The following is a 72089-nucleotide window of genomic DNA, read 5'->3' on the forward strand; positions in this document are numbered from 1 at the left end:
GAGGAGGGAGTGGGGGGGCGAGGAGTGGGGGATGAGGAATAGGGAGGAGTGGGGGATGAGGAGTGGGGGGGGCGAGGAGTAGGGAGGAGTCGGGGGGGCAAGGAGTGGGAAGGAGTTGGTGGGGGGGCGAGGGGTAGGAAGGAGTTGGTGGGGGGGCGAGGGGTAGGGAGGAGTGGGGGTGGTGAGGAGTAGGGAGGAGTGGGGGTGGCGGGGAGTAGGGAGGAGTGGGGGTGGCGGGGAGTAGGGAGGAGTGGGGGTGGCGGGGAGTAGGGAGGAGTGGGGGGGGCGAGGAGTAGGGAGGAGTGGGGGTGGCGGGGAGTAGGGATGAGTGGGGGGGGCGAGGAGTTGGGGGGGCGCGAGGAGTGGGGAGGAGTCGGGGGAGGGAGAGATTGGGGAGTGTGGAGCGAGAGTAGAGAGGAGGGGAGAGAGAAAGAAATGGCCAGTGGGGTGCAGGAGATGGTGGGGGGCAGCAGGGCCGGGGAAGGAGGGAGAGCATGGCCAGGAAGGACGACGATGGGGAGCTGTGCTGTGGCGGGGGGAGGAAGAGTAGGAGGAGGAGGAGGGAAGGAGCAGGGCCGGGGGAGGAGGGGAGGAGGGGCGGAGCCAGGCCGGGAAGGACGACGAGGGGGAGCTGGGCTCGGCGGGGGGAGGAGGAGCAGGAGGAGGATAGGCCGAGCAGGGCTGTGGGAGGAGGAGAGGGGGAGCTGGATTGGGACACAGCGCGTCAGAACCTGGCCCAGAGAGATGGGTTGGGGGGAGGCAGAGAGTGCGCTGTCTCGCACAGAGCTGAGCAACCATTCTCTATGTAAAGCTGTTGATGATTTCCCTTTTTGCTGTTTCCCCCAGGTTTCAAAATGAGCTTTAATTTTGGGGCTCCAGCTGCGGGCAGTGGTTTCTCATTCACAGCTCCCAAGACTTCCACAGGAACAGGGAGTGGATTCCCTTTTGGCAATAACACTGGAGGCTCCCAAGGAAGCTTCGGCTTTGGAACAGCACAACAGGCCCCTGCAGCCAGCACCTCAGCACCCAGTGCCAGCCTGTTCTCATTCAGCACTCCAAGCACCGGAGTCACATCTTCCACTGGATTCTGCCTGCCCACACAGCCTGCAGCAACCTCCACTGCTGGAGGCTTTTCACTGGGGTAGGTCGCTCAACCAGTCTGGCACATCAACCTTCATAGTAACAGGAGTAGGCCATTCGGCCTGTCGAGTCTGGTCTGCCATTCAATTCGATTTTGCTTGGTCATCTACCTCAGTGCCGTTTCTCACACTATCTCCATTAGTCACTAGTCTCCAGTAAATCTGTCGATTACTGTTTCAAACATGCTCAATGACTGAGTTCCACAGCCCTCTGGGTTTGAGAATTCCAAAGATTCACCACACTCTGAGTGAAGTTATTCCTCCTCCTCCTCAGCCTTGAATGGGCTGGGGTGGCGGGAGGTGTGCTGCAGTGGGGAGGGGGGTGGCAGTGGGTCTGTTGATGCTTTTTTCTGCTTTGTTCTTTTGTTCATGGATGTGAACATCACTAGTGAAGCTGGCCACTAAGGCAGTGGTGAACCGCCACCTCGAACCGTTGTAGTCTATGTGGAGCTGTTAGGGAGGGAGTTCCAGGATTTTGACCCAGCAACAGTGAAGGAACAGCGATATAGCTCCAGGTCAGAATGGTGTGTTTCTTGGAGGGGAATTAGCTGGTGATGGTGTTCCCGTTCATCTGCTGCCCTTGTCATTTTAGATGGTAGTGGTTGTGAGTTTGGAAGGTGCTGTTGAAGGAGCCTTCATGATTTCCTGCAGTGCATCTTGTAGATGGTACACACTGCTGCCACTGTGCTTCAGTGGAGAGAGAGAATGTTTGTGGATGTGGTGGCAATCCAGCGGGCTACCTTGTCCTGGATGGTGATGAGCTTCTTGAGTGTTGTTGGAGCTGCACTCATCTAGGCAAGTGGCTTGAGCCTTATAGACGGTGGACCGGCTTTGGGGAGTCAGGAAGTGAGTTATTCACTGCAGGAATCCTAGCCCCTGATCTGCTCTTGTAGCCACTGTATGTGTACGGCTAGTCCAGTTCAGTTTCTGGTCAATAGTAACCACCATGATGTTGATAGTGGGGGATTCAGTGATGATATTGCCATTTAATGTCAAAGGATATGGTTAGATTCTCTCTTGTTGGAGATGTTCAGTGCCTGACACTTGGGTGGTGCCAATGTTGCTTGGAATTTGTCAGCCCAAGCCTGGATCTTGCCCAAGTCTTTCTGCAAATGAACACTAACTACTTCAGTTTTTGAGGAGTGGCCAATGGTACAGAACACTGTGCAAACATCAGTGAACTTCCCAATTTCTGACCTTATGTCGGAGAGAGACAGTACTGTGGGTAGCTCAGCCCAGCAGATAGGCCAGGCTGAGGGCCCAGGAGTTACTTTGTGGTGTATACTTCAGTGCAAGGAGTTTGATGAATAAGGCAGATAAGCTGAGAGCATGAGTAGATACTTAAAAATAGCTATTACTGAAACATGGCTCAAAGAGCATGAGGAAAGAGTAGGACTTATTAGAGACCAAGAAGAAGTTTGTCTGTGGAGGTGTAGGATCTGGGTATGGTTCTGATTGAACCCTTTGCGTCACAATAAAGAGGGTCAAAACAGACATAGTAGTGGTGGTATAAACAGTGAGGGAGGAAGTATAGGTAGAGTACCTCAAATCCAGCTTCCCGAAAACTGGCTTTGTCTGAAAATCGGACATTTTTATAATGTTCCAAGCATCAATTTTAACTGAGTAAAATTTAAAATACTTAGCTGGGCAGTTTGGCTAAGTGTTGCATTGGCATGGTTGGCTCCAGACTAGTTATCCACTTTGTGCTGCTCTGTCCCGTGCTCGAAGCAATCCTTGACCCCGCCCAACCTGGCTTGACCTGAGCTGCCCATGGTCTGACATTTTGGATTCAATCGCCCACAGGGCTGTCAATACTCAGTCATTGAGCTTATTCAAGTTGAAATTAATAGCTTTTTGGTCTTTAAGGAAATCGAGGGATCTGGCAGTAAAATGGATTTTAGGTAAAAGAACAGTGATCTTATTAAATGGCAGAGCAAGCTCGAGGGTTTATTGATGTTGATAGTGGGGGATTCAGCGATGATAATGCCATTGGATGTCAAGGGGCGATGGTTAGGTTCTGTCTTGTTGGAGATGGTCATTGCCCGGCACTTGTGTGACGTGAATGTTACTTGCCACTTGTCAGCCCAAGCCTGGATATTGTCCAGGTCTTGCTGCATATGCACATGGACTGTTTCAGTATCTGAAGAGTCACGAATAATGCTGAGCTTTGAGCAAACTCCTGCAGTGATCTCCTGGAACTGAGATGATTGAGCCCCAATGACCATCTTCCTTTGTGGTAGGTATAACTCCAACCAGTGGAGAGTTTTTCCCTGATTTCCTTTTACTCCAGTTTTGCTAGGGCTCCTTGGTGCCACATTCTGTCAAATTCGGACTTGATGTCAAGGGCAGTAATTCTCACCTCACCTCGGGACTTCAGCTCTTTTTTGTCCATATTTGTAATGAGGTCAGGAGCCGAGAGGCCCTGGTGGAACCCAAACTGAGCATCAGTGAGCAGGTTATTGCTAAGTGACACTTGATAGCACAGTCGACAACACTTTCCATCACTTTGCTGATGATCGAGAGGAGGCTGGTGGATGGCGATTGACTAGGTTGGATTTGTCCTGTTTTGTGTGGACAAAACAAAGCTGGGAAATTTTCCACCTGAGCTCTCCCCCGCTTATTAGTTGAAGGTTCTTGTGACTACCCAATTTATCTTTTTCTCTAGGACCCTGGTCCTAGTTCAGTTCAGGTACATGTCCTAGTACTCCTGCTAGAATCTCATCAACAGAATCTCTTTTGTCCCCACTCCATTCCTTCAGCCATGTGTCCGCTGATCCGCTTAACCCTAAGTCAATTTGCACGTGCTTCAGGCAGCAGCCCGGAGATTATAAACCCTTGGCGTCCTGTTCTTTAAATTCACTCCCAATCCCTTTATCCCTATATTGTTTGCTCCAACATTGATCACAACTGGATTGTCTCCCACTTTCTCCAATATCCTTTCAAGCCAGCTCAAGATGTCCGCCACACTTCACCAGGTCCACACCAAATCATTGGGAGGCTCCTGATCCTGCTTACGAATGATGCTATCTGTCCCTCCAATTATTATAGAATCCTTTACAGCTATTACAGCTACCACATTACACTCTTTCCCCGCCACATCCCCCCCACCTCCCCCCCACATCCCCCCCACCTCCCCTCCCCTCCCCTCCCCTCTGAAACCTTTCTTTTCCAACGTTCTGTGGTCCACATTGTACTTGTCCTTATCCCCACAGACAGCAGATCCTCATACTTTATCTCCTTTGGATTCCCCTTATTCTGCACTTTTTTTTTTAATCAGTCACACCACCCCCATTCTAAACCTGTCTTTCTGCAGCGTGGAAGTGTGTCCAACTCTCACTCCAGCTCAGTGGTTCTGAGCCGGAGAGATTTGAGATGGAGACATCTACTGCAGATGCATTCACTTGGGGCAGTCTCACTCTCCACTTACTCCCATATATTTCAGGCCAGACACACAACCTGCTCTGCCATATTGCAGTCTAATTGCTTACACTTAGTTTTTAGTTCATTGTCATTCTTTTTATTTATGTGCACACTAACTTACCCTGAGCACTGACACACTAGATAAATATTAGCCCAGTGAGGCAGGGCAGGTTTATGTGAGGTAGGCTTTAGTGTACCTGAAAAGATGGTAGAGGGAGAAATCCTCATTGTATTCAAAAATCATTTGGATATGTACTTTGTAACCTACGGACAAAAAGATGGAAAGTGGGATCAGGCTGGGATTACCTTTTCGGCCGGCACAGAAATGATCGGCTGAATGGCTTCCTCCTGCGCTGTAAATGTTCTACATTTCTATGTACTCTGTAGGAGGAGCAGGACCCAGTCTATCTCTGGTTTGGTTCAGTGTATATTACAAGAGAGGGTCATGTTTATTTCTGGTTTCACTCTTTACATCTTTAATTGAAACTTGTGTTTTCTCTGCAGGGTGAACAAAACGAGTTTAGGGTTCGGTGGCACAGCATGTCAGCCAATCTCTGGTTTCTCCTTTGGTAATGTGCCTGCTGCCAACACCAGCACTACCACCTCTTGTCCACCCCTGTCCTCCGGATCGATAGCACAGACCACAGCTCCAGCAGGCTTCAGTTTTGGCACCAACACGGCACAACCAGCTGTGGGAGGCTTTGGCCCCAGTGCCTGTTCCACAGCACAGTCAACAGCTTCAACTGGCTTTGGATTCACCTCTACCCCAGCTGCCCCAACCCAGACCACTGCAGCCAGCGGATTTACCTTCGGCGCAGCCACCAATGGAACGCCCACGCTCGCTGGTTTCAGTTTTGGCACTCCAGCGACTACAACAGCCCCCAAACCAGCGGCACCACTTTCCATTGGTGCACAGTCTGCAGGTAGGATCATAGTTAATATGGGGCTGTTACATTAACCTCACTCTGTAGAGGGTCAGTGAGGGGCTGTTACATTAGCCTCACTCTGGTGTGTCGGTGCGATTCTGTTGCCACAGTGTCATGACAGTGTGATTATTTATGAAAATTATATTTTTAAATGACTGAAAATCAAGGTGGCACCAAGAACAGCTAGCCAGATTCCTGGATCAGACTGTCTTTATCTTTTGGGAGGACAAAGACACTATTTCTGATCATGACCCTGTTGGTCAGACCAGGAGATAAACGCAACTGCACTGACACCTGCATTATTTTTTTAAAAATGTAAATATGCCTTTTCAAGAAACTAATGGTTTCAGACTTATACCACAGGTGGGAGAAACAATCCAACTGCCTAATCAAATTACCACAATAACTTATTTGGACCATGTGTTGACACTGATATGGGGTCACATAATACAGTGGCCAGCTTTGCCCCTGTTAAATATAGGAAACTACTACAAGCAGACCTGGCTCCATGACCCACAACAAGCCCAGCGTAGAACTGCTGTCATCAACCAAACTAAAAATGGGCCACGCCACAGTTCTTTGAAAGAGAAATGAAGAACTTCCTCTCTTTCCACCAGCCCCCCCACCCCCCGGCCACCTGCTCCCATCTTTGAGCTTCCTTCAGATTGGCTATGGGAGCCATCACAACTGCTGAGCCACCTCTGCAGTTTCAAAGCCTTCACTTCAGACAGCATTATGCGACAATGACCTAACAGGCCTGCAAAATTGACTCGCTCAGTGCAAGGGTAAGAAATACACACACACACACTCTCACAAATAAAAATGACCATAGCGATAAAAGGTGACACCTTAAAGTTGTCTTTGACAGAGGTTATTTCACTAGCTTCACTCTGTGTAGAAGGTCAAAGATTCATACCTCAGCCTGACAGCAGCAGCTTAGCTTAAAGATTGGCCTCCGTGTCTCTAGCCTAGAGAATCTTGAACTGAACCTTGCTGAAAATTTTGGATAGGGCTGATGCTGTTTGCTGTTCTCCATTATCAAATGGTCTAAAGCTATTTATTGTTAGGCTGTGGCTGTGCTGGCAGCTGCGTAACTTCATTCTTGTCCAAAGTTCTCCTGGGAAGGAGAGGACAGATTCTCTTCGACTGATTGTCTTTAACAAGTGAATGGCTCATTCAGTGGTTCAGTGTGTGTTGAGAATCAGCTATGTTGCAGCCTGAGAGGTGGCAGTTTTCTTGCTCTGTCCTGAATTGGCTTGTGAATCAAGATTCCTGAAATTAACAAGTTGCTGAGGTGGGGTTTGAACTGCGGATCTTTGGGTTGCTCATACGGCACTGCGACAACCACACAACGGCACGGACGGCACTGCGACAACCACACGACAGCACGGACGGCACTGCGACAACCACACAACGGCACGGACGGCACTGCGACAACCACACGACGGCACGGACGGCACTGCGACAACCACACGACGGCACGGACGGCACTGCGACAACCACACGACGGCACGGACGGCACTGCGACAACCACACGACGGCACGGACGGCACTGCGACAACCACAACGGCACGGACGGCACTGCGACAACCACAACGGCACGGACGGCACTGCGACAACCACACGACGGCACGGGCGGCAACCACACGACGGCACGGGCGGCAACCACACGACGGCACGGGCGGCAACCACACGACGGCATCCAAATGTTTTAGGAGCGTACGTAAGGTGCCAGAGGATGATAGGTGCTCATGGTGTTGTTTCCTACAGGAGTCACTCCTTGCTGGATACCATTCCACAGGCACCATGGAAAGGATAAAGCCCTTTTTTTCCATGATGAATATTGACATCATGCTAGGTGGGACTTGGCTGAAACTGCAGCAGTCAATGACTATAGTAGGATTATTTCTCCAGCTAAATACAGTGAAGTGCAGTTCAAGTTGTGTTTAAATGATGTATATAAATCATTCCCAGTCACTTGGAGCATTGTAGCCTTCAGGCATTATTGATGATTGATTTACTCAATCATCATCACTCTATTCAGGACATGCAATCTTTTTGTACATTCAAGCATTAGTGCACTCATAACTTTAAATACTATCAGAATCCACTACTGTCTTCCATCTTGGCATGACATAGCAATGCATATTAAACACAGTCACACTTAACTCAATCAACATTTCATGTTGTGAAACGGTTTTAGTATTCTATTCAATTCATTGGAACAGCACCTCATCTTCCAACTAGGCACTTTACAGCCTTCCGGGCTGAATATTGAGTTCAACAATTTTAGCTCATGAGCTCTCTCCTCCATCCCCACCCCCTTTCCCATCCCCCCCTTTTTTTTTCCAATAATTTATATAGATTTTTCTTTTCACACCTATTTCCATTATTTTTAAATGTTTTTCCATCCATTGTTTTATCTCTACCTTTTAGCCTATTTCGATCCCTTACCTTCACCCCACTAGGGCTATCTGTACCTTGCTTGTCCCGCTTTCTACCCTTAATTAGCACATTCCTTAGATAATATCACCACCTTCAAAACCTCTTTGTCCTTTTGTCTGTGACATCTTTTGGCTATCTCCACCTATCACTGGCCCTCCATCCAGCTCTACCTGTCCCACCACCCCCTTAAACCAGCTTATATTTCACCTCTTTTCTATTTTTACTTAGTTCTGTTGAAGAGTCATACGGACTCGAAACGTTAACTGTGTTCCTCTCCGCAGATGCTGCCAGACCTGCTGAGTTTTTCCAGGTATTTTTATTTTTGTCATTGTCCCCAGTGCCAGACATGTACCCAGCAATACTGCACCCTTGTGGTCAAACTGCTCTCTCCATTCAACCCAAGTTTGGGAAGACAAAGTTAAAGATTGTACTTGTTACAACTTTCTGTAGTTCAACGGAATAAAATTTCTTCCCACACCGGAGAGATCCTTGTGCTATCGCCATTCCAAAATCCTAGACATGACTTTTTAAATTTCAATGCAATTGATGTGTGAACTGATTGCAAAGTTGCTGTCTGATGTGTGGCTGGTAGTGTTTGAAGCACAATGTAATATGAAGCCTGCTCCTTTATGAAGAGGGTGTTGTCGCTGAGGACTGTAAACCATAAATGTAATCTCCAATTCTCAGCTCTGGTTTCCTGTTGTTTTGATACTGTACTTTTGCTTCTCTTTCAGGTTTTGCCTTTGGCCCACCTACAACGGTGTCAAGTGCCACCACTTCAGCTCCTGCAACTCAGGGCTTTTCCTTTGGTGCAAAGGCAGTGGGTGGGTATAGAATCTAAGCTTATGGACAACTGACAATGCAGTGAAGTGAATAAACCAAACCTTTTCAAACATAAAATAGAAACTAGCAAACCATGCTGCTCTAACAAGAACTGGAATGTTGTTTCCCACTCAGACCTGTGCAGGGGCACTGCTCCCTGGCTGCTGGGAAATCTCCTATTCCTTCACTCGAAGCAACAGTGTTGAGCTGTGCCCGCTGTTTAGTTTTCTCGGTGTGCTATCCAGAGTACAACTGTGAATGTCTCCCTTTGTGTATGAGTGGAACATAGGAATAGCGGGATAAAATACCAAGTTCCATCTCATTTACCTTCTATAGCCCTGATGTTCATGATACAATGACAAAGCAATTACTGACTACGGTAATCAGTCCCTATTGGTCTATAAGAGACCCAGACATGGTGTCTCTGTTGTGAGTTTGCTACCTTCCCTTAATCTCACCCTCCATATGAACTCCCCAACCCATATTCATGGCTGCCCAAGACCTTTCCATGTTACCCAGCCTTAATATTCCATTGTGTCAATCACAGATACAATTATCTCTGATCACTTCTTATATTGCTTTCCACCCACATCCCCCTTTTCCTCCCAGCCCTATTTCATTAGTATCCATCCTGGGGGAAAAAAACATGCTGCCAATTCACTTACATCTCCACATAAACTCACGATTTTCAGAAATGCAAACATAACTTTAAGTGCCGACTTGCTATCTCTGTACCCGACACTAAGACTGCCTGTTTCAATATCCATAACATCACCTGACTCTGTCCCTGCCTCAACTCATCTGCTGCTGAAACCCTCATTTATTATTTTGTTACCTCCAGACTTGACTATTCCAATATATTCCTGGCTGGCCTTCCACGTTCTACCCTCCTCAGTAAGAGTTTATCCAAAACTCTACTCACGTCTCGAGTCCCATTCACTCATCACCCCTCTTTTAAATAACACTCGATTTTAAAATTCTTATCCTTGCTTTAAAATGTCTCCATGGCATTGCGTCAACATCTTTCTAATCTCCTCCTTTAAGACACTCCTTCAGGCTTAATCCCTTTGACCAAGCTTTCAGCCACTTGCCATCATCTTTGTGTCTCCATCGAAGCGTTTCTGTGAGGTGCCTTGGAGTGTTTTATTATGTTAAAGGCACTACACAAATACAAATTGTTGTTGTTGTGTGGAAAACCCCAGTGCTGGAGAGCTTTGGCTAAAGTCAGCTGTTAATCTCAAGCAGCATCCATAACTGGATGCAGACCTCAGTATGGTTTGTCACACTGTTTGATCACATCTTCCTCTGACTTTACGAAGGCTCTTAATGTTTTCATTTGAAAGCTGGATTTGCTTTGTAGAATTAGCATCCGGCATTATCCACTCATGTTTGGCCAACACCAGAGCGATATTATGTACCCACCAGTTTACTAATTGCCAGTTTACAGTAGAACCCATTGCATATATAACTGCAATAAATAAAAAAGTCAGCAGTGCCAGACGTACTGTTCCCTCTTTTCCACTTACCATTAGAGTTCAGTGTGATAGAATTTTGTAAAAGGTGGCCCCCAAAGCTGATACATGGCTTCAGTTTTGCTGTGTATTTTGCTCTGGTCCCAGAATTCTGTCACTGATGCTGACTTACTTTCCATCTAATGGAGCAAGTGCCACCCACAGCCCCACCTTTCTGTGGAAAGTCCCTTGTGTTTCCTGCCTATGTTCATGTTTAATTGCGGCTGTTAAAATGTGATCAGGTGATGTTCTCTGTGGAGAATATTTGACACTTTGCAGTGGTGGTCATAACTGTATTCAATTCTGGGACCCAGTAATTTGCCTGAATCAGTCACTGCTCTTATGCCGAGATCTCGGGATGGCTTGAGTGTGCCCTCTGTTTAGCATTGTGCTTTAAGTGCTGTGTCTGGGGCTGTTGTCTACCAAGTGCTAGTTTACATGGCCTTGGCATACCACAGTTTCCTTTGACTAACTGGTTAAAGTATATTACTCAGCAACTTTAGACCATAAGACGTAGGAGCAGAAATAGGCCTATCGAGTCTGCTCCGTCATTCAATGAGATCATGGCTGATCTGATAACCCTCACTCCACTTTCCTGCCTTTTCCCCATAACCTTTGATTCCCCTTACTGATTAAAAATCTGTCTTATCTCAGCCTTGAATATACTTAACGACCCAGCCTCTATAGTCCTCTGCGGTAAAGAATTCCACAGATTGACTACCCTCTGAGAGAAGAAATTCCTCTTAATCTCTGTTTTAAATAGGCGGCCCGTTACTCTGAGATTATGCCCTCCGGTGTTAGGCTCTCCCACAAGGGGAAACAACCTCTCAGCATCTACCCTGTCAAGCGCCCTAAGAATCTTATGTTACAATAAGGTCACCTCTCATTCTTCTAAACTCCAGTGAGTACAGACCCAACCGACTCAACCTCTCCTCATAAGAAAATCCCTCCATCCCTGGGATCAACCTAGTGAACCTTCTCTGGACTGCCTCCAAGGCCAGTATATCTTTCCTTAGATGAGGAGATCAAAATTGTTCACAGTATTCTAGGTGTAGTCTGACTAGTGCCTTGTATAGTTTTGGTAAGACTTCCCTATTTTTATTCTCCATTCCCTTTGAAATAAAGGCCAACATTCCATTTGCCTTATCTATTACCTGCTGAATTTGTATGCTAGCTTTTTGGGATTTGTGCACGAGGACCCCCAAATCCCTCTGTGCTGCAGATTTCTACAGTCTTTCTCCATGTAAATAATATTCAGCCCCTCTATTCTTCCTGCCAAAGTGCATAACTTCACACTTTCCCACATTATATTCCATCGGCCACATTTTTGCCCACTCACTTAACCTGTCTATATCCCTCTGTAGACTCTTTGTGTCATCCTCACCACTTGCCTTCCTGCCTATTTTTGTGTCATCTGCAAACTTGGCAATAGCACATTCGTTTCCCTCATCCAAGTCATTAATATATATTGTAAATAATTGTGGCCCCAGCACTGATCCCTGTGGCACTTCACTATTTACAGGTTGCCATCCTGAAAATGCCCCCCGTGCCCCATATCCCAACTCTGTCTTCTATTAGTTAGCCAGTCTTCTATCCATTCTAATATACTACCCCCAACACCATGGGCTCTTATTAAGTAGCCTTATGTGTGGTACCTTATCAAACCCCTTTTGGAAATCCAAATATATTACATCTACTGGTTCCCCTTATCTATTCTGCTTGCTACCTCTTAAAAGAATTCTAATGGATTTTGTCAGGCATGATTTCCCCTTCATGAAGCCATGCTGACTCTGCTTGATTAAATTATGCATTTCTAAATGTTCTACTATTACATCCTTTATAATAGACTCCAACATTTCCCCAATGACAGATGTTAAGCTAACTGGCCTATAGTTACTTGTTTTTGCCTCCCTCTCCTTTTGAATAAGGATGTTACATTGACAGTTTTCCAATCCTCTGGGACTTTTCCAGAATCTAAGGATTCTTGGAAGATTGCTACCAGTGCATCCACTATCTCTGCAGCTATTTCCTTTAATACCTTAGGATGCAACCCATCAGGTCCAGGTGACGCATTGGCCTTTAAACCCATTAGTTTCCCAAGTGCTTTTTCTTTACTGTATTTATTTCCTCCCCCTGCCACCCCCCCCCTTTTGCCCCATGATTATTTAGTATTTTGACTTTGGCCCCTCTTTCTTATATATTTAAAGAAGCTCTTACTGTCCGTTTTTATGTTACTTGATAGTTTGCCCTCAAAGTTCATTTTCTCCCTCTTTATTATTTTTTTGGTCATCTTCTGTTGGTTTTTAAAACTTTCCCAATCCTCTGACTTACCACTAATCTCTGCCACATTGTATGATTTTTCTTTCTCTTTGATCCTATCCTTAACTTTGGTTAACCATGGTTGGTTTATCCCCTTCCTACAATCCTCCTTCCTCATTTGGATATATCTTTGTTGTGAGTCATGAACTATTTTCTTAAAACGTCTGCCATTGTTCATCAACCGTCTTTTCTGCTAAACTCCTTTCCCAGCCCACTCCAGCCAACTCTACCCTCATTCCTTTGTAATTACCCTTATTTAAGTTTAGCACAGATGTTTCCGAACTAAGTTTCTCACTCTCAAACTGAATGCTAAATTCCACCATGTTGTGGTCACTGTTTCCTAGGGGATCTTTTACTCTGAGATCATTTATTAAACCTGCCTCATTACACATTGCCAAATCCAAAATAGCCTGATCCCTGGTTGGATCCACAACATATTGTTCTAGGAAACTGTCCCGAATACGCTCTATGAATTCTTGCTCGTGGCTACCTCTGCCAATTTGATTTTCCTAATCTACATGGAGATTAAAGTCACCGATGATTAATATGCTGCCCTTTTACATGCCCTCATTATTTCCTGATTTATTCTCTGTCCGACAGTATGGCTACTGTTGGGGAGCCTATAGACCCCTCCCACCAGTGTCGTCTTCCCCTTGTTATTTCTTACCTCCACTCATATGGATTTCACATCTTCCGATCTAAGATCATTTCTTGGCTATTGTACTTATTCCATCTCATACTAACAAAGCTACCCCACCATCCCTTCCTTCCTGCCTGTCCTTTCGAAAAGTCACATACCCCTGAATACTTAGTTCCCATCTTTGATCTCCTTGTAACCATGTCTCCAAAATGGTTATAAGATCATACTCATTAACCTCTATTTGTGCCGTTAATTCATGTATTTTGTTCTGAATACTATGTGCATTTAAGTAAAGAGCCATGAATTGTGCCTTTTTACCATTTTTTCCCCCCTTTGACCCAATTTGCTGCTTTTTTTTTTATGTTGGTACACTTTGTCCCTTCTTTGTCACACTCCGGGTATCGTTATCTAAATAGCTACCCTGCAATGCTGCCATGTTCTTTTGCTTTGTCAGCCTACTTATCCCTTTCCCAGAACCCTCCGCCTCGCTGTATTTAGTTTAAAGCTCTCTCCACAGCCCGAATTATTCGATTTGTCAGGACACTGGTCCCAGCACGGTTCAAGTGAAGCCCGTCCCATCGGAACAGCTCTCTTCTACCCCAGTACTGGTGCCAGTGCTCCATGATCTGAAACCCATTCCTCCCACACCAATCTTGGAGCCACGCATTTAACTGCTTGACTTTATTTACCCTATGCCAGTTTGCCCATGGTTCAGGTAGTAATTTCGAGATTATTACCTTGGAGGTTCTGCTTTTTAATTCAGCTCATAACTGTTCAAATTCTTTCAGCAGAACCTGCTTTCTAGTCCTATCAACGTCATTGGCACCAACAAGGACGACGGCAACTGGATCCCTCCCCTCCCACTCCAAGTTCCTCTCCAGCCCTGAAGAGATGTCCTTAACCCTGGCACCAGGTGGTCAACACAGCCTTCAGGACTCACGCTCACGGCTGCAGAGAACAGTATCTATCCCCCTAATTACACTGTCCCATACCACCACTACGCTCCAATTTCCTCCCCCCACTTGAATGGCTCTCTGTACCATGGTACCGTGGTCAGTCCATTCACTCTCCCTGCAGTCCCTGCTCTCGTCCACACAGCTTGCAAGAACCTCGTAACTGTTGGACAATTTCAGGGGCTGAAGCTCCTCGAATGCTACCCCCTGGGTCCCCATACCTTCCTCACCTCCTGTCCCTAATTACAGACCACATTTGAATTATCTAATATGAGGGGTGTGACCACCTCCTGGAGCGAAGTGTCCAGGTAACTTTCCCTCTCCCTGATGTGGTGCAATGTCTGCAGCTCAGACTCCAGCTCCATAATTCGGATCCGAAACTCCTTCAGCTGCAACACTTACTACAGAATTGTTTGCCTGGATCACCTTGGTGTCCAGCAGATGCCGCAGCAGCAACAGGTCGCCTGTCCTGCCATCGCTATCTTTTATTTAATTTAATTTATTAATTAATTACTCTCCTATCTCTGCTCTTTACATTTATCGATCTTGTACTTAACAAGCTATTTTTGAGAAAGAGAAAATAAAGACTAGAGATCTAAACACTAACCATAGACCTTAATTTTAATCTAAAGACTAGAAATACTCACCAATCCATTTCACCAATCAGCTGCTCTCCACGCTCTTTTTAAGTGAAGCCTTCCCGCTCCATTTTAAATAAAGTTCGCGCTGGCCCGCCCTCTGCTTTCAGTGCGCTCGGCGCTGGCCCGCCCTCTGCTTTCAGTGCACTCGGCGCCTGCCCGCCCTCTGCTTTCAGTGCGCTCGGCGCCTGCCCGCCCTCTGCTTTCAGTGCGCTCGGCGCCTGCCCGCCCTCTGCTTTCAGTGCGCTCGGCGCCTGCCCGCCCTCTGCTTTCAGTGCGCTCGGCGCCTGCCCGCCCTCTGCTTTCAGTGCGCTCGGCGCCTGCCCACCCTCTGCTTTCAGTGCGCTCGGTGCCTGCCCGCCCTCTGCTTTCAGTGCGCTCGGCGCCTGCCCGCCCTCTGCTTTCAGTGCGCTCGGCGCTCGCCCACCCTCTGCTTTCAGTGACAAGTGGTTACTTATAATCTCCCTAGCAGACTGAGAGCCCTGTAATAGGAGCCAACACTGGAGTGATGTAATTACACCCTTAAAAGCAGAACAGCTGCTCACCTTGATTGTAATTGTGCGAGAAATTCTACTTAAAGGTGAGGACTAATATATTCTTTCCCCTGCAGGGGCTTCAACTGGTACATCTGCAGTTGGGCCAACTCTGTTTGCCTCAGTGGTGAACTCAGTGCCTCCTGCCACTTCAGTGACGACTGGTTTTGCACGTAAGTCATCAACAAATGCTTAAAGCAGAACAATGTTTTAGCAACCACTATAGAATCTGACACATTGAAAATACACATCCCTAGTAGTCTGTTTGGGTATAGCATCTTGTTTCACATCAGCAATTTCTTTCGGTACAGCAAGTCCTGACCCCTCGACTTACAGTATTGGTTGGTGAGGTACAGCTATCTAAGGTGGCTACTGAGTACCTTTCTTAATCTATCTTGACCTGTTCCCAGCCTGAAATTGAACGATGGACACTTCTAATTTGTCCCTTCTTAATTTGGGTGAGACTAATAACAGATAGGGTTCAGTCTCTAAAACGACACATTACATACTTGATTTAAAATGTTGCTACTGATGTCTGTGTGAATGCAAGGCCTGTATTGTTGTGAAAGAGACACTGAAGCTAAACTATCTAATCTAATGTTTCCTTTTCTGAAACACTGAATTGTTAGACTGCAGAAGGAGGCCATTGGGCCCGTTGTCTGCATCAGCTCTCCCAAATAAGCAATTTACTTTGTTCCATTCTCCCACCTTCTCCCCATAACCCTGCACATTATCCCTTTTCAGGTATCAGTCTAATTCCCTTTTGAATGTTTCAATTGAACCTGCCTCCACCACACTCTCGGGCAGTGCGTTCCAGACACTAACCTCTTGCTGCATCAGAAAGTTTTGTTTCACATCGCTTTTGCTCCTTTTGCCAATTATTTTCAATCGGTGACCTCTCCTTCTCAACCCTTTCATGAGCATACATACGTATGAACATATGAATTAGGAGCAGGAGTGGGCCTCTCAGCCCCTTGAGCCTGCTTCGTTATTCCATAAGATCATGGCTGATCTCAATGTAAGTTCAACCCTACATTCCTGCCTACCCCTGAAAACCTTTCAACCCCTTGTTAATCACGAATCTATCTAGTTTTGCCTTAAAAATATTCAAAGACTCTGCTTTCCCTGCCTTTTGAGGAAGAGAGTTTCAAAGGGTCTCAACCCTCTGAGAAAAAATTTCTCCTGATCTCTGTCTTAAATGAGCGACCCCTTATTTTTAAACAGAGACCGCTAGTTCTAGATTCTCCCACAAGAGGAAACATTTTCTCTACATCCACCCTGTCAAGACCCCTCAGGATCTTAAAGGTTCCAATTAAGTAGCCTCTTACTCTTCTAAATTCGAATGGATACAAGCCTAACCTGTGCGGCCTTTCCTCATAAAACAACCTGTCCATTCCTGATATTAGCCTGGTAATCCTTCTCTGAACTGCTTCTAATGCGTTTACATCTTTCTTTAAATAAGGAGACCAGTACTTTTTTTTAATTCACTCACAGGATGTGGACTTCGCTGGCTGGGCCAGCATTTATTGCCCATCCCTAATTGCCCTTGAGAAGGTGGTGGTGAGCTGCCGCCTTGAACCACAGCAGTCCACGTGGTGTAGGTACACCCACAGTGCTGTTAGGGAGGGAGTTCCAGGATTTTGACCCAGCAACAGTGAAGGAACGGCGATATATTTCCAAATCAGTACACAATACTCCAGATGTAGTCTCACCAATGCTGTACAATGAGTACAAGAGCAAGGAGATCACATTGCAAGGAGATCTACCCTGTCCAGACCCCTCATAATTTTGAGTACTTCTATCAAATCTCCTCTCAGCTGCCTTCTCCAAGGAAATCAGTCATAACCTCTCCAATCTATCGCCATAACTGAAGTTCTTCGCCCCTGGAACCATTCTCATGATTTTTTTGTGCTCTTTCCAATACCTTCACGTCTTAATGTGGTGCCCAGAACTGGACACACTACTCCAGCTGAGACCGAGCTATGTCTTACACAAAGATAAAAACAAAAAGCTAAAAGCTACTGCAGATGCTGGAAATCCAAAACAAAAACAGAATTACCTGGAAAAACTCAGCAGGTCTGGCAGCATCGGTGGAGAAGAAAACAGTTGACATTTCGAGTCCTCATGACCCTTCGGCAGAACTGAAGTATAGTTAGGAGAGAGGTGAAATATAAGCTTATATTTCACCCCTCTCCTAACTATACTTCAGTTCTGCCGAAGGGTCATGAGGACTCGAAACGTCAACTGTTTTCTTCTCCACCGATGCTGCCAGACCTGCTGAGTTTTTCCAGGTAATTCTGTTTTAGTTATGTCTTACACAAGTTCAACATGATCGCCTTTCTCTTGTACTCTACGTCCCTATTAATAAAGCCTAGAAAACTGTATGCTTTATTAACCGCTGCCTCAACCTGCCCTACTACCTTCAGTGACTTGTGCACATATACACCCAGGTCCCTCTTCTCTGGCACCCCCTTTTGAGTTGTACCCTTTCTTTACATTGTCTCCCCATGTTCTTCCTACCAAAATGAATCACTTCACATTTCTCTGCATTGAACTTCAACTGCCACTTGTCTTCCCATTCCATCAACCTGCCGGTCCTTTTGAAGTTCTACATTATACTTCTCGTGGTTCACAATACTTCCAAGTTTATCATCTGCAAATTTTGAAATTGTGTCATGTACACCAAGGTCAAGGCCGTTAATGTATATCAGGAAAAGCAAGGGTCCCAACACCGACCCCTGGGGAACTCCACTACAAACCATCCTCCAGCCCGAAGAACATCCCTTAACCACTACACTTTCCTGTCACTCAGCCAATTTTGTATCCATGTTGCTTCAGTTCCTTTTATTCCATGAGCTCTAATTTTGCTCAGAGGCCTGTTATATGGCACTGTGTCAAATGCTTTTTGGAATTCCATGTACATTATTACGTCAATAGCATTGCCCTCATCAACCGTCTCTATTACATCTTCAAAAAATTCCAAGCATGATTTTCCCATTTTTAAAAAAAAAATTCAATGCTGGCTTTTCTTAATTAACCTGCATTTGTCCATGTGACTGTTAATTTTGTCTCAATTATTGGATCTAGAAGTATCCCCACCACTGAAGTTAAACTGATTGGCCTGTAGTTGCTGGGCTTATCTTTATACCCTTTTTTTGAACAATGGTGTAATATTTGCAATTCTCCAGTCTTCTGGCACCAGCCCTAAGTCTAAGGAAGACTGGAGTGCCTCCACAATTTCCTCTCGCTTCCCTCCGTATCCTTGGATGCATCTCATCCGGTCCTGGTGCTTTATCAACTTTTAAGTACAAACAGCCTATCCAATGCCGTCAATGTATGCAAGAAGAAATATTGGGTGCTTGTGATAAAGGGACAGCAATGATCATGGGTGATTTTAATCTACATATAAACTGGAAAAATTTGATTGGCGGTAGTAACCTTGGCGAGGAGTTCATAGAATGATTTTGAGATAGATAGTTTCTTAGAGCAGCACATTCTATCTGTTGTGGGGAAGGTATTAGAGTCAATCATTAAAGGAGGTGATAGCTGGGCACTTGAGAAGCTCAAGGTAATTGGGAAGAGTCAGCATGGTTTTGTGAAAGGGAAATCATGTTTAACCAATTTATTGGAGTTCTTTGAAGGAGTAGCATGCACTGTGGATGAAGGGGAGCCTGTAGACATATTGTTTCCAGATTTCCAGAAGGCATTTGATAAGCTTATTGCAGAAAGTAAATGCTCATGGTGTTTTGGGTAACATATTAGCATGGATAGAAGATTGGCTGGCTGGCTGGCAGAAAACAGCGAGTATGCATAAATGGGTCTTTTTCTGATTGGCAGTATGTGATGTTTAGAGTCCTGCAGGGGTCTGTGCTGGAACTTCAAGTTTTTACAGTTTATATCAATGACTTAGATGAGGGGAGTGAAGATAGCTACATCTGCAGATGACACAAACGTAGGAAAGTCGGCTGTGAAGAGGCATGAGGTTGTAAACAAGTTGAGTGGGTGGGTAAAAATCTGGCAGATGGAGTATAATGTGGGAAAATGTGGAGTTGTTCGCTTTGGCAGGAGAATAAAAAAGCAGAGTATTAAACGGAGAAGAGATGCAGAATTCCTCAGTGCGGAAGGATCTCAAAGTTAGTATGCAGATACAGGAAGTAATTAAGAAGGCTAATGGAATGCTATCCTTTATTATGTGAGGGTTTGAACATAAAAGTAAGGATGCTATACTTCAGTTATAATGGGCATTGGTGCGACCCCATCTTGAATACTGTGTGCAGTTTTGGTCTCCTTAAGAAAGGATGTAAATGGTTTGGGGGCAGTTCAGAGGAGATTTACTAGATTGATACATGGAATGAGTGGGTTGTCTTATGAGGAAAGATTGGACAGACTGGGCTTGTTTCCATTGGAGTTTAGAAGAGTGAGGGGTGATTTGATTGAAGTATACAAGATCCTGAACAGTATTGACAAGGTGGATATGGAAAGGATGTTTCCTTTTCTGGGTGAGTCCAGAACTAGAGGACACTGCTTTAGAATTAGGGATCGCCCTTTTAGGACAGAGATGAGGAGAAATTTTTGAGGGTTGAGAACTTTGGAACCCTCTGCCTCCTAAGGCGGTGGAAGCAGGGTCATTCAAATATTTTTAAGACAGACCTAGATAGATTCTTGTTAGGCAAGAAAATCGAAGATTATTGGGGGTGGATGGGAATGTGGAATTCAAAACACAAACAGATCAACCCATGATCATATTGAATGGCAGAGCAGGCTTGAGGGGCCAAATGGCCTACTTCTCCTATTTTGTATGTTCGTATGAATTATTTTAAACCCTTCTCATGTCTGAATTTACTTTCTTTTACTTGATTAATATTTGTGAATTTTGACCTGCCCTGCGTGTTAGTTATTCAGGTGATGTTCTGCGTTGTTTCCAGTATTGAAAGTAACTGTTTGGACTATGCTACGTACCCATGTGCAAAGTCATAATTCTGATCACAGCGAATGAGCACTCCTCTTGGCACACAGAGGGTGAGAATGAGTCTATTGAGGCAAACTCTTGTGTCAGGCAGGAGACAAGTATCTTGGTACCACATATGTGAGAAATGGTGATTGTGGCACATTGGTTTGTGTATATGATTATTTCCATAGAGATGTCTTCAGGATTAATGGGACATCACTGGATGTCATGTTCAGTAGAATCTCAGTGAAGCTCAAATGGGTGAAATTTTTCTAGTGTACAACAACTTGGGCCTTGACTGAACAGGCAATGTTTGATTGGCCAGTGTATAGGGACTTTTCATTGTATTCAACCTGAGTGTTTGTTTACACTTGTTTACTCAAGTGAAGTAGATATTCCATTCACTGGCACTAAGATCCCTCACCGTGACAAGTGCAAAATTCACGGACAATTAAGAAATCTTCAGCCAGACTACTGGAGGCTCATAACCCATTTGATTCTTGTACATGCAGCAATTTAGTAAACTGACTCTTAAGTTCATAATGCTGAGGGCTGACCTTTTATCTGAGCCTCGATACCTTCATTGTTATGAAACCCAAATTACCTTAATGTTGAACACGGAGGTTGGGAACTTCAAGTCCCAATAAGCCTCTGACTTTTTGCACGTGCGCAGACCGGGAGCAGGCTGCACATGCGTAATTCAGCAGATCTGCTTCAAGTTTCTCTGGACCAGGACAGGCCCAGCGCACCTGCACATAGAGAGAGAGAAAAAAGGCACAAAAAACCCCGGTCAGGTATCAGTCGAGCGGAGTGCCATGTAAGACCAGTGTCCCAGGCAGGGGACAGGGAAAGGTCCCAAAATGAAGTCCCAGGTAGAGGACAGAGACAGGGATCAGAAACAGTTCCAGTTAAGGAAAATGACGAGCAGAGAAACAGGATCCAAACAGGGAAAGGGCTGTGGGCAGCAGACTTGAAGCGAAGAAAGCAGCCAAAGGTTGGTGACTCCGTGCTCCTGGCCATTGGGACAAAGGTAGCCCTTTGGAGCAGCAGTGTTCTGCTCACACGGCCGAAGAGCTGAAATTGTGCCTGTGAATTGGTGCTTGAGTGAGTACTTGGGAATCCAGGGGAATGGAATCTTGGGAGACGATTGAAACTCTGCAAGATGGACCGTCGTTGAAACCATCCAAGTTGGAGTGATGTTTGGAGAGAATTCCAAGACAAAATCTTAAAATGAAGATTGGAATCCCTCATGTGAAAGACAGATTGGCTGACTCAGTGTTTACTGAAGTCTTGGGTGGGTTGTTGAGAAATCCATGCACTCTGTCTTGGTCGCATCTGTAATTTATTCTGTAGTGTGGTGTGTCTGACCACAGTTGGCCTGTTAATTCATGTTTACCCCATACTGACCCTGAATGTTAGTATAAGATAGATATTGTAAATTTCTTTCTTTCTGACTTTTTATAGTAAAGTTCATTTTCGTTTGTTCAAAACCCATAAAGTCTGATGATTTTCTTCAGTGAGCAAGTGTCTTAAATATTAAACTAGTCTGACCAAGGATCATAACATTGTTAAATTAAGATTAAATTTCCTCATTAACTTGTTTGAAGTGCATTTTATTGACTCAGTTTTGTTTGTATTTAGTGACCAGCAGTGCTGCTCCTGTTCCTGCGACTTCTACAACTTCTGCTCCATTTGGATTTAAGCCAACCAGTACAGCCTTGCCTGTCACCACAACTACACCCTTGGGTATGTAATGATACTATTGTGGAACATTTACTGTCATTTCATAATGGATACCATACAGGTCCTAGAAAGTTCACAAATTATTTTTACAATATCTCAACCTATGGAGTGTTTGTGAAGATGTTTTGGAGGGGGAAGCCTGTGTGTTCAGTTTAATTACAGGTGTAGCATGGTGCTTGGTCCTGAGAGAGTGCCCATTTGGTTCCATTAGTGTCAGTCTAACAGAGACAGAATGTCAATGTGCCACTTTAGGGCTGCTTAGTGTCGAGCTGGTCAGGAGCACAAGAGGAGCATTGGTGACCTGCTGCAACCACTTGATATACACGCAAAACTGTGGCATGTATTTAATCTTTATTCTACATGCTCGTTGCAGGATGTGTCTCTGATATTCACTAAGATAGAACATAGCGTCTTTCATCAAACTCAGGGCATCCCACAGCACATGACTGCCAGTTAAGTACTACTCTAATGAGAATGTGTACACAGCAAAAACCGATAACCAACAATGTTGATGATGACCTTGTCACCAGAGATGGGGACATAGTGGTAAACAGTGAGGTAAGTGTGACCCTGGAAGTCCTCAGCACTGACTCCATGAAATCTCATGGCTTCAAATCCAAACCTCCCACTAATTGCTACCCATTGTTGGGTATTTTTGCTTTTTTTCCCAATGATTCACTTGACTCCAATAAGGTTCAGCAGTATAGTAATGCAGTGCTGTTAGGAAGGGAGTTCCAGGATTTTGTCCTATCGACAGTGAAGGAACGGGGATATGTTTCCAAGTCAGGATGGTGAGTGACTTGGTGGGGGACTTGCAGGTGGTGGTGTTCCCATGCATCTGCTGCCATTGTCCTGCTAGATGGTAGAAGTCGCAGCTTTGGAAGGTGCTGTTGAAGGAGCTTTGGCGAGTTGCTGCAGTGCATCTTATAGATGGTACATACTGCTGCTACTGCCTGTCAGTAGTGGAGAGAGTGAATGTTGACAGTGGTGGATGGGGTGCCAATCAAACAGACTGCTTTGTCCTGGATGGTGTTGAGTTTCTTATGTGATCTTGGAGCTGCGCTCATGCAGGCAAGTGGACAATATTCCATCACACTCCTGACTTGTGCCTTGTAAATGGTGGACAGGCTTTGGGGAGTCAGGAGGTGAGTTACTCATCGCAGGATTCCCAACCTCTGACCTGCTCTGCAGCCACAGTATTCACATGGTGGATTCAGTTCAGTTTCTGGTCAGTGGTAGCCCCCAGGATGTTGGTAGTGGGGGGATTCAGCGATGGTAATGCCATTGAATGTCATGGGGAGATGGTTAGATTCTCTCTTGTTGGAGAGTGCTGAGGTCATTTCCTGGCACTTCTGTGGCATGAATGCTACTTGTCACTTGTCAGCCCAAGCCTGGACATTGTCCAGGTCTTGCTGCATTTGGATATAGACTGCTTCAGCATCTGAGGAGTTGCGAAAGGCGCTTAACATTGCTCAATTATCAGCGAACATCCAGAAGTGGTTCTGACCTTATGATGGTAGGAAGATCATTGATGAAGCAGCTGAAGATAATTGGGCCGAGGACTCTACAATGAGGAACCTCTGCAGTGATGTCCTGGGACTGAGATGACTGACCTCCAACAACCATAACCATCTTCCTTTGTGCAGGGTATAACTCCAAGCAGTGGAGAGTTTTCCCCCAATTCCCATTGACTCCGGTTTTGCTAGGGCTCCTTGATGCCTCATTTGGTCAACTGCAGCCTTGATGTCAAGGGCAGTCACTCTCTCCTCACCTCTGGAGTTCAACTCGGGGTAATTTTCCACACTGCTGGGTAGATGCCAGTGTTGTAGCAGTACTGGAGCAGCTTAGCCCAAGGTTCAATACCTATTTGTGCCTTAGCAGTAGCTAACCGTATATAATGAGAATTATGTCGCCCATGCTGCTCTGGGTAGTGTGTGTGTGTGTGTGCCCATATTTTTTTTTAGGAACCCAGGAGGATGTTCTCACTCTCCCTGGGGGTATCTGCTATTCAGTGACCTTTAGTTATTACCCTCGTGGGGTTTCCTCTCTTTCGACCCCAGATCCACTTCTCGTGCCCACTGCTGCCTTGTCCTTTTCCAGAGTCAGCCCTTGTTCCTGTCCTGTTCGATGTACACTATGACTCTGCAACGAGTCACTCATTTACATCATTCTGTACAGAGGTTGATTAACACAGGTGCCCTATTTCTAAAAGGTTGGGTGGCTGAGGTCATTGTTGCATTTCTATGTTTGCTTTACACAGACTAACCAATCTCATCCCAGGTTTATTTGCAGTACAGGATGGCTCGGCAGACAGATATACTTTATGGATTCAGCAACTATTATTCACAGGGACAGCAAAGCTGTGATTACCCCACACACTACTAGCTGCTGGTCACATGCTGCTCTGCATCCTGGCTGTTTGCTCATTTGGCATATTCCCTTAAAGTCATATCACAACACATCCCCTTTTTTCCAAGCTAACATAACATACATTAAGAGTAAATATACATGCACAGTAGGATGGTTGTGAGAACTATTTACACAAATGATAGATCTTGGTTTAAGAGTTTGAGTCTTTAAAATATATAAGTGGCTTCCTGACTCCTCAGATACTGAAGCAGTCCATGTCCAAATGCAGCAAGACCTGGACAATATCCAGGCTTAGGCTGACAAGTGGTAAGTAACATTCGCGCCACACAAGTGCCAGGCAATGACCATCTCCAACAAGAGAGAATCTAACCATCGCTGCTTGATGTTCAATGGCATTACCATCACTGAATCCCCCGCTATCAACATCCTGGAGGTTACCATTGACCAGAAACTGAACTGGGCTAGCCATATAAATACTGTGGCTACAAGAGCAGGTGAGAGGCTTGGAATCGTGTGATAAGTAACTTGCCTGACTCCCCAAAACCTGTCCACCATCTACAAGGCACGAGTCAGGAGTGTGTTGGAATACTCCCCACTTGCCTGAATGAGTGCAGCTCCCACAACACTCAAGAAGCTCAACACCATTCAGGACAAAGCAGCCAACTTGATTGGCACCACATCTACAAACATTCACTCTCTCCATCACTGACACAGTAGGAGCAGTATGCACCATGTACAAGGTGCACTGCAGGAATTCACCAAGGCTCCTTCGACAGCACCTTCCAAACCCATGACCACTACCATCTAGAAGGCCAAGGGCAGCAGATAGATGGGAGCACCACCACCTGCAAGTTCTCTTCCAAGTCACTCACCAACCTGACTTGGAAATATATCACCATTTCTTCACTGCTGCTGGGTCAAAATTCTGGAACTCCATTCCTAACAGCACGGTGGGTGTACCTACACCATATGGACTGCAGCGGTTCAAGAAGACAGCTCGCCACCACCTTCTCGAGGGCAACTAGGGATGGACAATAAATGCTGGCCCAGCCAGAGAAGCCCATAACACGTGAATGAATTAAAACACAGTAATAATCCTTCCAGATCTCATGGTATGACCCTCCTGAGATCTGGCCTCGTCACATAGGTGTTTGTGACCTGCAGGTGCGTTATTGGAGTTTTGCTTGTTTTCTTGATGATCGTCCACTATTTCACTTTGAGTTGATCTTTGGTTGTGTTTTAGATGCAGTTGGAATGCTGGGTGTACAATTCCCTTAACTGGATTCTATTTATTTACGTGACTCCATTTGGTGTTGTGACCTTACAGGACCTTGGCTCACTGCACACGCTGGTGATCAGTTTCTCTGGGTATGAAGTATGACCCGAACCTTGTGTCCTAGGCAGGCATACTAGGCAGTCCATGCACTAGGTATGCCGGTTATGTGATGTCTTCATTCTCCCTTGTTTTTTGAAAAGTTTCTCCTGTACTTCTGAGAACTGAGACAGGTGATGGCTGGGCAGGGTTGTCCCTACCGGCCTTCCAAACATGATACCTGCTGATGACAGTAAGCCCATGTCTAAACAGTATTGCTCTCAAGTGTAACATGGCGATATAGAGATCTTGTTTTGTCTCCCTGCACTTCATGCCTTAACTGCATGAACTGTTTGCTCAACAGCACTGTTAGACCTGGGATAGTATGATGAGGCTGTCGCGTGGTTTATGCCCTATGTAGCACACGTCTCAAAGGTCTGCCTGTATATTGTGCCTGCTGTCCTATCTTCAGGTGCATCCAACAAACTGAATATTGAATTTATTGTGTCCACCATGGATGCACTTGAAGTATCCTTCTTGTCTGATGATTGGAAACTTGGAAAAGTAATCAGTGACTAGGAGAAAGCCGTTGTCCTGGATGGTAAATAATTCTGTAGTGATTTTAGACCACAGGTAAAATGGAATCTCGTGAGGATATAGGGGTTCACAGAATCAGTGCAGAAGAGGCCCTTCGGCCCATCGAGCCTGCACCAACACGTGAGAAACACCTGACCTACCTACCTAATCCCATTTACCAGCACTTGACCCATGGCACGTCATAACATTCAAGGCTAAGTGCTCATCCAGGTACTTTTTAAAGGATGAGGCAACCTGCCTCCACCACCCTCCCAAGCAGTGCATTCCAGACCATCACCACCCTCTGGGTAAAAAAGTTTTTCCTCACATACCCCCCACCACCACCACCCGCCAAACCTCCTGCCCCTCACCTTGAACTTATACCCCCTTGTGACTGACCCTTCAGCTAAGGGGAACAGCTGCTCCCTATCCACGCTGTCCATGCCCCTCATAATCTTGTACACCTCGATCAGGTCGCCCCTCAGTCTTCTCTGCTCCAACGAAAACAACCCAAGTCTATCCAACCTCTCTTCATAACTTAAATGTTTCATCCCAGGCAACACCCTGGTGAATCTCCTCTGCGCCCCCTTCAGTGCAACCACATCCTTCCTATAATGTGGCAACCAGAACTGCACACAGTACTCCAGCTGTGGCCTCACCAAGGTTCTATACAACTCCAACATGACCACCTACTTTTGTAATCTATGCCTCGATTGATAAAGGCAAGTGTCCCATATGCCCTTTTCACCACCCCACTAACATGCCCCTCTGCCTTCAGAGATCTATGGACACACACGCCAAGGTCCCTTTGTCCTCAGAACTTCCTAGTTCATTGAATACTTCCTTGTCAAATTATTCCTTCCAAAGTGTATCACCTCACACTTTTTTCAGGGTTAAATTCCACCTTCCACTTATCTGCCCATTTGACCATCCCGTCTATATCTTCCTGTAGCCCAAGTCACTCAACCTCACTGTTAACCACCCGGTCAATCTTTGTGTCATCTACAAACTTACTAATCCTACCCCCCCACATAGCCATCTATGTTGTTTGTATCAATGACAAATAATAGGGAACCGAGCACAGATTCCTGTGGAATGCCACTGGACACTGGCTTCCAGTCACTAAAGCATCCTTCTGTCATCACCCTTTGCCTCCTACAACTAAGCCAATTTTGAATCCACCTTATCAAATTACTCTGTATCCCATGTGCCTTTGCCTTCTTTAAAAGTCTCCCATGTGGGACCTTGTCAAAGACTTTGCTGAAATCCATATAAACTACATCAACTGCACTACCCTCATCTACACACCTGGTCACCTCCTTAAAAAATTTAATCAAATTTGTTAGGCATGACCTCCCTCTTACAAAGCCATGCTGACTATCCCTGATCAAACCTTGCCTCTCCAAGTGGAGATAGATACTCTCCTTCAGAAATTTCTCCAATAGTTTCCCTACCACTGACGTGAGACTCACTGGCCTGTAGTTCCCTGGCCTCTACAACCCTTCTTAAATGGTGGAACCACATTAGCTGTTCTCCAGTCCTCTGGCACTTCCCCCATGGCCAGAGAGGAGTTAAAAATTTGGGTCAGAGCCCCTGCAATCTCCTCCCTTGCCTCCCCCAGCAGTCTGGGACATAAATCATCCGGACCTGGAGAGATTTGTCCACTTTTAAGCCTGCCAACACCACCAATATCTTGACACTCCCTATATCAATTTGCTTAAGAACCTTGCAGCCTCTCTCCCCGAGTTCGATACCTTAATCCCCATTCTCTTGGGTGAAGACGGATGTGAATTCAACACTCTAGCGATGTCCTCTGGCTCCACCCATAGATTGACCCCTTGGTCCCTTTTGGGCCCTACTCTTTCCCTGGTTATCCTCTTCCCATTGATATACTTATAGAATATCTTGGGATTTTCCCTACTTTGTGTTGATGCGGCGGGTGACTCTGGCATGCTTCGCACATCTTCACCACCTTCTCAATATCATTGTTGATGCCTAGTCAATATACAGTTTCTCTTGCTAAGTACCTTGTTCACTCTGTGCCATCCAACTCTCTTAAGCTTTTCCTGTATGTGTACACTGCATTTTCTGGGAATGTCGATTGATGGAATTGCATCTGCTCTGAGGCATTAGTACAGCAACATCTCTGAAGTTACCTATGGTGTTAAATCTGTCTGGCTATATCTGCTGTAGGTCATGGATTGACTCAGTGCCATTATTTTAGGCGGCTTCTGCTGCGATTGGTATCTTGGTGATCTCGTGTATGGTCACGAGTTTGTACACGGCGGTAACCCAGCTATTGCCGGTCCGCTCGTTTCCGCTAGGTAGAATACTTGTGGTTTCCATGTAGACTTGCCACAGCTGCATTTCAATGTCAGTGTACCTATGCAATGAATGGGTGACCCATTGTACACAGTTGTCGTAGATTGTATCATTGATGCAAACGATCCAGTTACATATCCTCCAGTTTCTGACTGGTAAGATGTTCCTGCGCACTCCCGTGTTGACTATGGTTGTGAACATGTGTTTGCCGCTTTTCTTTCAGTGTTTGATGCTGATGGTAGTGAAATCCTCTAACTATGTGACTTCATCCAAACATTGTGTCACATTCACAATGTGGAAAGCCTGTTTGCTTTCCAATTGAAGACTTTTCTACTCTGAATTTTCACCCTGGTGTCTCGGTGCTAACCTCGTGTATGTGCTTGTGTTTATGTGGGTTCCTGGCACAACCCCTGTTGTGCTATCACTATGCTGCACGTACTTTTTGTTTGGTTGTATCTTAGTGTAACCCCTGGAATCAGATTTCCGACATTGGCAAGTGCAATGTTCTTACACCGCACACCTTGCAAACGTCTTGGAATGCAGGACAGCTTGGCAGTGCGTGCAGTAGACTGCACTTCCCACATGGCTTGCTTTCTGTGTCCTGGCTACTGCACCAATACTGATAGCTGCACCTAATACTTGCAGGTATTGTTGTCCGGCAAGAGCTTCGTATTTTCTGCTATCTTTTAGCAGTGTCAATATTGTGACCTTTTTCTCCAAAAGGCCTTGTTTGAAGGCTTCAATCAGTGAAGCTATAGCTAGCTCCAAGATCCATTCAGATAGCTCAACTTCTGAAAAATTGCAGTCTTTGTCTTTTATCAGGGCACCTGCTGATGAACTGATCAATTGATTCTTGTGGTTGCTGCCTATGGGACATCAGCTCCAAACGGTGAATCCTGAAGTTCACTTTTACACGAAGCTGATCCTCCAGCATGATCCGTAGTTTAATAGAATCCTTCTGATCCTCCTCAGACAGGCGTGAAGAGTTGGCTCTGTGCCACCCCTCGTTTCCAATGGCTATCTTTATTTTCACTGTTTGTTTTTCTGGTTTTGTGATAGATAAATCCTAAAAGCGCAGTTCCATCCTTTTTTGAAAAGTTTAAATTCAGATAGTACATGTGTGGACTTCCAGTTCATGCTAGGGAATTTGGTGGTCATCTTCCTGATGTGTAGGGGATTTGTAACCCCTCTACTGTATGGAGAGATTCACCTATGCAACTGCTGTGTTTTTCCTCCTTATCCTATGGCTTCAGCTCAGGATTTTTCCTTTTCGCACACTTTTGCATTTTGCACAGAAATGGCAGCTGAGGACATTGCAATCGGCCTACAGCTTTTCCTGCCGAACTCAAAACCGGTTGCACAGCCCATCTCTGAACTGACTTGCTGCTCTCATTAACCACCAATCTAGCTATTCCACAAACTAGGTACTTGCTGTTCTGAAAAATGCCATCGATGGAGGGACACTCTCCCTCCCGGGGTTTCAATATACATACAGTCTCTGTTTTGTCTGTGGCGCTCACCCTGTGGTCCTCAAATTCACATCGCTGCTGTTGCATCTCTGTGTTTGCCGTACACAAACTTGCCAGTCTGTCTTACAGTACTGGTAAAGTAGATGTACGTTTTGTTTATTCAAAGGTACAGGACAGGATAGCTTAGCGCACAGATCTACTTTGTGGATCCAGCAACCATTACTCACAAGGATAGCAAAGCTTCAATTCCTACATACATGACTCGCTGCTGGTCACATGCTGCTCTACTTGCTCATTTACATATTCCCTGAAAGTGGTATCACAACAGCCACCAAGGTTGCAAACAGACTGACTTAATCTCGGACTGTTGCCAAGGAGAAGTGATGAAATTAGTAGCTTGGGAATGGACTTTGGAACAGGGACCAAATGCAATGGCTTCAGTCTTCCCAATTTTTAATTGGAAGTAATTTCTGTAATTCCAGTACTAAGTGTCCCAGATAAACAGCCTGACAATTTAGCTGGGTGTCAGCATATGTGTGGAAACTGTCATGTTTTTGGCTGATGTCACCTGGGGCAGCATGTAGGTGAGAAATAGGAGGGGCCAAGGACAAATCCTTGGGGAATGCCACAGGAGGAGAAGAAGTCATTGCAGATGATTCTCTGGCTGCAATTAAATAGATAAGAATGGAACCAGGTGAGAGCAGTCCCACCCAGCTGGACGGTGTGGAGGGATGTTGGAGGAGGATGGTGTGGCCAATTGCGTCAAAGAGCTTTTATAAAGGTTCAACATGACCTCCCTGCTTTTGTGCTCAATGTCTCTATTTATGAAGTCCAATATCCCATACTCTTAGCTGACTACTGTTTTGATATGGCATGCCATCTTTAAAGATCTATGCACATGAACCCCAGGCCCTTCTGCCCCTGTGCACTCTTTAGAACTATGCTATTTTTCTATATTGTCTTTTTCCCTATCCCTCCTGCCAAAATGCATTACCTCATGCTTCCCTGATTTAAATTTCACCTGCCACTTGTCTACACATTTTCTTAGCTTATCTATGTCATTTTGCATTTGAATCATCCTCACTGTCTGCTACACCTCACAAGTTTGGAATGTCTCTAACGTTATCCCAGTCGATATTTGAGTAATTAAAGAGCTCCAATATTATCACACTATATTTCATACACATCTCTGTGATTTCCCTACAGATTTGCTCCTATATCCCTCACCATTTGGAGGCCTGCAGAGGACCCCCCCATAGCATGATTGTTCCCTATTTGCTTCTCAACTCTAACCAAATGGATCCTCTCTTTACCCATTCATGGACATCTTCACTTTCCAACTTTATAAAGTGTTCCTTAACCGGCACTGACCACCCCCCCACCTCCTTTTTTCCCTCTTCTATCTTTTCTGAACGCTTTCTCTCTGTGAATGTTAAGTGCCCAGTCCTTAACCATCATAAACCATGTTTCTGTTGTTGCCACTACATCATATTCCCACACAGCTATTTGTACTTGTATCTCACCAGCCTTATTCGCCACACTTTGCGTTTACAGAATCACAGAATTTTAACAGCACAGGAGGCCATTCAGCCCCTCATGTCTGTACCAGCTCTCCAAATGGGCATTATGACCTGCCTTTTCCCCATAACCCTGCACATTGTTTCTATTCAAATAATCATCCAATGCCCTCTTGAATGCCTCAACTGAACCTGCCTCCACCACACTTCTAGGCAGTGTATTCCAGATCTGAACCACTCATGTGAAAAGATTTTTTTCCACCTCACATTTGCTTCTTTTGAAAATCACTTTAAATCTATACCCTCCTGTTTTTGATCCTTTTACAAGTGGGAACAGCTTCTCCCTATCTACTCTGTCCAGCCCCCTGATGATTTTGAACATCTCTATCAAATCTCCTCTTAGCCGCCTTCTCTCCAGGGAGAACAGCCCCAATCTCTCCAATCTATCCTCATAGCTAAAGTTTCTCATTCCTGGAACCATTCTTGTAAAACTCTTCTGCACCCTTTCTAATGCATTCACATCCTTCTTATAGTGTGGTGCCCAGAGCTGTACACACTACTCCAGCTGAGTTCTAACAAGTGTCTTATATAAATTCAGCATAACCTTCCTGCCCTTGTACTGTGTGCCCCTATTAATAAAGCCCAGGATACTATATGCTTTATTAAATGCTCTCTCTCCTGTCCTGCCACCTTCAATGATCTATGCAGATATACACCCAGGTCTTTCTGCTCCTGCACCCCCTTCAACACTTCACCCCTTATTTTATATTGTCTGTCCATGTTCTTCCTACCAAAATACATCGCATCTCACACTTCTCCACATTGAACTTCATCTGCCATCTATCTGCCCACTCCACCAACTTGTTTGTGTCCTCTTGAAGTTCCACACCATCCTCCTTGCAGTTCACAACACTCCCAAGCTTCGTATCATCCACAAACTTTGAAATTGTCCCCTACACACCAAGACCATTAATATATATCAGGAAAAGCAAGGGTCCCAATACCGACCCCTGGGGAACTCCACTACAAACCTTCTCAAGCCCAAAATATATCCATTGACCATTACTCTCTGCTTCCTATTTTTCAGCCAATTTTGTATCCATGTTGCTCCTGTTCTTTTTATTCCATGAGCAATAACTTTTCTCTCAAGTCTGTTGTGTGGCTCTGTATCAAATGCCTTTTCAAAGTGCTTGTACACCATCTCAACAGCATTAGCCTCATCAACCTTTTCTGTTACCTCTTCAAAAAAAGCTCCCAAGTTAGATAAACACAATTTGCCCTTTAGGAATCCATGCTGGCACTCCCTTATCAACCCATATTTTTCCATGTGACTACTAATTCTATCCCGAATAATTCTTTCTAGAATCTTGCCCACCCCTGAAGTTAAATTGACTGGCCTGTAATTGTAGCTAGTGGATAAATTCAAGATAATCAGGCAGAGTTAACATGCTTTTGTGAGAGGGAAATCATTATTCGAGTTCTTTGAAAAAGTAACATATATTGTGGATAAAGGGGAACCGGTAGATGTACTGTACTTGCATTCCTAGAAGGTATATGATAAAGTGCCACATCAAAGGTTATTGCGGAAAATAAAGGCTCCTGGTGTAGTGGGTAACATATAGATTGGATAGAAGATTGGCTAGTTAACAGGAAACAATAGGCATAAATGGGCCCATTTCTGGTTGGCAGGATGTAGCAAGTGGTGTGCCACAGGGATCAGTGCTGGGGCCTCAACTTTTTACAATTTATATAAAAGACTTGGATGAAGGGACTGATGGTATGGTTGCTAAATTTCATGATGACACAAAGATAGGTAGGAAGGTAAGTTGTGATGAGGATATAAGGAGGCTACAAAGGGACATAGGTTAAGTGAGTGGGCAAAGCTCTGGTAAATGGAGTATAATGTGGGAAAATGTGAAATTGTCCATTTTGGCAGGAAGAATAAAAAAGAAGCTTATTATCTAAATGGTGAGAGATTGCAGAGCTCTGAGACCTGGGTGTCCTAGTGCATGAATGACAAAAGGCTGGTATGCAGGTACAGCAAGTAATTAGGAAAGCTAATAGAATGTCATGATTTATTGCAAAAAGAATTGAATACAACAGTAGGGAGGTTATGTTTCAGTTATACAGGGCATTGGTGAGACCACATCTGGAGCACTGTGTACAGTATTGGTCTGCTTATTTAACGAAGGATGTAAATGCATTGGAAGCAGTTCAGGGAAGGATTACCAGACTAATACCTGGAATGGGTGGGTTGTGTTATGAGGAAAGGTTGGACATTTTTGATTCATTTACAGGATGTGGGCTTTGCTGGCTGGGCCAGCATTTATTGCCCACCCCTAATTGCCCTTGAGGTGGTGGTGGCGAGCTGCCTTCTTGAGCTGCTGCAGTCCATGTGGTACACCCACAGTGCTGTCAGGCTTGTATCTGCTGGAGTTTAGAAGAATAAGAGGTGGCTTGATTGAAACATTTAAGACTCTAAGGGGTCTTGGCAGGGTGGATATGGAAAGGATGTTTCATATTTTGGGCGAATCTAGAACTGTGGGTCACTGTTTTAAAAATAAGGGGTTGCCCATTTAGGACAGAAATGACATTTTTTCTGAGCGTCATGAGTCTTTGGAACTCTGTTCCTCAAAAGGCAATGGAAGCAGAGTCTTTGAATATTTTTAAGACAGAGGTAGGTAGACTGTTGATAAGCAAGAGGGTGAAAGGTAGTAGGTGGGAATGTGGAGTTGAGATTACATTCAGATCAGCCATGATCTTATTGAATGGCGGAGCAGGCTCGAGGGCCCTTGTGACCTACTCCTAATTCATGTGCTTATATGTAGAAAGGAAAATCACTGCTGTTGTCAGGAGATAACAGCCAATGCCTTTATCTTGTAGCTTCCACCTCCGCTGCTGCAACCACCACCAACACTGGGTTTTCTCTGGGGTTGAAGACACCAGCGAGTTTCTCTCTAACGCCAGGACCAGCTGCGGCAACCACAAGTGTGAGCACCACGACTGCTGCGACCACCACTGCTGTTGGCACCACTGCTGCCATCATCACCACCACCAGTGCTGCTCCCATTACCAGTAGGTAAGAGAATCCTTCTGTCAGCCTACTGGAAGGGATGAGTTTGCTATGTTCCCTGATGTTTGTGCAAAGTCTTCCTATCATCATTTGTGCCTCTACACAGCAGAATGCTTATGGCCTGGCAGCCATAGGGTGTTAACGGCCCCATGCCAGAAAGGCACAGGATAGAACACTTGGTATAGCTCCAAGCGCAATTTTTATTATGCGCAGAAAATGGCATCTTCACAAAATTTTTAGTTAATCGGCTTATTTGCAAAACGTCAATTTTCCTACCTTCAGGGAGGCAATTAAGGTGGCCGGGGGTCTGTGTTGGTTTAGCATGAGGTGGTGGTTGGTGTGATGGAGTATGGTGTGTTGTGGTTGGGAGGGTGGGTTTGGGGCATTGAAGGTTGGTGGGGGGGTGGGTTTGGTCTGTTCCAGGATAGTGTATTCAAGGAGGTTGTGGCACAGGTAGTTTAGGTGCCAGAAATCCTTGGGTTCTCGGAGGTATTTGTACAGATCTTACTCCCATCCACTTAAATCCTTGTGCTTTCATATTGTTAGTTTTTTCCCTATCTGAGCTCTTACTGGTGTCGCCAGATCATGCCTTTTGGTTTTACTTTAGTCATGGGATGCGAGTGTAGCTGGGAAGACCATCATTTATTGCCCATCCTGAGTTACCTCTGAGAAGGTGGTAGTGAGCTGCTGCCTTGAACCTCTGCAGTCCATGTGGCAAAGGTACACTTACAGTGCTGGTTCCAGGATTTTGACCCAGTGACAGGATGGTGTGTGGCTTCCAAGTGGTGGTGTTCGCATGCATCTGCTGCCCTTGTCCTTCTAGGTGGTAGAGGTCAGAGGTTTGGAAGATGCTGTTGAAGGACCTTGGAGGGTTGCTGCAGTGAATCTTGCAGATGGCATGAGGTGCATCCACAGTGCACCTGTGATGGAAAGATAGATGTTGAAGATGGTAGATGTGGTGCCAATTAAGCGGGCTGCTTTGTCCTGGATGGTGTGAAGCTTCTTGTGTTGTGGGAGCTGCACTCATCCAGGCAAGTGGAGAGTGTCCCATCACATTCCTGACTTGTGCCATGTAGATGGTGGATGGATGGTGCGGTGGGATGCTCAACTGGCCCGGGGAAGTTTGGTGAAGGACCTTCATCTTGGCAATGTTTAACGACAGGCCAAGCCTCTTTTACGAGATATTGAAGGGGGTCAAGCGTCCTTTGCACGTCCTGTACAGAGTGAGTCGTCATCAAGCTGAAGGCCATGGATGCCCATGGCGGTGAGTTTTGTTTTTGCCCGGAAGTGACAAAGATTGAAGAGCTTCCCGGCCAGACGATACTGAATGCTGACACCACAAAGATGGGATGGTTCTGAAGTACGTGCAGCACTTCCCTTATCTCAGCAACCACCTCTCCCAAGGGAATACCATCAATGAGAGAGTCCAACACTGAGTCAACTGTGCCAGTGCTGCTGCCTTCAAGCTGCGCCAACGTGTCTTTGACAACAGGGACCTTTGGAAGTCAACAAAGGTTCTGGTTTATAAGGTTGTTGTGTTGACCACCCTCCTCTACTGCAGCGAAACGTGGACTGTCTACCCACGCCACATTAAGATCCTTGAGAGCTTCCATCGGTGGTGCTTGCATTGAATCCTGGGGATGAAATGGGAGCCCTGCCATACTAATACGAGCATCCTCCATGAAGCTGCGTCTACCAGCATTGAAGCCCAGCTCCTGTGAAACCAACTCTGATGGACGGGCCATTGTATCCGGATGCCCGAAAACCATCTCCCTCGGCAGGTTCTCTTCTCTCAGCTCTCCACTGACTGATGTTCAAAGGGCGGCCAAAGGAAAAGGTATAAGGATATGTTCAAGGTTGCCCTAAAGCACAGAGGCATTAACATCCACCGACTGAGTGGAAGTTGCTGCCGGTTGCTTGGCATGGTCCATCAAGGCGCAAGCCACTTCGAGGCTCAACGACTCGACAGCAAGGTGGAATGGTGGCAGAGAAAGAAGGAACCCAACCCGAGGCTGTGATTTCCACTCCCCTGTACAACAACGTGTCTCCAACTCAGAAGAACATGTGGATCCAGAATTAGGCTCCTCAGTCATCTGAAGTCTCACCAAGCCTGACGGACGGGCGTCATCCTCTATTCCAAGGGACTGCTGATGATGAGATGGTGGATAGGTTTTGGGGAGTCGGTAGTTGAGTTGCTTACTGTAGAATTCCCAGCCTCTGACCTGCTCTTGTAACCATAGTGTTTATCTGGCTAGTCCCATTTCAGTTTCTGGTCAATGGTAACCCCCCAGGATGCTGATAGTGGAGGATTCAGCCATGGTAATGCCGTTGAACGTCAAGGGGCAATGGTTAGATTCTGTCTTGTTGGAGATGGCCATTGCCCGCCACTTGTGGCGTGAAGGTTACTTACCATTTGTCAGCCCAAGCCTGGATATTGTCGAGGTCTTGCTGCATTTAGATATGGGCTGCATCAGTATCTGAGGAGTTGCAAATGATGCTGAACATTGTACAATCATCAGTGAACGTCCCCACCTCTGACCTTGCGATGGAAGGAAGGTCATTGAAGCAGCTGAAGATGGTTGGGCTGAGATTAGGGAATATCACTTGGTTGATGGCATCACGTTCTCCCTCTTTAGTTCCATGCGAAGGTACCTTGCCTACTTCTGTTAAATATCCATTTAAAGAATCCCATAACTTCCTCTCAAATAGAAAACTGTCTGGGGAACAGAGTCTAACAAGAGGTTGAATACCAGGTTATGGCAGGGCTCAATTACAACGTTGAAGGATGTTGGACTACTGTGTTGAAATGACACTGGTATGGAATTGGATTTTGGAGATGTGGCCTGAATTGAAGTTGGTTTGAGTGTTAATGTCCTTTCTGTTTGCAGTGCCCCTCCAGTTATGTCATATGCTCAGCTGGAGAGTCTCATCAACAAATGGAGTGTGGAGCTGGAGGATCAAGAGAAACAGTTCCTGCACCAGGCCACCCAAGTCAACGCCTGGGACCGAATGCTCATCGAGAATGGGGAGAAGGTGAGCAAAATACAGACTATCCAATTGTTGTAAAAAGAGTTGATATTGAGTGTTCAAATTTGTCCAGAGTTTTACTATCTTGCTCACGTTATTTTTCTCTTCCCTCCCTGCCTTGCTGATTTAAATCATTGGGCTTTAGTTAAGGTTAAAGAAGAGATAGCTAACCAGTTAGCAATCAAGCAAGCACATCATGTGTCTCCTTTGTGAAGGATATTGTTTGGGTTTGTAATCGTCCTTGTTGCAGCTAATTGTTCCGCAACTCTTACCTTAAATTTTTTGCTGGATCAGAATTTTGAATTCCATGCCTAACTTTATCATGGGAGCACCAGAACCACAAGGACTGCAGTGGCCGAAGTAGAATGTCACATACCATCTTCTCAGGTTAACAAGTACAACCTCGTTCATGTACCAAGAACTCATGTAATAAAAACAAAACACCCCCACCGCCACCCACACCCACACCCAATCACTGAACAAATGGACTAATTTATTGTTCCAATGAAATAATTATGTAGGATGGGAGAGAGTGGTGTTAGAAACTAGATATTCCAATGGGTGAAATGTTGCCCTTTCATGTCTTGGACCCAAGTTCAAGTGAGCAGTAATGGATGTTATAGACTTATAGGCCAACAGCTCAGAAGGAGGCCATTCGACCCATCGTGTCCACTCCGGTCAACAAAGATCTGACTACACGAATCCCATTTTCCAGCGCTTGGCCCATAGCCTTGGAGGCCATGACAACACAAATAAATATCTAAATACTTGTTAAATGTTACGAGAGTTTCTGACTCAACCACCCTCTCAGGCAGTGAGTTCCAGACTCCCACCACCCTCTGGGTTAAAAACTTTCTCCTCAACTTCGCTCTTAGCCTTCTACCTCTATGCCCCTGGATATTGACCCCTCTACTAATGGAAAAAGTGCCTTCCTATCCATCCTATCTATGCCCCTCATAATCTTATACACCTCTATCAGGTCCCCTCTCAACCTTCATTGCTTCAAGGAAAACAACCCCAGCCTATCCAATCTCTCCTCATAGCTCAGACCCTCCAGACAGGCAGCATCCTAGTGAATCTCCTCTGCACCCTCTCCAGTGTAATCACATCCTTCCTATAACGTAGTGACCAGAACTGCATGCAGTACTCCAATTGTGGCCTAATCAGCATTTTATACAGTTCCAGCATAACCCCCCTGCTCTTGTATTCTATGCCTCAGCTAATAAAGGCAAGTATCCCATACGCAGCCTTAACCATCTTATCTATCTTCAGGGATCTATGAATAAGCACACCAAGGTCCTTTTGATCTTCAGTACTTTCCAGGGTCCTAACATTCTTAGTGTAATCCCTTGCCTTGTTAGCCCTCCCCAAGTGCATTACCTCACACTTTTCTGGGCTGAATTGCATTTGCCATTGCTCTGCCCACCTGACCAGTCCATTGGTATCCTCCAGTTTATAGCTATCCTCCTCACTATTTACCACCCTACCAATTTTCGTGTCACCTGTGAACTTCTTGATCATACCCCCTATAATAAGTCCAATTCATTTATGTGCACCACAAACAGCAAGGGCCCCAGCATCGAGCCCTGCGGAACCCCACTGGAAACAGGCTTCCAGTCACAGAAACATCCCTGTACCATCACCCCCTGCTTCCTGCCTCTCAACCAATTTTGGACCCAATGTGCCACTTTGCCTTGGATTCCATGGGCTCTTACTTTCTTGACCAGTCTGCCATGAGGGACCTTATCAAAATCCTTGCTAAAGTCCATTTAGACCACATCAAATGCATTACCCTCATCAACACCCCTGGCTACCTCCTCAAAAAATTCAATCAAATTTGTCAAACTCGACCTTCCCTGAACAAATCCATGCTGACTATCCCTGATTAATCCATGTGTCTCCAAGTGCACATATATTCTGTCCCTCAGAATTCTTTCTAGTAACTTCCCCACGAGGTTAGACTGACTGGCCTGTAATTTCCTGGTCTATCCCTTCCTCCCTTTTTAAATAATGGGACAATGTTAGCAGTCCTCCAGTCCTCTGGCACCTCAACTGTGGCCAGACAGGATTTGAAAATCACTGCCAAGGAGCCCTGATATCTCTTCCCTTGCCTCCCTCAACAGCCTGGGATACATCTCATCCAGGCCTGCGGATTTATCCACTTTTAAGGCCACTAACCCTGCTAGCACCTCCTCTCCCTATATGTTAATTTGCTCTAATATTTCACAGTCCTCCACTCTGATGTCTATACCTGCATCGTCCTTTTCCATTGTGAAGGCCAACGCAAAGTGTTCATTGGCGAAGGCCCTGTTGAAGTGTCTGTGCTTCTGTGCACTAGCTGGAAAGGTCTTTTGTGAAATGGTTGTGTTTGGTCTGGAGACAATTCCACGTGGGAATGTTACCATTGCTCTATACTACCTTGAAAACTGGTGAATTTATCAGCGTGGCTGCTGTGGGAAGTGAGGGAAAAAAACCCTAGTTATCTTCTAGAGCGGAGGCTGAGCATGGGGTATTTTGGACAGCATTCTACTCGATGTCTAGTAGCTGAAATTGGAATATTTTCTGGCATCTTTCAGTTTGAATACAAGTGTGAGATCATGTCACAGTGCTGTGTTATAGAAAGGAGCTCGACAAACGCCTGCCCTCCCTCCCTCGTACAGAAACTTCATAATAGCATATAAATCCTAGCTGGCATCTTTTCAGTGTACCACTTTGGTTCTGACTGGGAGATTTACATTCCCTGTGTATTCCTGGTTGCAGCCACTAGGTATTAATCAACTTTTGCTAAGGGCTGCTCCTGGTGGGTTAGCAGGTGAATGTTGAATGTCTTCTACCCAACACACCTGTTTCCTTTTTCTTAGGTCACTGCCTTGCACCGAGAAGCAGAGAAAGTGAAACTGGATCAGAAGAGGTAAGTCTCTGTTCAATATTGTCATTTTGGTGTGGTGTTGTGGATTCTGTCTTCCTCATGCCCTTAGAATATCATTATGCTCTAATGCTGTTTATTAATACAGCTGTTCCATTCCAATGGTCAAACGCCAAGGCCCCACAAATGTGGGATGTGGGGTCAGCATTTGTTGCTCATTCCTAATTGCCCTTGACCCGAGTGAATGGTTTGCTAGACCATTTCAGAGGACAGTTAAGAACTTTGCTGTGGGTCTGGAGTCACATGTAGGTCAGACCAGGTAAGGACGGCATATTTCCTTCCCTAAAGGACATTGGTGAACCAGATGGGTTTCTATGACAATCCAATGTAGTTTAATTTATTAATTAAATTTAAATTCCACTAGCTGCCATGGTGGGATTTGAACCCATGGCTCTAGAGCCTTAACCTGGGTCTCTGGATTACTAGTCTACTATGCCTTTGCTTTAGGTCATGTTGAGCATTGAATGCTGGCCAAGGCATTGGGAGAATTACCTGCTTCTCTTTGTGCTAAAAGATATTTTACATTAAAGTAAACAGGGCTTCCTTTGAATAATGAATTGATATTAGAAAATTGTCAATTTGAGCAGATCATTCCTGAATCAAGAGAGTTATCAGAGATTGATTTGAGCATCTACAATTTCTGCACCTGCTATTTAATTTCCAGTGCCTTTAGTAACCTTTTACTAATTTACTGTCTTTCCTAGGAAAGATTCTTAGAGTTTATAGATCAGTGTCTTGGACACAATTGTTTGGATCTGGAGTTTGTGGCCTGGTCCTCAGTGACTCAAAAGCCAGTGGATTGACTATCATACAGGCCAGCGGGAACCATTGCTTGAGCACCCCTTTCTTTGTGGGAACTTTAGGACATTTGATACCTCCTGCATGACCCTCATGCAGCAAGTGCCACCAGTTGCTTGAGCTCTGTGCTTTGGAGCTTGAGGAATGGCTGGAGCCTGAGAGTTTGCTCGTGTGTTCCAGGTGGTGTTTATGTCAATATCCATAGTCGCTGGTGTGTTGCAGGCATAAATAACCCAAGACATGTGGTTATAATGTGGTTGCATTAACAGAGGCATGACTCAGCAAGGCCAGGAATGGGATATTGGTCAGCCAATATTGGATAGCTGTCCTTCGATTCAACGATGATGTCTCCTCTATTATCAGGAACAAAATAAGCTTTTATTTGGAAGGGCTTGGGTTAGTTTAAGAGATCCAGTATGGGTTTGTTGAAATTTGACTTCTTTGAATTAATGCTTTGAGGTAACAGAGAAAGTTGATCAAGATGGCGCAGTAGATGTAAATATGGACTTTGAAAAGGCATTTAACAAAGTGATATACAGGAGGCTTATTAAAATGGAAGCCCATGGAACTAAAAGGAAAGTAGCAGTGTGACAGCAAGCTAAGGGTATTGATGGATAGATATTTTTTAGACTGGGAGGTATTTTTCAGCCATGTTTCTCCAAGGGTCAGTGTTGCATCCATTACTCTAATTTTTATAAATGCACTAGATTCAGGTTAGGGAGCTGGATTATAAAGCTTACAGATCTGTGAAGTGATTCATTTTGGTGAGGAGAACATGGACAGACAATGTAACATAAAGGGTACAATTCTAAAGAGGGTGCAGGAGCAGAGGGACCTGGACGAATACTTGCACAAATCATTGAAGGTGGCAGGACAGAGAGAGAGCAGTTAATAAAACATACAGTATCCTAGGCTTTATAAACAGGGGCATAGAGTACAAGAACAAAGAGATTATGGTAAACCTGTATTAAACATTGGTTCAGCCTCAACTAGAGTATTGCGTTCAGTTCTAGGCACCGCACTTTAGGAAAGCTGTGAAGGCATTAGACAGTGTAGAAAGATTCACGAGGACTTCCAGGGAAGTTTAGTTACGTATAAAGCTTGGAGACATTGGGACTGTTTCTCTTGGAGAAGAGAAGGTTGAGAGGAGATTTGATTGAAGTGTTCAAAATCATGATGGGTCTGGACAGAGTAACTGTTCCCATTGGTGGAAGGATCAAGCATTGAGAGCACAGATTTAAGAGATTGGCATAAAAAGCAATGGTGGCATGAAAAACTTTCACACAGTGAGTGGGTAGGATCCAGAATATACTGCCTGAGTGTGGTGGAGACAGATTCGATCAAGACATTGAAGAGGTAATTAGATTATCTGAAAAGGAAAAATGTGCAGGGTTACAGGGAGAAGGCAGGAGAATGGCACTAGTGAATTGCTTCTTTGGCAAAACCAGCACTGACATGATGGGCCAAATGACCTCCTGTGCTGTAACCATACTGTGAGCCTATGCCAAGTAATTTGACAAAATAGGTCAGTATGAAGGTAATTTATAGGCTTCGGGGTGGTGGAATGGATAGAAGCATGACAGGTGAAGTTTAATGTGGAGAAGTGTGAAACATGATTTGGGAAGACTAATATGGAAAGACAGAACACTCTCTAAATGGAATTGTTTGAAAAGTGTAGATGAGCACAGACACCTTGGTGTCCATCTACACAAATCATTAAAGGTGACAGGACAAGTTGATAAGATGAGAATAAAAAGGATATGGATCACTTGAGTTTGAGTAGAATATAAAATCAAATAGATCATGTTAGAGCTTTATAAATCACCGGTTAGACCTCAGCTGGAATATTGTGGACAGTCCAGGAAAAATGTATGGGGCCTAGAAAGGTTACAGAGGAGTTTTACCCGGATGTTAGCAGGTCTGAGAGATTGCAGTTATGAGGAGAGGTTAGGAATGTTAAGAGGTGACCTATTCGAGGTTTTGAAGATCGATTTTAATCATGTAAATAAAGGAGAAAAGTGGATCTGAGATTGAAAATCATTGGCAAAAGGTCCAGATTGGAGATAAGGATAATTTTTTTTTATTTATGGAGTCATTGGGATGGGGAACACTCTACCTGAAAAGGTACTGGAATACATAAATAAGTTTAAAGGGGAAATTAAGCTGGTATTTGAAGATGAGAACTGATAGGGTTACTGACAAAAAACTGGAACGGTACACGGTGGTGCTTTTCAAGAGCCAGGACAGGCATGACTGACCAAGTGGTTATCAAACCACTACAGAAAAATTGAAGAATAAAACTGGATGGACCACCTGGCATCATCCTTGGCACTGGAATTGACAAAGGACTTGCCCAGTCAACCCTGCAAAGTCGTCCTGACTAACATCTGGGTTTGTGCCAAAATTAGGAGCGCTACCCCACAGGCTAGTCAAAGAACAGGCTGACACATCACTCTCTCATATTTTCAGTAACAACATTGAACCTTCTCCTATTACAGCACTCTTTGGAGTGGAACCAAATGCCTTCCTTCTTACAAAAACCCAGACTGAGGCACTCGCCTTTTCAACATTATTGGCTAGACATATTATTCTATAAATTGGAAACAGTCTGCCCCCACCTTCTTTTACTAATTGTATACGTGATCTTATGCAGAATCTTAAACTTGAGAAAATAAAGTACACTGTAAGAGGCTCCACTGATGGATTTTATGTAGCTTGGCAGCCTTTCTTAGATTACTTTGAGGAGCTACAGCTCTCTAGGTTTGTTAGGTTGTATGTATTGTATCAGGTGAGACTCTATCTGACCTGTGATTGTTGTTGGTTTTCTTATTATTTACTTTTTGGGGGTTGGGAAGGGTTTTTTTCCTTCCTTTTTCTTTATCCTCCTATTCTCTTTTCCTTTCTCTTTCTCTTCCAAATGTAAGCGTATTGAATTATTGCTGCACTGTAAGCTTCTTTGTACAGTTACTCATTATGACTGTTGTAAAAAAAAAGTTTCTTTAAAAATGAAGATTTATTAAAAACAAACAAGCTAACATAGTCATACTCACCGAATCTCACCTTTTTGACAATGTCCCAGACACCACCCTCACCATCCCTTGGTGTGGGTCTGTCCTGCCGGTGGGACAGGACGCAAGAGGTGGCAGCACAGTGGTATACGGTTGGGAGGGAGTTGACCTGAGAGCTTTCAACATTGACTCCGGACCCCAGGAAATCTCATGGCATCAAGTCAAACAGGGGTAAGGAGCTCTGATTACCAACTACCACCCTCCCTCAGCTGATGAATCAGTGCTGCTCCATGTTGAACATCACTTGGAGGAAGCACTGAGGGTGGCAAGGGTGCAAAATGTACGCTGGGTGGGGGACTTCAATGTCCATTACCAAGAGTGGCTCGATAGCACCACTACTGATCGAGCTGGCTAAGTCCTGAAGAACGTAGTTGCTAGACTGGGTCTGCGGTAGGTGATGAGGGAACCAACAAGAGGGAAAAACATACTAGACCTTGTCCTCAGCAGTCTAATTGTCATAGACTCATCTGTCTGTGACAGTCACGATAGGAGTGACAACTGAATAGTCCTTTTGGAGGCGCAATCCCATCTGAGGATACCCTCCATCATGATGCGTGACGCTACAACCATGCTAAATTGGAGAGACTCCGAACAGATCTAGCAGCTCAAGACTGGGCATCCATGAAGCGCTGTAGGCCATCAACATCAGCAAAATTGTACTCAAACACAACCTGTAACCTCGTGGCCCAGCATATCCCCCACTCTACCATTACCATCAAGCCAGGAGATCAATGAAGAGTGCAGGAGGACATGCCAGGGGCAGCATCAGGCATACCTAAAAATGAGGTGTTAACACAGGGCTACATGCATGCTGGCCAGTCTATTACATATTACATCATGTAATAGACAGAAATAGGACATTCCAAAGCAAATGGATCAGATCTAAGCACTGCAGTCCTGCCACATCCAGTCGTGAATGGTGGTGGACAATTAAACAACTCACTGGAGGAGGAGGCTCCACAAATATCCCCATCAATGATGGAGGAGCCCAACACATCAGTGCATAAGATAAGGCTGAAGCATTCGCTACAATCTTCAGCCAGAAGTGCCGAATGGATCATCCATCCTCCTCCTGAGGTCCCCAGCATCACAGATGCCAGTCTTCAGCCAATTCAATTCACTCCATGTGATATCAAGAAACGGCTGAAGGTACTGGATACCGCAAAAGACAATGGGTTCTGACAGCATTCCAGCTATGGTACTCCAGTACTTATGCTCCAGGACTAGCACCATTCTCCAGTGCAGCTACAACATGGGCATCTACCTGACAATGTAGAAAATTGCCTAGGTATGTCCTGTCCATAAAAAGCAGGACAAATAGAATCCAGCCAACTCCAGCTGCATCAGTCTACTGTCCATCAGCAAAGTGATGCAAGGGGTCATTGGCGGTGTTATCAAGCATCGCTTGGACAGCGATGAACTATTCACCGATGTTCAGTTTGGGTTCTGCCAGAGGCACTCAGCTCCTGACCTCAATACAGCCTTAGTCCAGACATCCAAACATAGACAAAAAGAGCTGCATTCAAGAGTTCCAAGACTGCCCTTGGCATCAAGTCAGCATCTTAACAGTGTGACATCAAGGAACCTAATTAATATTGAAGTCAGTGGAAATCAGTGAAAACTCTCCTCTGGAGTTGCTCTGTGCCCAAAGGAAGATGGCTGTTGAAAGTCAATAATCTCAGTCCCAGGACATTGCTGCAGGAGCTCCTCAGTGTAGTGCCCTGCTTCATCAATGACCCTCCTTCCATCATATAGTTAGAAGATGGGGATCTTTGATGATTGCAGTGTCCAGTATCACTTGCAGCTCCTCAGATATTGAAGCAACCTGTGTCCACATGCATCTGGACAGCATTCAGGCTTGGACTGATAATTAGCAAGTTGACATTTGCACCATACAAGGCAATGATTATTTCCAACAAGGGAGAATCATTACTATTGCTGAATCCCCACCATCAATCTCCTGGACAAATAATGCAGATACATGAGTTCAAATCCCACTGTAGCAGCTGAGGAATTTAAATTTAATTAACAAAAGCTAGTATCAGTAATGGTGGCCATGAAACTACTGGGTTGTCATTATTGTGGCAGAAATGTATCCTTGCCCATCTGGACCTCAGTAATGTGGTTGACTCCTAACTGCCCTCAGAAATGGCCTTGCAAGTTATTTGCTTTAATAGAGATGGGCAATAAAGCCTGCCGCCAACACCCAAATCTTGTGAATGAATTTTTTTTTAAAATTAATAATTGAACAGTCCTTTTGTGCAATGGCATTTGTTAGCCATTTGAGGCAGAGCTGCAGATCCTGTGGTTCTACCTACTCCAGGATTTTCTTTCTGGACTATGTTTGTGTGTGACTCAGAACTTTTCCATCAGCATGCTATTTCTGCTGCTGCTTCTGCAAAGAATAGAGGTGAACCCCAGAACAACAGGGCGGACAGAATATTATTATCGTAATGTGGAGTGCCTGAATTTGAATGATTTGTCTGTTAGACTGTATTTTTGGAAGTGAACAGAAAGGAGATAAGATCATCCCTGATCTACTTGATTTTAAATTAGTAAATGCACGGAGAGAATGGAACTTCTGATTCATGTGAACATATCTCTCTGGTAGACTGGACCAAGAGCTTGACTTCATCTTGTCACAGCAGAAGGAACTGGAAGACCTGCTGGCACCGCTGGAGCAATCTGTCAGGGATCAACATGGTACCATTTACCTGCAGCATGCAGATGAAGAACGGGAGCACACGTGAGTGTTGGGTATTTATATCCAGGGCCCTGTATTTCACAGGGTTAAATACAGGAGTAAAGCTCCCTCTACACTGTCCCCGTTAAATACTCCCAGGACAGGTACAGCATGGGGTTAGATAGAGAGTAAAGCTCCCTCTACACTGTCCCAGTTAAACACTCCCAGGACAGGTACAGCATGGGGTTAGATAGAGAGTAAAGCACCCTCTACACTGTCCCAGTTAAACACTTCCAGGACAGATGTGAAGGGGTGAATCCATACATGGAGTTACTTAACTACAAGAATAAGAATTTTAAATTTGAAGAATTAATCATGTACAATCCAGTGAGTGTCAGCGAGCCCTTTTGGGTGAGAAACAGGCGGAAGGAAATCATTGAGTGAGCAAGGAAGAGAAAAAGAGTTTGTTGAAAATTTGAGCAGTGGCCAGGATGGGAGGTGAAAGTAGGTGATGGAGAGGAGGGAGTGCTTGGAAGCTCACTTTTTAGAATCCAAATTGGATTTTAAATTTCTGAACAGTCTGGAATAGTGACAGGGAATGGGGTTGTGTTGGTGACTATGTAACAGAGTTTGATTGGCATTGAAGACATTGACTTCACTATTCCCTGTAGTTAAAAACAGATTGAAATATGAGATGGATAATTAATTTGCACCCATTCAGCACAATTGTGTGTGCTGGTGGACTTTGAAAATGTAGATAATCAAGGCGATCACAAAGCATCTCCGAGATGTGAGAAACAGTGTGGCAATCTCATGAAACTGGGAGGGAAATATTTGGGATCCAAACTGGCAAGGTGCTCAGATCCTTATAGTGGTGACACCTTATTTCAGCAGTGTCTGTGTGGTGTACCTACGTATGGTTGTCGATCTGCCGAGTCATTTCTACATAGTTGCAGCTGCGACCATGTCAGTAGGAAGGCCCCCAGTTCATTTTCTGGGCTCTGTTCTCAGCTGATGGTGGGACAGTGTCAGGATGTCAGAATTGAACTCAATATGGTAAATGTTCATGACCACTGCTGTCCTCTTCTCCCTGTCCCCAACCAAAAAAAGACAAACTGTTACTCTGTTCTGTGTTCCTGTCTAGTTATAAATTGGCGGAGAATATTGATGCTCAGCTGAAGAGGATGGCCCAGGATCTGAAAGAAATTATCCAGCATCTCAACACCACCAACAGCTCCTCTGAGATCAGCGATCCTGTAAGTGGATGCAATGTCAGTTGATAAAGATTTGGTAATGTGTAGGAAGGAGACTGTTCAGCCCATCAAACTGTTTGCTAGCTCATCACCTGAAGCTATTTAATATCAGGGGACACTTGCTGTGCGTATATAATGTTGGGGTTGGGGAGTGGGGTGGTGGCTGGCCTATTCAAATGGTCATCTTGGACAGGTTAGTGTTGATGTGTTCCTCTATTATCATTACAAACTCCTCCATAGTAATTATCAGAATAGGCTGTCAGCCCACCTAATCCAAGTGGATGTTTATCATCCACAGGAGCCCATTGCCACCCTGGTTCATCTCATGTGAAGCAGAATGTCCTTCTATTCCTTGTCCTTTTTTTTTCTTCTGGCTGCTCCTTAACTGTCTATTTGAGCTGCCTTTTGGTAGCGAGCTCCACATTCTCACCACTCTTTGCTAAAGACCAGTTCTCTTGTATTCCCTATTTAATTGATTAGTTATCATCTTATTTATCACTCCTTAGGGGCTTACCCTCGAGTGAGAACATTTCTGTTATCCTGTCAAACCATTTCATAATATTCAAGATCTCTATCAAGTCCCCCCTCAGTCTTTTCCATTGTAGAAAAAAGAGCCATGGTCTGTTCAATCTCATCCATTTGGTATAATCTCTCAGTTCTGTTCATCTCCAGTGCCTCAAATCCTTTTTTGATGTGGAGAGCCAGTAGCCTTTTATGACACCAGGAGGCCATTCAACCCATCAAGTCTATGCACGGTCTCCGTGAAGCGGTCTGGTACATTCCACTCCCCCCACTCGTAAGTTTATTCCCTTCAAGTGCCCATCCAAGTTCCTTTTGAAATCCTTGTTTCTGCTTCCATCACCCTTGTGGGCAGCAAGTTACAAATCATTATCATTCACTGCATATAAAGTTCTTCCTCCCATTCCCCCTGCATTTCTTGCCAGAAGGCTTAAATCTGTGTCCCCCTCGTCCTTGGCCATCAGCTAATGGAAAGAGCTTTTCCTTGACTGCCTTTGAAAGGCGGTGGGGTAATGGCAATGCCATTGGACTAGTGATCCAGAGGCCCAAACTAATACTCTAGGGACAGAGGGTTCAAATCCTACCACAGCAGGATTAAAAGCTAGAAAGCTGGAATTAAAAGCTAGCCTCAGTAATGGCAGCCACGAAGCTATCATTGATTTGTCGTAAAAATCCATCTGGTTCGTTAATGCCCTTTAGGGAAGGAAATCTGCCATCCTTACTTGGTCTAGCCTACATGCGACTCCAGACCCACAGCATGGTTGACCCTTAACTGCTCTCTGAAATGGCCTTAGCAAGCCACTCAGTTTAAAGGCAACTCGGCTTAGATAACAAATTCTGGCCTTGCCAGTGACGCCCGTATCCCATGAAAGAACAAAAAAACCCTTATCCAATGCTGTCATAGTCTTGTACACCTCTATCAAATCTCTCCTCAATCTCCTCTGCTCCAAGGAGAACAACCCCAGCTTCTCCAACCTAACCTTGTAGCTAAAATCCCTCATCCCTGGAACCATTCTGGTAAATCTCCTCCGCACCCTCTGAAGGATCCTCACATTCTTCCTAAAGTGTGGTGACCAGAACTAGACTAGTTGTGCTCCTGCTCCTTTGTTCACTTTTTTTTTGATAGCCTTATTGACCTGTGCCATTACTTTTAAGTGACCTGTGTATCTGTACTCTGGATCCCTCTGTTCCTCTACCCCACTTAGATACATGTAGCCTACGTATTCATCCTACTAAAATGTACCACCTCATGCTTAACCATATAGAATTTCTTTGCCAATTCTACAAATTTATAACTCTTAACTGCGCTCTGAAATGGCCTAGCAAGTCACTCAGTTGAAGGGTGATTATGGATGGCCTTGTATTTTGATGTTGTCATCTTCTGCATTAAGCATGCCCCCAATTTGGTATCATCTGCAAATTTTGAAGTTGTACTTTTGATTCCCGAGTCAAAATCATTGATATAAATGATAAACAACAGTGGTCCCCAGCACCATGTATGTGAACTAGAACTAACATAGTTGGCACTGTGTATCCTGCCAAAGTGATGCTGACATGAATATTAGGGGTCATTGGGTTGTAGACACACTACTCTGAGCAGTCATGGCAAATAATTATTTTTACATCCATATTGCAGCCAGCATAGATTCAGCCCCCCCAAAAAAAATCCTAGTCTTTAAATGACAGATTTCCAAGTTTTAAGTTGGGTTGCCTGCAGAATAAAATGTTCCTTATGGAGTCACTCTCCTCTTATATGAAGCACAAAGTGAACTGGAAAGCTTTGAGTTCCCATACTGACCATTTTAGCATTTTGTTTCTGCTGCTGCCCAGTAATATTGCTTGGTGCCACGTAAGTGCAGCATTGCCATTTGCCCAGGCATCAGTGTTCAAAATACAAGTGATTAATAAGTATAGAAAGCTGCTACTGAGATTCTCTGAATGGGTTATAGCCTTTACTAAATTATCACATCGATCTCTCACCTCTCTTTCAGCTGCAACAGATTTGCAAAATTCTCAATGCGCACATGGATTCGCTGCAGTGGATTGACCAGAGCTCAGGTATTTATTACACCTTTTTTGGGCTATCTTTAAAGAGGCATCAAGGACATGATATTCGAAAGCGCTGGAAGTTCTTACACTGCAAACGGTGTATATTCAGAGCTGAATGTGTGCTGGCTGGTTCCCTCTGTTTTCTCTCTAACTATTTGATTTCCAAATTCTCTTCCAAATTCTCCCATTGCCAAAGTTTCCTGTGAAGTTCTCTTTTGGACTCAGTATTGACCTAGTGGATAGCATTCATGCCCCCGAGTCAGAAAGTTTATGGGTTCAAGTCCCCCTCCAGAGATTTGAACCGATAACCAAGGCTGACAATCCAGTGTGATACTTAGGGAGTGCTGCACAATCGGAGATGTCATCTTTCAGATGAGACTTTACACAGAGACCAGTCTTGGGTGGATGTAAAAGATTCCAATGCACCATTTCAAAGAGCAAGGGAGTTCTGACAGTCTCCTGGCCAATATTTATTGCTCAATTAACATCAGTATAAACAGATTCTTTGGTTGCCATTGTGTTGGTATGTGTGGGAGCTTACTGTGCACAAATTGGCTGTGCATTTCCTACAATACAATAGCTACATTTCAAAAGCACTTGGTTGTAAAGCACTTGAGGTGGCCTGAGACAGTGATAAATTCTATCCAAATGCAAGTCTTTATTGCTGCAGCCACATTATCACAGAGCTGAAGTATTCAGAGCTCTTTTAAGCTCTTCAGGCTTTTCTTGCATATACTATTAGTCTAAGATCTGATTACTCACAGTACCACCAGCTGTGGCTATGGAGTGGGCTCAGTGCCGGGGATTATTCTGGTTTCCCCTCAAAGCATTTGCTCTCCTATCCTTTAGAACAGGCAAGAACTACAATCAGGTAGATTTGATTTCCATTATAAAGCTCCTGCAGATTTGACAGTGCAATACTATCCCAGGCAATATCTTTGATTTTGCAAGCGAGAGTCAACTGGCACCTGGCATATGAACACTGGCACACACACATCCAGGGCCTAGCAAGGTCTGCTGATCTCAAGCTAGTAATAGTTGAGATGCTGCAATTGTCCTCCACATTCCTGAGGTAGGAATGAACAAAATTGCCAGGATTTCCACATATGATTGCCCTGCAGTGGGTTCTACCAGAAACAGTAGATCAGGTTCATATTCACCCCGAGGTTTAATATTCGCCCAGGACACACTGTTTAAGCTCCAGTAGAGAATGGTCACTTGCATTAATGTTGAGAGAGCCCATTAAAACAACCTGGATTTATCTGGTGCCTTTAACATAACATCCCAAGACGCTTCACAGGAGCATTATAAGACAAAATATGAAACCAAGTCACATATTAGTTCAGATGGCCAAAAGCTTGGTTCAAGAAGCAAGTTTTAAGTAGTGTCTTAAAGGAGGAAAGTGAAGTAGAGAGACAGCTGTTGGGGTCAGTATGTGCCATTCATTTCCCTTGGCTCTGTGACTCTTGTTTAAGGAGTTGTGAAAGAGAATTGATTTTGGACTCAGATTTGGTGTTTAACAGCACCATGCTGCCCAACTCGCCCACTTGATGTTCTTGTGAAAGCTTGTGTTAATTTAATGCTGATAATCTTTTTGTTTTCCCTCAGTCTTGCTCCAGAAGAAAGTGGAGGATGTCTCAAAACAATTTGAAATGCGACGGAGAGAGCAAGAGAGGAACTGCAGAATTACATTTGACTGAATCCTGCCAGGATTTAACTTGCACCATGAACCTGTATCGTTCTTTTTTCAATTAATTTTCAATAAAGAATCCCATTATTGCTCAATAGCTGTAAGACTGATTGTGTGTAAGGGTTTCATGTCAAGTCTGGATTTTAAAGCTAATAGGTTTTTTCATGAAGTAAGTGTAGGACGTTGTGCTGAAATCAACTGTCCAAGAGAAATCCTGGAATCTGTCATAATAATATCCGGCCCATCGAATCCATGCTGGCTCTCTGTAGAGTAATCCAGTCAGCCCCATTCCCCTGCTCTTTCCCCATAACCCTGCAAGTTTATTTCCCTCCAGTGCCCATCCACTTTCCTTTTGAAATCATTGATCATCTCTGCTTCCATCACCCTCATAGGTAGAGAGTTCCAGGTTATTACCCTTTTCTGCCATTAAGTCTATATTGCCTTTCCGTATTCCTTCTGCCAAAAAGCAACACCTCACACTTCTCTGTATTACATTCCAGCTGCCACTATCCAAATCACTTTTTATATATCACAAAAACAGTGGTCAGAGTACACCAATGTCTCCTACCCTCCAGTCCGAAAAACAACTAAGCACCATGACTCGATTTATGTCCTTATGCCAATTTTTTATTCAAGCTGACACTGACCCTCCTATTCCATGAGCCTCAAATTTGTTAACCAGCCTTTTATGTGGCATTTTGTATCATATAGGCAACATCCACCACATTCCTTCATTAACCCTCTCTGTGCTTCATCAAAATTCAATTGGATTAGTTTTACACTTCCCTTAGCAACAGGGAATGCAAGTCATTGAACCAGGTGACTTACCACAAGTCTAACTAACCTTACCAGTACATTCTTCCTATTAATTTTTACCCCATCCATTACTGCTACCATCCCCACTTCTGATATTTTCAGATTCCTCTTTAGTGAATACCAATAGAGAACTCATTAAGCTTTCCAACCTTGCCCTGCGCCGCTAAGTGCATATCACCCTCTTTGTCCCTAATATGCCCCATCCCACCTCTTACTTGCTTACTATTTACTTGCCAGTAGATTATTTTGTTTCCTTTTATGTTAACTGCTATATATTCTCCCCCAGTCTTCTTTCCCTCTTCACTTCCTTTCTCAACTTATTATTTTATTTGTCCTGGTTTTTGGTTGAAGAATTCACCTGACGTGCATCATGCACCCTTTTTTTTTTGCTTCATTCTATTCTGTCTCCCACATCACCCAAGGAATCCTGGCTTTGTTTCCCCTCCCTTTGCTCTTGTTGGAATGCACTTAGCACGTACCTGAAACATCTCCTAAAACACAATCCACTTTTCTTTGTGTTTTCCCTGTTAGTCTTTGGTTCCATAAAATTCCCTAGCTAGATTCCCCCCTCATCCAATTGAAATTAGCCCTTTTCCAATTTAGAAGTTATACTTCAGATTTCCCTTGCTTTTCTCCGTTGCTAAGCTAATGATCACTCTAACCTAAGTGTTCTCCCACAGACACTTGGCCCACCTCATTCCCCAGCACCTGATGCCATAATGCCTCCCTCCTGGTTGGGCCAAGAACATGCTGACCAAGAAAGTTCCCCCCTCTCCTCTCCGTTTACTCTGACATTATCCCCCATCAGCCTCACTCTGCTCTTGCTCCTGGCCTTTGCCGCTTCTGCCATTTGTCCCCCACAATCTCATTCCTGATCTGAGGAGGAATATGGTTCAGGGTGGTGGGATGTGCTGCTTTGGAAAATCATAGGGTTTGTTAGAATATCAGTGCCCAAAGGTGCATGTCTGAGCTGCAGAATTAATTGTTCTGATGGGTAATCATGCCGAGCAGAGGCAACTGAAGGCTCTGACTACTGGCTGCCTGTCTGGAGGGAAATGTCAGATGAGCTCCCAGTGTTGTAATTTGGAAGGGCTGTGTAACCCATGTGCTTCCAAACACAGCTGTGATTAGGACCCAAAGCCACTCCGTATCCTAGTTTTTTTTAAACAGGTTTACAAAGCCTTGAAGTGCCACCAGCAGCATATGTGTAATAATCCTGTAAATCTCATTACAGGACAAGTATGAGCTGCTTCTTCAAACTCTTCAGTGCCCTTGCATGATAGCACTGTTTTTGTTTGAAGTGACACATGAACTGGGTCCTATCAGACTGGCCAATACTTTGAGAAAAGCAAGAGCAACCTGGAAGAGAGACCTATAATTTCAGGAGTAGGGAGGAATGCTGATTGGATTGAAATAGAGTAATCTGTATTTATACACTGGCACATTTATTTTCAGGCAAAGACATGGTAAGGTGCAGGAGCTCTTGACTCTTTCTTGTGGGTATGAATCAGTAGCTATGTTCAACCCTGACAATCAACACATGACCATTTGAACAAAGCACTCAATTGCAAATGGCATTGGGGATTTTTGAGTCATTTGAAGCTGATGTAAACAGTGCTTTCAAGCTTCTAATCCTTCAGACTTTGTATTTCATTATCATTTCTTTAGTAAGTTCCTCAGATGGTTTGGGGGGTGGGCTTAGGGCCTAGACAGGGGAGGGTCCAGGGTTGTTGTGGAAGGCATCTCCCCTCTCTCTCAAGATGGTTGATTCGATTTCAGAGTAATAATGAGACTTTCAGGCTCACCAGGAACTGCATCTTGATGGGGCTGGGAAAGACGGGGATGTGGAGAGGTGGTCACTGCATACTGTCCGGATGGGCATTGGGGGAAGAGGGTCACTGGGCACCCAGCCTTTTGGGGGGGTGGGTGGGGTCACTAAACCCCCTGTCTCATGTTAGCCTGAAGCAAATGCTGAAATTGATGCTCAAGTTAACGCTGAAATACTAACAAACCATCAATATATTTTGCAGAACATTATTTTTTTCACTTTTATTAGAAGCAGTAACTCATTTATTGTAACCAGTTTACGGCTCCATTCACTCAGGAAGGAAAGCCATGCTATACATCAACATTAAATGTCCCCCACCCTGTTTCCTGCACCCCTGACCTGTGTCATACACAGACTGGGTTATTTCAGTGCACATTGCAAACTGCAGCACTGTCCACTCACTACTGACAATGTTAAATTAAAGTACACCATCTCTCCAAGTCTTGCTGGTATGTATCAGTGATGATAAAATTCCTCGACCCTGTTGTTGAAGCACCTTCACCACCTGGACTGCTGTGGTTTTAGTGAAAGGTTTGCTACCTCCTTGTGAGTACTTCAGTGTAAACATACCAGCCCACGAAAAACCAACCACAGAAATCTCTTTCAATCCAGGACCTTCACAAGTCTTCATTAGTCAGCTATCTGTACAGCTAATTGACTATTGTCCAGGATTATACATGCCCCATTCTTCCTGCAGCTTCTCAGGGCTACACTGTATTTTGAGTGAAACAGAAAGTCTGTCAACTGGTGACCCTAAGGTCAGATCAGCTCTTTATTTACACAAATAACTGGGTGCCCGTTCCTTCACAGAGGGAGGAAATCCTCAGTATGTCCTTCAACAGCGGATACGTGGGGGAGGGGGTTGGGGACTCGGGGGTCGGGGACGCGGGCGGGCGGGTCGGGGATGCGGGCGAGGGGGTCGGGGACGCGGGCGACAGGGTCAGGGACGTGGGCGAGGGGGTCGGGGACATGGGCGAGGGGGTCGGGGACGCGGGAGGCGAGGGGGTCGGGAACGCGGGCGAGGGGGTCGGGGATGCAGGAGGCGATGGGGTCGGGGACGCGGGAGACGGGGTCGGGAATGCGGGCGAGGGGGTCGGGGATGCAGGAGGCGATGGGGCCGGGGACGCGGGAGACGAGGGGGTCGGGGACGCGGGCGAGGGGGTCGGGGATGCAGGAGGCGATGGGGTCGGGGACGCGGGAGACGAGGGGGTCGGGAATACGGGCGAGGGGGTCGGGGACGCGGGCGAGGGTGTCAGGGACGCGGGCGGCGAGGGGGTCGGGGACGCGGGCGAGGGTGTCAGGGACGCGGGCGGCGAGGGGGTCGGGGACGCGGGAGGTGAGGGGGTCGGGGACGCGGGAGGCGAGGGGGTCGGGGACGCGGCAGGCGAGGGGGTCGGGGACGTGGGCGAGGGGGTCGGGGACGCGGGAGGCGAGGGGGTCGGGGACGCGGGAGGCGAGGGGGTCGGGGACGCGGGAGGCGAGGGGGTCGGGGACGCGGCAGGCGAGGGGGTCGGGGATGTGGGCGAGGGGGTCGGGGATGTGGGCGAGGGGGTCGGGGATGTGGGCGAGGGGGTCGGGGACGCGGGAGGCGAGGGGGTCGGGGACGTGGGAGGCGAGGGGGTCGGGAAGGCGGCAGGCGAGGGGGTCGGGGATGTGGGCGAGGGGGTCGGGGACGCGGGGGTCGGGGACGTGGGCGAGGGGGTCGGGGACGCGGGCAAGGGGGTCGGGGACGCAGGAGGCGAGGGGGTCGGGGACGCGGGAGGCGAGGAAGTCGGGGACGCGGGAGGCGAGGGGGTCGGGGACGTGGGCGAGGGGCTCGGGGACGCGGGAGGCGAGGGTGTCGGGGACACAGCAGGCGAGGGGCTCGGGGATGTGAGCGAGGGGGTCGGGGACGCGGGAGGCGAGGGAGTCGGGGACGCGGGCGAGGGGGTCGAGGAGATGGGAGGCGAGGGGGTCGGGGAGGCGGGAGGCGAGGGGGTCGGGGACGCGGGCGAGGGGGTTGGGGAGGTGGGAGGCGAGGGAGTCGGGGACGCGGGAGGCGAGGGAGTCGGGGACGCGGGAGGCGAGGGGGTCCAGGACGCGGGCGAGGGGGTTGGGAACGCGGGAGGCGAGGGGGTCGTGGACGCGGGAGGCGAAGGGGTCGGGAACGCGGGCAAGGGGGTCGGGGACGCGGACGAGGAGGTCGGGGACGCGGGTGAGGGGATCGGTGACGCTGGAGGCGAGGGGGTCTGGGAGGCGGGAGGCGAGGGGGTCAGGGAGGCGGGAGGCGAGGGGGTCGGGGACGCGGGAGGCGAGGGGGTCGGGGACACGGCAGGCGAGGGGCTCGGGGATGTGAGCGAGGGGGTCGGGGACGCGGGAGGCGAGGGAGTCGGGGACGCGGGCGAGGGGGTCGAGGAGATGGGAGTCGAGGGGGTCGGGGAGGCGGGAGGCGAGGGGGTCGGGGACGCGGGCGAGGGGGTTGGGGAGGTGGGAGGCGAGGGAGTCGGGGACGCGGGAGGCGAGGGAGTCGGGGACGCGGGAGGCGAGGGGGTCCAGGACGCGGGTGAGGGGGTTGGGAACGCGGGATGCGAGGGGGTCGGGGACGCGGGCGAGGGGGTCATGGACGCGGGAGGCGAAGGGGTCGGGAACGCGGGCAAGGGGGTCGGGGACGCGGACGAGGAGGTCGGGGACGCGGGTGAGGGGATCGGTGACGCTGGAGGCGAGGGGGTCTGGGAGGCGGGAGGCGAGGGGGTCAGGGAGGCGGGAGGCGAGGGGGTCGGGGACGCGGGCGAGGGGGTCGGGGAGGTGGGAGGCGAGGGGGTCGGGGACGCGGGCGAGGGGATCGGGGACGCGGGCGAGGGGGTCGGGGACACGGGCGAGGGGGTCGGGGACACGGGCGAGGGGGTCGGGGAGGCGGGCGAGGGGGTCGGGGACGCAGGCGAGGGGGTCGGGGAGGCGGGCGAGGGGGTCGGGGGCGCAGGAGGCGAGGGGGTCGGGGACGCGGGCGAGGGGGTCGGGGACGCGGGCGAGGGGGTCGGGGACGCGGGCGAGGGGGTCGGGGACGCGGGCGAGGAGGTCGGGGACGCGGGCGATGGGGTCGGGGAGGCAGGCGAGGGGGTCGGGGAGGCGGGAGGCGAGGGGGTCGGGGAGGTGGGCGAGGGGGTCGGGGACGCGGGAGACGAGGGGGTCGGGGAGGCGGGAGGCGAGGGGGTCGGGGACGTGGGCGGCGAGGGAGTTGGGGACGCGGGCGAGGGGGTCGGGGACGCGGGCGAGGGGGTCGGGGACGTGGGCGGCGAGGGGGTCGGGGACGCAGGCAAAGGGGTCGGGGACGTGGGCGGCGAGGGAGTCGGGGACGCGGGCGAGGGGGTCGGGGAGGCGGGAGGCGAGGGGGTCGGGGACGCGGGAGGCGAGGGGGTCGGGGACTTGGGCGGCGAGGGAGTCGGGGACACGCGCGAGGGGGTCGGTGACGCAGGCGAGGGGGTCGGGGACGCGGGCGAGGGGGTCGGGGACGTGGGCGGCGAGGGTGTCGGGGACGCGGGCGAGGGGGTCGGGGACGTGGGCGGCGAGGGAGTCGGGGACGCGGGCGAGGGGGTCGGGGACGCGGGCGAGGGGGTCGGGGACGTGGGCGGCGAGGGAGTCGGGGACGCGGGCGAGGGGGTCGGGGTCGCGGGTGAAGGGGTCGGGCCTGCTGACTGGATTCCCACGTGACTGTTGAACCCATCAATGATGGAAGGAGCACAGTGCACAGTAATTGGAAGTTTGATTCCTCTGCGGTAGAATGACCATCATCCTCTGGAACCTCATCTTTCCTCATATGTCTTCCATTCCTTTCCAAACCCCTGCAGGAACTGAAAATGCTTTTCACTGGCAGCTGAGATCCAGGGAGGAATTTTTGTTTCTTCTTCAAGTCAAGATGAGGAATGCAATTGCTGGTGAACAGAATATATTCAAGCACATTGTGTCGCAGGACAGGTACAGCACAGGGTTAGATACAGAGTAAAGCTCCCTCTACACTGTCCCCATCAAACACTCCCAGGACAGGAAAACCAAATTGGCAAAAGTAACTTTGAGGATAAGTTCATGGAATGCATTTGTGTGTGTTTTCTAAAACAATATGTTGAGGGACAAACTAGGGAATAGACTATATTAGGATTAGTATCTGTTAAAACTGGTGGCTGCAGTGATGGGCATGGCCACCAATGTTAGAGCGATAAAAACTGGGGATGCTTAGAGGCCAGAAGTGCATCAGCGCAGATATTTTGGAGGGTTATGTGGCTGGAGGAGATTACAATGATAGGGCTGGGGGTGAGGCCATGGAGGATTTAGAAAACAAGGATGAGAATTTTGAGATGAAGATGTTTGGCCAGGAGCCAGTGTAAGTCAGTGAGCACATGGGGAATAGGAGAAATTGGGCTTGGTATAACTGAAGCCATGGGCAGCAGTGTTTTGGATGATCACAAGTTTACAGAGGGTAGAATGTGGAAGCCAATCAGGGGTGTGATGAAATAGTCACATTCAGGCATGGATAATCAACAGAGAACACCGAGTACAGAGAAAGCACTTCATTAGCTGTAAAGGGCTTTAGGACAACCTGACATGTTGAAAGGTGTGATATCAACAATGTATTTTTTCTCATTCCCGAAAAGAGCAGCATTAGGAACAGGAGGAGGCCATTCAGCCCCTCGACTCTGTTGCATAGAAACAGGAGGAGGCCATTCAGCCCCTTGAGTCTGTTACACAGAAACAGGAGGAGGCCATTCAGCCCCTTGAGTCTGTTACACAGAAACAGGAGAAGGCCATTTAGGCCCCTCAAGTCTGTTACATAGAAACAGGAGAAGGCCGTTCAGCCCCTTGAGTCTGTTACATAGGAACAGGAAGAGACTATTGAGCTTGTTACATAGGAGCAGGATTGAGGCTAGTTGTGAGGTACGTTTAAGTGGGTAATGGGATTACAGTTTGTTACAGATCGGTTATTGGAGTGTGAAACCTGTTACTGCCAGTTATATCCAGATGATCAGTGAATTCTTGTACTTTAGCTAATAAGGAGAAAGAATGTTTACTTTCGTTATTATTGACACAGTTTCAGTGAGTTACTAGTGAAACGCAGTTCCCCCTCTCGCTATCTCCCCCTCCCCTCACCCTCTCCCCACTCTCCCCTCCCCTTCCCTCCCCTCACCTCACCTCACCATCTCCCCATTTTCCTCTCACCCCCTCCCCTCACCATCTCCACTCTCCCCTCACCATCTTCCTCCCTCCCCATCACAGGTTCCATCATTCCCCCTCCCACCCTTGGCCCCCACTTCCTCCTCCCTCCTCGGTCACCATCTCCCCCTTTGACTGTCTCACCGTCTCTTCCCCTTGCCCCCCTCTCTCCCTCCCTCCCTCCCTCCCTCGCTCCCTCGCTCGTTCCCACATTTATTATTTTAAACACTTGATCAGATAATCCCCACACTTTCTGAACTCAACGCGATAGAGATGAGGATTCTGAAACCTTTCTGGATGATTTCAGCCTTTAAGCCCAGTATGCTGCTGCTAAATCTATGTGACTACAAGATGAGAGTGGGCAGGAATCTTGGAAAATCCCTGTTGGAAACAACAGGGAGCATTTTGATGGACGGTGAGAGGACACCTCAGCCTCTTGGTCAGTGCATTAGACCAGGCTGTGAGAAAGGAAATGTCTCTGGGTGCCTGGGCATACAGAGGAAATTTGATTCAGGTCAGTGTGTGTGTCTGGGGGTGGGGGCAGGTGGGGTGGGGGCAGTGGGGGTGGGGGGGTGGGGGGTGCGGTGATGGGGGTGTGTTGGGGGGGCGCGGTGGTGGGGGCAGGTGGCAGTGGTCTTTGATGCAGAATACAGGAGGAGCAGGTACCCAATCATTGCTGACTGCTAACAAGGATTGAATGTAGAGATGAGAGTGGGGATTGTAGATGGCTCTTGACTGGACTCTGGGCTCTCCTGTATTATTAGTTGATGAGAAAGATGCGCATGTTTGACCAGGGGAGGTTAGGTCACAGCAGTGAGGTTGCCTGGTCCACAGCGAGAGTTCGCTTAGTATTCCTTGTAAATAAGTTTACAGATGGGTCACTGTGCAAAACACTCTGCTCCTTCTCCAGTCTACCATTGAACAACCCAAATATTTATCCAGACCTTTGCTATCCAGACCCACAGTCCAGAATAATTATTAATGAGCTGTTTTTGTTTTTATTTTTCATTAAACCATACTCCCCACCACCCCCCAATGACTCCTCACCTTCCCTGCACACACTTTGCCCAATGTTTCATCTCAACCATGCTTTGTAAATGAGGAGGGTTCAGTCATTCAAAATAATAGTCTGTAATAGGATGCAGCAGTCGATGTAAGCGATCTACAATATAGTTAGTGATCTAGACATGTTTAAAATGAGAATCATGCAGCATAACAGGAGGTCAGGAAGGATGTTAGGATTTCAGGGGAAACCAAAGAGCTGGAAATAGAAAGGCAAATGGAACATCTGCAGTGATTGTGAAGACATTTCCTCCTTGTCTGTTTTTACATGTGTACAAAGTCCTGGCCACATGAAGAATGGCAGTTGGTTTAACATGACCATGCGACCTGTCTATCTGTCCTTCTTTCTCTCTCTGTCAGTGCACATAGTACAGCCAGTAGATGACATTGAAAAAGCCGAAGGTTATGGGGAACACAACTCTTGACCATTTGTCGATTGCACTAACATCCGTCAACTTTGGGATCTTCAGCTTGAGTTTGGAGGATCGGCGACGCAGGCGGCTCTTAGCGAGGTCACGGTCTACATTCCGCTCCCTAGTGCTGATCCCTAAACCATCCCTGGACCCGACCCTACGGAACTGGATTCCAGAGCTGTCGAAGGACATGACAGAATTGCGTGAATCACTCACACTGCTGGCAACCTCTGATGGCAGGACTTCATCATTCAGCTCCAAGGTGCTCAGGAGGATATTTCCATGTGCATCAACCTACATGAAGAGAAAACACAGCATTAGTGTTACACTGCATACTCATACACAAGGTAAAACCTGACCCTCAGTTCCACAGACAAAGTCCACAAGCAGGCACAGTTCACTGTTGACAGGCACAGTATTATAGTGGTAATGTTACTTGACTAGTATTAATAGTCTGGAAACGTGATCCTACTATGGTAGCGAGGTAATATAAATTCAGTTCCTTAAATAAATCTGGAATAAAAAACTGGTTTCTGTAATGATGATCATTGCTGTAAAAACCCATCTGGATCATTACAGTCATATAACCAGAGAGTCATTATGGCACAGAAGGAGGTCATTTGGTCCATTGAGTCCATGCCGCCTCTTTACAGACCCATTGAATCAATCCCATTCCCCCACTCCATCCAGCAGGTTTGCTCCCCTCAAGTGCCCATCCAATTTCCTTTTGAAATTATTGTCTCTGGTCCCACCACCCTCGTGGGCAGCAAGTTCCAGGTTATCACCACTTGCTGTGTAACAAAATTCTTCCTCACATCCTCTCTGCATCTCTTGCCTAAAACCTTAAATCTGTGTCCCCTACTCCTTGTATCATCAGCCAATGAGAAGAGCTTTTCTTTGTTTATCTTCTCTGAACCTGTCATCATCTTGTACACCTTTATTGAATCTCCCCTCAATCTCCTTTGCTCCAAGGAGAACAGCCGCAGATTCTCCAACCTAACCTTGTGACTAAACTCCGCCAACCCTGGAACCATTTTGGTAAATCTCCCCTGCACCCTCTCAAGGACCCTCACATCCTTCCTAAAGTGTGGTGTTAAGGATGAATTCTAATCGTGTAATAGGCAGAGATGCAACATCTCATGGATTTTGCTCTCCCGTGTAAACCTCGTCGTCGGTGTTGGGAAGCCCAAAATTACTCACCTAACTCGGGAGTTCAGAATTAGGGATCTACAGTTCCCAGCAGGCACCGGGCTTCTGTGCGAGTGCCAGCCGGTGAATGGCCACACATACACGGCTCGTTGATTTCACAGCCTTCAGGCCAGGAGCTGGCTCTGCGCACAAGCGCAGGAGGAAAGATGTGAAATGGTGTGGAACAGGGGGTCAGGTGACCTGGAATCAGAGCCATTCCGGAGAAGGTGTCCCAAGGAGAAGGACACAGGGAGGGGGACAGGGAGAAGGTCCCAAAGCAGGGAGTGGGACAGAGAGAGGTTTCAGCAGACAGTCCCATGTAAGGGACAAATCCAGGGATCAGGAACAGATCCTATTAAGTAAAGCTGAGAGACAGGAGCAGGGGAAAAGGCTCCAAGTTAAAGAAAGAGCTGTGAGGAGCAGACTTGAAGTGAAGTGGGCTTGAGAGACGCCCAGAATTCCTGAGTGGGCAGCCAAAGGATGGTGACTCTGTGCTGTGGGCCCTAAGGGCAACGGAACCCTTTTGGAGCAGTGCAGTTCTGCTTGGCCTGGTCGAAGAGCTGAAATTGTGCTTGGAAGGTGGAGTTTGAGTCTATGTGGAGATCCAGAGGAAAGGAATCTCAGGAGGTGAGATTGAAACCCTGGAGGTAAATCCTTGTTGAAGCTGACTGAGGGGGAGCAATGTTTGGAGAAAATTCAAAGGTAAGATTTTCAAATGTGGAGATTGGAAACCAGTGTGAGAAAGATAGAGTTTCAGTGAGACCAGTTGGCTTACGGTGTGATACACACCTGGGTGGGTTGTTGAGAAATCCATAGCATCAGCTTTGGTCACATCTGTCATTTACCTTGGAGTGTGGTGTGTCTGACCAGAGTTCACCTGTTAATTCACATGTACTCTAATATTTGGGGTAGGTATGTGGTACAAGATAGGAATGGTAAATTGTTTTATCTTTCCCAGTTTGTATGTGTCTGTAAAGATGTAGCTGGAGTCAAAGAATAGTGAATATTTGAATCATTTTCCTGTGTTTGTATTGAAATCTTTCTGACTTTTTTGTCTGGTGTATTATAGTTCATTTTTCTTGTTCAATATTTTCTTGTTTCTTATTCCTTGTGTTAAAGTTCATCTGCAGACTCCCTTGAATTTGTTCAGGAACTTTCCTCCGCGGTTTCGAAAGATTAAAAAATAAAAGTTAGGATCTATCAAGCCAGGTTTCACACTGGGATCTGACTTGTCCAATATTAACACCAGCTGGAATTGTAACAGTAAGATGAAGTCACTGTAAGATAATTCTTAATAAAGTTTGTATTTTCCTTCTGTCAACAGCCCCTGTGAACATTCTGTTTTAGCGCAATGAGACCAAGCATATTAAAGTGAGCAAAACTGGATGCAATCAATACTCTAGTTGTGACCTCACCAGGGATCATAACTCAGGCCACTCAGGTCTCAGGGCATCAGGTCAAACATGGACAAGGAAACCTCCTGCTGATTACCACATACCGTGATTACCACATACCGCCCTCCCTCAGCTGATGAATCAGTGCTCCTCCATGTTGAACACCACTTGGAGGAAGCACTGAGGGTGAAAAGGGTGCAAAATGTACTCTGGGTGGGAGACTACAATCTCCATCAGCAAGAGTGGCTCGGTTGCACCACGACTGACCGAGCTGGCCAAGTCCTAAAGGGCATAGCTGCTAGACTGGGTCTGTGGGAGGTGGTGAGGGAACCAACAAGAGAGTTTGTTCTCACCAATCCTCCTACGGCAGATGTATCTCACCACACCAATATTGGTAGGAGTGATGACTGCACAGCCCTTGTAGAGATGAAGTCCCGCACTCTCCGTCGTGTTGTGTGGCACTACCACCGGGCTTCAGATTTCAAATATGTCTAGCAGCTCAAAACTTGGCATCCACAAAGGAAGGTGGTGGCATAGTGGACCAGTATTCCAGAAACCCAGGGTAATGATCTGGGGACCTGGGTTCGAGTCCCACCACAGCAGATGGTGGAATTTGAATTCAATAAAAATCTGGAATTAAAAGTCTAATGATGACCATGAAACCATTGTCGATTGTTGTAAAAACACATCTGGTTCACTAATGTCCTTTATGGAAGGAAATCTGTCATCCTTACCTGGTCTGGCCTACATGTGACGTCAGACCCACAGAGCACAGAGGAAGATGGTTGTGGTTGTTGGGGCTCAGTCATCTCAATTCCAGGACATCACTGCAGGAGTTCCTCGGGGTAGTGTCCTCGGCCCAACCATCGTCAGCTGCTCCATTAATGACCTTCCTTCCATCGTAAGGTCAGAAGTGGGGGTGTTCGCTGATGATTGCACAAATGTTCAGCACCATTCGCACCTCCTCAGATACTGAAGCAGTCCATGTCCAAATGCAGCAAGACCTGGACAATATCCAGGCTTGGGCTGACAAGTGGCAAGTAACATTCGCATCACACAAATGTCAGGCAATGACCATCTCCAACAAGAGAGAATCCAACCATCACCCCTTGATGTTCAATGGCATTACCATCACTGAATCCGCACTATCAACATCTTGGGGGTTACCATTGACCAGAAACTGAACTCAGAATCACAGAATTATTACGATGTAGAAGGAGGCCATTCGACCCATCGTGTCTGCACCGGCTCTCTGAGCATTTTAACTTGGTGCCAATCTCCTGCCTTTTCTCTGTAACCCTGCTCATTGTTTCTATTTAATCATACAATGCCCCCTTGAATGTCTCAATCGAGCTTGCCTCCACAACACTTCCAGGCAGTGCATTCCTAATTACTCGCTGTGTGAGAAAGTTTTTTCTCATCTCGCATTTGTTTCTTTTGCAAAACACTTTAAAACTGTGCCCTTTGCTTCTTGATCCGTTTACGAGCGGGAACAGTTTCTCCCTATTTACTATTTCCAAGTCAGTCACCATTCTGACTTGGAAATGTATCGCTGTTCCTTCACTGTCTCTGAGTCAAAATCCTGGAACTCCCTACACCACATGGATTGCAGCGGTTCAAGAAGGCAGCTCACCACCGCCTTCTTAAGGGAATTTATGGATGACTAATAAATGCTGGACTAGCCAGCGACACCCACACCTGTGATGAATAAACATAAATCAGGCATAGCCAAAATCTGGCCTCATCTGTAATTGGTGCACTCAGTTCTAAACCACAATCCACTATCCACAGGAAGGTGAAATCAGGCGCCATCTACAATCAGATGTCATGCCCCATCAACCACAGTCTGCATATCGGCGCTGTCCGCCGATACCAATAGATACCATAGATACCAATCTGACACAGTCCCGAATCCACGCAGTGCAGTCCACGATCAGGTGAAGTCTGCAGACAGTTGTAAACCAGAATCCAACGTAACACAATGAAAACGTCACAACTCAATGAAATGCTTTCTACAGACTGCCTGCCATTAGACCAAGCCTGCAATCAGGCGCTGTCTGACACTGGACACTGTTCCAGTGTTAGCAGTCTCTTTTATTGACACCTATTCCTTATAGGCACAGTGAAGGACATCATGTCCTTATCACACCCTTCCCAGCCAGGACCAGGATTGACTCTGGCCTATGTGGGGCAGTTCCTACACCAGTTAACACACAAAACAGCACAGCTATATATTTCAGTTTTGTAAATGACTACAGTCCAGGTTAATCACCTGGACAATTCCTGTGATTGAATAGTCTCATGTGAAGACTGACCAATGGTTGACCTGCCTTTGTGTCCTGGGTCTTGCTGATGGGCTCTGGTTGGAGGTTGTGGATGTTCCACAGGTGCTGCTTCCCAGAGTTCAATAGCAGCACCAATCCCATGATCACACCAAACAATGCCTACTCACCCTGGTGTTCCCGAGTCTGCCCCTCTCTGTGTTACTCTTGCTGACTTTCCCAGTTGTTTTCTTCGGTTGTGATGGCACTTTGCCAAAGAAGATGTAATTGACGAAGGCGTACTCGAGCAAGGCCAGGAAGACAAAGACAAAGCAGCCCATCAGGTAGATGTCAATGGCTTTAACATAAGGGATCTTTGGAAGAGTTTCCCGCAGGTGGGTGTTGATCGTGGTCATCGTGAGTACAGTTGTTACACCTGGGACAAAAAAAAGGTGAAGCCTGGTTAGAGATATCAGACTGACTTTCAATGTTCGATTTGAAATTCAGTCATAGCAAGAGTTTTCAGAGCTGGATCTCACTGTGATACACAGCTGGATCTTACTATGCAATACACAGCTGGATCTCACTGTGTGATACATAGCTGTATCTCACTGTGTGAAACACAGCTGGCTCTCATTGTGGTACACAGCTGGATCTCAATGTGTGATACACAGCTGGATCTCACTGTGCGATACACAGCTGGATATCACTGTGATTCACAGCGAGATCTCATTGGGTGATACACAGCTGGATCTCACTGTGTGATATACAACTGGATACCACTGTGGTACACAGCTGGATATCACTGTGTGGTACACAGCTGGATATTACTGTGTGGTGCATGCCTGAATTTCACTTTGTAGTGCACAGCTGGATAATACTGTGTGGTACACAGCTGAATGTCACTGTACGATGCACAGCTGGATATCACTGTGATGCACAGCTGGATCTCACTGAGTGATAAACAGCTGGTTCTCACTGTGGCACACAGCTGGATATCACTGTGTGGCACACAGCTGGATATCCCTGTGATACACAGCTGGATATCCCTGTGATACACATCTGGATCTCACTGCATGATAAACAGCTGGAACTCACTGTGGTACACAACTGGATTTCACTGTGGCACACAGCTGGATCTCACTGTGTGGTACACAGCCAGATCTCACTGTGTGATATACAGCTGGATAGCACAGTGTGGAACATAGCTGGACATCACTGTATGATACACAACTGGATCTCACTGTGGTACACAGCTGGATTTCACTGTGTGATGCAGCTGCACCCTACAGTGTGATACACAACCGGATCTCACTGTGTGATACACAGATTGATCTCATTGTGGTAAACAGCTGGATCTCACTGTGGTACACAGCTGGGTGTCACTGAGTGGTACACAGGACGATATCACTGTGTGGTGTACAGCTGGCCCAGGATTTTTACCTTCTCGGGTGGGTGCAGTGGGCAGGTGTGGGAGCTGTTGCGAAGCTGACTGCTGCCCACAATTGGGCCCAGACATCGATTTCACACTGGCTGGAAAATTAACAGCCAGCCAGTGTGAAATGTGTGCTGCAGTGTTCAGCACTGCTGGGGTGGGGGTGGGAGGAGGGCGAGTACGAACATTCGCGCATGTGCGCTGGTGCGCACAATGAAAGCTCCCTGAGGCACAGAGCTGCCTTAGGGAGCTGAAGATTTAAAAACACAAAATAAAACATTTAACACTGTTAAAACCTGTCCCCTCATGTGACTCTGTCATGTTATGAATGAAATTTAAAATTTTTAACTTAATTTTTGATACCTGTTGTAACCTCGTCCCGCTCGTGGATGAGGTTGTCTAAAAAATCCAAAGGCCGCTTGGAATTTTCACCTCCAACCGTAAGATTGGATGGGCAGCGAAATATTTTAGTTAATTATTACTTTAATGGCCTTAATAGGTCTGTCAATTGTCAGCGGGTGCACATGCCTGTCGAATGGAATGCTGTGCGAGTATGTAAGGACGTCGGCACACTCGCCCTAGGTGATGCAAGTCATTTTACACTCGAGTGCAAATTTCTGCCCAGCTGGATATCATGTATGGTACACAGCTGGATCTCACTGTGTGGTACACAGCTGGATATCACTGTGGTACACAGCTGTATCTTGCTGTGGTACACAGCTGGACATCATTGTGGTACACAGCTGTGCACAGCTGGATCTCACTGTGGTACACATCTGGATCTCACTGTGTGGTACACAGCTGGATATCAGTGTATGATATACAGCTGGATCTCACTGTGGTACACAGTTGTATCTCACTGTGGTACACAGCTGAATCTCACTGTGGTACACAGCTGGATCTCACTGTGTGGTACACAGCTGGATATCACTGTACAATACAGAGCTGAATCTCAGTGTGGTACACAGTTGGATCTCACTGTGTGTTACACAGTTGGATTTCACTGTGTGATACAGCTGCACCCTATAGTGTGATACACAGCTGGATCTCGCTGTGGTACACAGCTCTGTATTACTGTGTGGTACACAAATGGATATCACTGTGTTGTACCCAGCTGGATATCACTGCGTGGTACACATCTGGATGTCACTGCATGGTAAACAGCTGGATATCACTGTGGTGTACACAGGTTGATATCTCTGTCTGGTACAGAACTGGAAACCATTGTGTGGTACTGAACTGGATATCACTGTGTGGCACACAGCTGGATATCACTGTGTGATACACAGCTGTATATCCCTGTGATACACAGCTGGATCTCATTGTGTGATAAACAGCTGGAACTCACCATGGTACACAGCTGGATCTCACTGTGTGGTACACAGCTGAATCTCACTTTGCAGTGCACAGCTGGATCTCACTCTGGTACACATCTGGTTCTCAGTGTGTGATAAACAGCTGGTTCTCACTCTGGTACACAACTGGTTTTTAGTGTGTGATAAACACCTGGTTCTCAGTGTGGTACACAGCTGGATCTCAGCGTGGTACACAGCTGGATCTCAGTGTGGTACACATCTGGATCTCACTGTGGTACACAGCTGGATATCACTGCGTGGTACACAGCTGGATATCACTGTGTGGTACACAGCTGGATCTCACTGTAGTACACAGCTGAATCTTACTGTGGTACACAAATGGATGCCACTGTGGTACACAGCTGGATATCACTGTGTGGTACACAGCTGGATATCACTGTGTGGTACACAGCTGGATGTTACTGTGGTACACAGCTGGATGTCACTGTGGTACACAGATGGATGCCACTGTGGTACACAGCTGGATATCACTGTGTGGTACACAGCTGGATATCACTGTGTGGTACACAGCTGGATGTCACTGTGGTACACAGATGGATGCCACTGTGGTACACAGCTGGATATCACTGTGTGGCACACAGCTAGATCTCACTGTGTGATACACAGCTGGATAGCGCTGTGTGGTACATAGCTGGATATCACTGCATAATACACAGCTGGATCTCACTGTGGTACACAGTTGGATCTCACTGTGTGGTACACAGCTGGATCTCACTGTGGTACACAGATGGATGTCACTGTGGCACACAGCTGAATCTCACTGTGGTACACAGCTGAATCTCACTGTGGTACACAGCTGGATCTCATTGTGTGGTACGCAGCTGGATCTCAGTGTGGTACACAGCTGGATCTCACTGTGGTACACAGATGGATGTCACTGTGGTACCCAGCTGGATATTACTGTGTGGCACACAGCTAGATCTCACTGTGTGATACACAGCTAGATATCACTGTATAATACACAGCTGGATCTCACTGTGGTACAGAGTTGGATCTCACTGTGTGTTACACAGCTGGATTTCACTGTGTGATACAGCTGCACTCTACAGTGTGACACACAGCTGGATCTCATTGTGTGATACAGTTGGATCCCGTGGTGTGATACACAGCCGGATCTCAACTGTGTGATACACAGCTGGATCTCGCTGTGGTACACAGCTGGGTATCACTGTGTGGTGCACACGTGGATATCACTGTGTTGTACCCATCTGGATATCACTGTGTGGTACACAGCTGGAAGTCACTGCATGGTAAACAGCCAGAGAGAACTATTTGGTACAGAACTGTATGGAGCTGCGAGTTCCAGATCCAATCCCCAGTCTATGGTCCTGGCCCATACAACAGTTGGGACACTGCAATTGATCCTAGTTCTTTGGGCTAGGAATAGGAATTGGAACTAAAGAGATGGCATTTTCACAGCACCGATCATCCCAAGGTGCTTTGAAGCTTGTAGTTTTTGATCTAATGCTGCAAACAAAATTGGACCGGCTTCCCACTGATGATCTTGATCCAAGTTCTCAATCATGTACCGGTGTGGATGTTGGGTGAATGGCTTCCTTGACTGTTGTAACCATTCTCTGATTAAGGAGCATGGGTCTTATAGGGTGTTCCCAATCCGAGTCTATTGGCCCAGACATCACGGCTATGAAGGGATGTGAGGATTGTGAGTGTTTATTTGGTTATAACTCACCAAGGGCCACTCGTGCAGCTGAAGCATCATAATTAATCCAGAAGGAGACCCAGGACAGGATGGTGATGAGGATTGATGGCATGTAGGTCTGCAGAATGAAATATCCAATATTCCTCTTGATACGAAAACTGAGCGACAGGCGAGGGTATGAGCCTAACAGAAAAGAACATAAAGTAATGGGGGGGTGAGGGTAAGGGTAGACTCACTGCATAGGGAAGCCAGTCAATGAGCAATTCATCACATAAAATCACCAGTACAAATATAATAATGTCTAGGGCCAGGGCTGGTACAGCACGGAGTTAAATACAGAGCAAAGCTCCATCTACATTGTCCCCATCAAACACTCCCAGGGCAGGTACAGCACGGGGTTAGATACAGGGTAAAACTCCCTCTACGCTGACCCTATCAAAGTAAAAATATTGCAATATACTGCGCATATCACCGCTGGTTTATGTGAGTCATGTGTGTGGCTAAAGTGTTGGGGGAAGCGAAGAGGAGGTAGGGTGTGGGGGCTTTTGGGTTTGTTTGGGAGGAGATGGGGACTCTATGTTTATGGGAGGAGCGAGTGTGCAGAGGAGTAGCCTTGGGTCTGAGAATAATGACATTGGTCCTGATCTTTCACTGGAAAATGTTGATGTTGACATGAGACCCAAGGGATAATTTGACTCTCTGTTCGGGCATGTATTTGATCTGAAATGGGTTAATGCATTGTGTGCCTGGTCTTCATTTCCAACACAACCCTCACAGACTCAGCGA

At 46.5% G+C, this 72089-nt stretch overlaps 2 protein-coding genes across 2 annotated transcripts in view; one reads left to right on the forward strand and one right to left on the reverse strand.

Moving 5' to 3' along the window:
- Positions 1-810: 810 nt before the first annotated feature.
- Positions 811-52784, forward strand: nup62l (nucleoporin 62 like). Its single transcript, XM_078546913.1, has 12 exons — positions 811-1141; positions 5064-5482; positions 8665-8754; positions 15424-15519; positions 21936-22040; positions 34487-34682; positions 37565-37709; positions 40565-40614; positions 47107-47241; positions 48323-48434; positions 50942-51008; positions 52608-52784. The coding sequence occupies exons 1-12, from the start codon at positions 855-857 to the stop codon at positions 52697-52699; spliced, it is 1794 nt and encodes a 597-aa protein (XP_078403039.1). The 5' UTR covers positions 811-854; the 3' UTR covers positions 52700-52784.
- A 9148-nt stretch (positions 52785-61932) lies between these two features.
- The window catches only part of LOC144683661 (gamma-aminobutyric acid receptor subunit beta-4-like), a 272931-nt gene continuing 262774 nt past the window's right edge, over positions 61933-72089 (reverse strand). Inside the window, exons 5-7 of the mRNA XM_078546914.1 lie at positions 71334-71486; positions 67024-67268; positions 61933-62283 (exon numbers count right to left, since the gene is read on the reverse strand). Of these exons, the coding sequence (XP_078403040.1) occupies positions 61933-62283; positions 67024-67268; positions 71334-71486 (749 nt within the window). The remainder of the gene's footprint in view (positions 62284-67023; positions 67269-71333; positions 71487-72089) is intronic.

The sequence above is a fragment of the Cetorhinus maximus genome, chromosome 8 (genome assembly GCF_964194155.1).
Source record: "Cetorhinus maximus chromosome 8, sCetMax3.hap1.1, whole genome shotgun sequence".
NCBI classification, from domain to species: Eukaryota; Metazoa; Chordata; class Chondrichthyes; order Lamniformes; family Cetorhinidae; genus Cetorhinus; species Cetorhinus maximus.

What these genes read in the sequence shown, in the direction of transcription:
- nup62l (XM_078546913.1), top strand. Translation starts at nt 855, where the DNA reads ATGAGCTTTAATTTTGGGGCTCCAGCTGCGGGCAGTGGTTTCTCATTC. An exon ending in GCTGGAGGCTTTTCACTGGG is followed by an intron (nt 1,142 to 5,063) that starts GTAGGTCGCTCA and finishes TTTTCTCTGCAG; the next exon opens with GGTGAACAAAACGAGTTTAG. An exon ending in GATGAAGAACGGGAGCACAC is followed by an intron (nt 47,242 to 48,322) that starts GTGAGTGTTGGG and finishes GTTCCTGTCTAG; the next exon opens with TTATAAATTGGCGGAGAATA.